Genomic DNA, 72,089 nt, shown 5'->3' with positions numbered 1-72,089 from the left:
TGTAAAACATCTATGTAATCACATTTTTGTAGTTATCTGAAGAAACTGAATATTTCAAATTGAATTTGTTTACTAAAACGTTAACATTAATATTTTATGATTATCATTAAACAGTGATGTTGCATATACTATACAACTTACTCCTTGACTAACCTATCTGTATTTTAATAAACTACAGTCCATTTTATATGGTTCACAGAGTTAGGACTGTGAAGAGTTACATGATGCTGAGATTTCTTCAGAGCAGTTCTAAGAAAGAGCCACATCCACCTTCCTACAATTTTGATTCCAGAAATTCTCATGCTTGCATGAATTATTTTGTTTTAGACAATATATGTTATTTTACAAGCATGCAATTTTAACAGATGAAGTAAATGTCCCCCCACAAAAAAAATCCTAAAGGGATGAGAACCACAGTGGAAAGTCAGCCACAGCAAGGATCCCCAAAACAGATGTGAGAAAGAAATGCAGGGGTTTGTGCATTAGCTTTGCACATATTTTGTTGTAGTCATTATCTTAGTCTAGGGCCATAATACATCTGCATATACACATTAAAATGATTGTGCTTTCTAAGAAATTGGATGAATTTTCTTTGAAGATAACTTAGAATACTAATGCTTCTGTTTGATTCATTTTGAATTGAATATATTTATTTGTGTGTGTGTGTTTAGAAGAATGCACTATTCTATATTACAGCAAAGTAAAAAGGTATTGACAAAAAGCCACCTTAAAATCAATCTTGTCACTCTGTGTAATATTTTGACATGTCTATAGATATCACTAAAATTTTGTAGTCCTGAAAAATGTAAATCTGGAAAACAGTATATGAAAATTATCTTTCTAGGTAGTACAGTTCTTGCTTTTACATATAACATAAGAAATTTAAATGTGGACTTGCAATGCTGTAAGTTATTTTATCATTAGAGATCTAAAGGGGGCAGATATTGCAGCCATGATACAGGGTAATTCAGAGCTTTTAATGGGTACTGATTTTTGTTGTTATTTTGTTGTTGTTGGTGGTGGTGATGGTGGTGGTGGTGATGGTGGTGGAGGTGTTTTTTTTTTTTGTTGTTGTTGTTGTTTTGTTTTGTTTTTTTAACATTCCCTCCTGGATTGGTGAATGCCTTTTTACTTTTCAAAAGCAGCAAAGTGAGCTAAAGCAGCAATGGTAGGAGGCAATAAAACGACTACACTGAGATTGTTGCCCATTTGGCCAGATGTTGCCTATTTTATTTCACTTCACCTTTTAAGCAATATAATTACAGCTTAATGAAATATTTTCTGCAAAGAACAGATTTTAAGCTATATATAAAGTGAGGTGTTCTGGGAGGTTGAAACTGGGGTTTAACCTTATAGAGTTGAGTCTGTATTTGACATGTCAGAAACTTACTAACCTCCAAAAGGACTCTTTTCTGTGAGGTAGACTCTGCAATATATGAGCACTAATCAGTTATTACACAGTCCACTGATAAATACAATTCTGAGATTCTTAATTAAAACAAAATCAGAAATATGTTACTTGTGAAAGATGCATTCTGATAACAGCAAGCATAATATTTGGTATTCATAACAAATATAAACATGATATGAAAAACATCCAAGAAGGAGATTATAACTAGTAAAAATAACATATTTTGTACACATCGTGTCTCAAAATAAATTGGTAGCCATTAAGTTCTTACATAAATTACAAAGGGAAGAAGTAAAGTTTATAAAATAAAATGGAAAGCTTATTATTTATTTATTTATTCATTCATTTATTTATTTTGGCATGTGAGATGGTAATTTTGATGTTTGAACTTGGTCAGACTATAGTCCCCAGTAATTCAAGTAAACACTAATTTGGATATTGCTGTGAACATATTTTATACATGTGATTAAAATCTATCATAAACTGACCTAAAATAAAGGAGATTATACTAGATAATCTTAGAGTGGGTTCTGATACAATGAGTTTAAAGCAGAACTAAGACTCCACTGAAGAAGAAAACCTGTCTGTGTCCAGTAGCTTTACCTTTTGTCCAAATGTTTCAGGCTTCCCTTCCTGATGACTTGCTCTGGGAATTTCAGACTTACTTAGGCAGGCCACAAGACGACAAAGGCTAACTTTTTATCACAATTCTCTTACTAATTATCTTATCAATTCTGCTTCTCTGGTTGAACTCTGAGTGATTCAGCATAATTGCATTACCAAAAGTTAACCATAGCTATATCACAATCCAAAGAATAAGCATCAAGAAAACATACTCTCTGACCCAAACATAATATAATTGGAAACACATAACATCACATATTTAAAAATCCCATAAAATTCTGAACCAGAATTCATATTATGGATAAACAACATGATGAAAGCTTAACAACATGATGAAGTTGCAAGGGAAAATGGAAAAAAATAAAGTTAATACAAAATAATTAAAAAGAAGTGGGGATAAATGATGACAAAGATAATGCAATTTTAAAATAATGCTTTTGAGTACCTATGTTTATAAACAATACCTTAGTTGCCTTGGTTAATATCTAAATACATTAGCATCTCCTGAAAATAATGAAAAGTCATACTATTTTAAAAAACATTTCTTCCAGAAAACCGAGCATTTTATTCACCCTGAGCAACCTTTTGTGCAGCTCACATAGGTCATGTATGAACAGAGTTTAGATTCATTCTGAAAGATCCATTCCATTCCTCTGATCCACCTTCCATGACACTAATCCTAGAAACTTATTCTCCCACACTCCTAGCTCACCCTGCCAAATTCTTTGTTGCTGTCTCTGAATCACAGCAAAAATGTTCCTTTGACCCTGTCTCCATCCAGGCATACCAAACAAATGCATAGTTAAGTATATTCCTCACTGGGAGAATAAGGGAGGGGAATGGGAGGGGATTTCGTGAATAGAGAGAAAGCTGTTTCCTTTTCCCCTTATCTATCAAGACCAAAGCCAACTGAAAGCATGCACTAATTCAGAAATGTTCCATCATATTTGTGTCAGCATGTAGTACAAAACCAACTGTAAACAAAAGCAAAGTTTATCTTCTTCCATCTATTTGACACAGAGAATGTCTATGTTATATTAATAAGATGGACATTTTAGTGTAAGAAAAAATTATTGTCAAACATAGTAGATGCTTTGGGAATTTGACTTACCTTCTCATGCGTCTTCCACTATCACTGAATAATACAGTACGGCTATGGAAGTATAACATTTTGGTTAAGAGAATCAAAAGATACATAATTGATGGTGAACAGCACAAGTTACCACATTTAGGTGTTCCAAGATCAGACCAATTATTCTTCGTCATGACCTCCTAGCAAAGGGAATACTTATTTGCAGAAGAATACATGAATTCTCTCTAGAACCCTAAGTAGACCAAGGATGAGAACACATTTTGTATGAAGAGGCAGATAGAAAATATTTTAGACTTAAGAACTTGTGGTTTCTGTGACAAATTAATTCTGCCATTGTCATGAAAAAGCATATATAGACAATTTGGAATCAGAGGCATATTTGCCAAAATAAAAAATGTGTGTACAAAAGCATGGGGTGAACTGGATTTGGCTAGCAGGGTATAATTTTCCAACCAGTGCCACAGACGCTTGAAGTGTACTTGGAGCTACTGTGTCATGGATTCCAAATAGAAGGCAGCTTGCACTAAAATCATTCATGTGGCTTACAAAGTTCTTCTAGAATAGTTGCTGCATTCTGCTCACCAAGTCTGATAAGTGTGTTTCCTAAGCAAACAATAGTGATCTGTGGTAAACTGACATAATGTCTTTCTTGAGTAAAATTCGTCAAAATTCAAGATAGTTGAAATGTCTCCAAGGAAAGATAGATTGTTCTAGAAGTGTACCTTTCACTATCATGTGAAATCTAGTTTTTCTATGTGACTCTAGTTTTTCTTGTCAACAGGTCTGATGCTACATTTCAAGTAGTAATTTAATTTAGCCACAGGATACCTAGATATTTGGCTAAACATTATTTCTGAGTGTGTCTAAGAGGGTGTTTTTGGCTGAGATCAGCACTTGAATAGGTGAATTGAGTAAAAGGGACTTCCTCCCCTATGTAGGGGGAACATGATTCAATCTTTGAGAGCCTGAACAAAACCCAAGGGGAGAGAAAGAGAGAATTTGCTCATTCTCTTTTTGCCTGGTTGAACTGGAACATTCATCTTGCCCTGTCCTTGTCCTGGAACTTACACCATTGCTCTCCTGGCTCAGAGGCCTTTGGTCTCGGACTGCAACTACACCACCTGCTTTCCTAGTCTCCAGCTGCCAATTACAGACTGTGGGAGCTTTCACCCCTGCACATACCTCCCTGGGGTCCCATAAGCCAACTTTATAGCTTGATAGACATCGTTTATATATCATTAAAAGGAAGATACAGAAATAGATATTGATACAGATGCAATAAGGGTATGTATAAAGTAACATAGCCATTCTATGTTTCTATTTCTTTGGAGAATCCTGAATAATATTGTAGATTTAAGAGAAAAATATTTACCATTAAAATAATGTTTATGTACCAAATTTCAGTGGGTGAATTCCTTTTTCTTCTAGGCAGTAGGTTGAAGAGCAGCTGAATAATCTCTGCACAACCAATGGTTAGTCAAGCGATAGAAATAAAAGTGATAGGAGTGTCCATATCTGTAGCTTAAAGTTACAGATGATAGCATTTGCTTCTTAAATTCTTCTCAGAATGAGATTTTTACCTTTGGTTTACAATTTTGGAAGGAGATTCAAATTCCACAGGGTATTAATTTACCTTCCCCATCGGAAGATCTATCATTTGAAGAGACAATGTTTGGATGGTACAACTTTTACAGAAGAAAATAGAGTGTAGGTCCAAAATAAAAGTGAATTCACTAAATAAAATACTGTGATTAAAGTAGGTTCTATGCAAAGAATGAAAGAATGATCTAATATAAGAAGTTTGCCTGATATTTTACTAATGGACCTAAGGGAAAAGGCTCAAGTGATGTAGAAAAAGTATTTGATGATTTCTGTTTCTCTAAACTAAAAACAGAAAGGAACATATTGAATTTAAGAAAGCTATCACAAAATATTTTAAGGACAAATATTATCAAAGGAAAACAGTATCAATAACTATGAAAGATCTGAGATTTAGTCTGTCTACTTGCAAACCAGCACGTTAGCCTGACACAATTTCCACAGAAGATGATAAAAGGAATGAGACTCTTAGGTCAGATGCAGAGGACTGTACTAGTCACAGCATTGCCAGCACAATGAGCACTGGTGTTTTCTCTCAGCCCTCCTCATTCCCGGGTGCCACAGGCAACTAAACAGGCTCTGATGGATACCGTGACATGCCTTGCATTGTGCTACAGGGGATGGACTCTAATTTAGGAGTCTAAAACTTTATAATATTCAGTAAGCACATTTGTCCTTTGCTCCAGAACGAGACAGTATTTTTACTGCACTGGACCATAAGAATGCTCGCCCTTTGCTTTGGAGAAAGATATCATCTCTATATTCCAAAGCCATGTGCAAGTAAACTCACTCATGTAATGAATCACTACTCCAAGGCTGTTTGCATTATAACTCTTTTAAACCACCCACCATACACAGGCACACACACACATACACACACTCACAGAGAGAGAAAGAGAGAGAGAGAGCGAGAGAGAGAGAGAGAGAGAAGGAGACAGAGAAAGATTCCCTTCACAAGACATTCTGAAACATGAGGGACTCATGGAGAATGATCTCCCAATAATACCCACACTCAGTTCTATACTATCTGGATTTCTGGTTAATTTTCCTATAAGTACTTCATTCTGGTGGCTACTCTGGTTTATCTAACAGAGGCTGGACTCAAATCTCCTCAATTTATCTCATATAGCATCCAAATAAGGTCATCATTAACAGTACTCTAAGCAGTAATAAGAAGCCAACAACCTGCAATATTGAGTACAACGGTATCCCTAAGGTTTTGGACTTGAGCAGCTAAAGAAAACCATCAAAGTAAGTACCCTTAAGCAAGATTTTAATCTTACACTTGGTCTAATGGATTAATTGCATTAGCTATTGCACAGGACCTGTCGTGACCCCAAAGTTGGAAGTTTAGGACAATTTTATTGTCCATAATAACCATGGTCAGTGAGCTGAGTCTGACCCAAATGCCTTTTGGGGCTGAGTTAGTTTCATTGATCACTTCAGTTAATGTCAGGGATATTTTCATACCACCTTTTCTAATTGGATCATTCCCGTTTTAGGGATAATGGATCACTCATCTCCCTGGTAAACTTCTTCGAGTAAACAAGGGTAAACTCTTCTTAAGACACATTTTTAGCCCACAATTGAAAACTACATGATGTAATTTCCTGAACCTCTTGAAAGTATTTTGTGATTAATCCTGTGGTAGAAGTCACCAGCTCTTTGAAAGGAAGATACCTTTGGAGTAAATACTTGTTTGTTTTTACACACAAAAAAACAAAGTTTCTGGTTTCTTATGAAAGTAACTATTGTTTGAAATTTGTTCTCCCCAGTTAACTTACAGCAATTGCAGGTTGATGGTGACCCAGCATGGCCTCTTGACTGTTGTTAGGAATTAGAGATAGTTCTTGTCTATAAATAACTACAGGACCTCACACCATGCAACCTACTTTGTTTGTTTACATCATCATTCAGGTGGAATTCAAATGCCTCATGAAATTACTGAGCAATGGGTATGGGATTGGGCACAGGGAAGAGTCAGCAGTGTTGCCAAGAATTTTTAATCACTGATTATGATGTTCTTTGTCTCAACAGATACAACCAAGTTGCCTCCAGTAGGGATGGAAGGAGTGTCACCCCACTGTCAAAATGGTGGCTGTTCCTCTGTCTTATGAAGTAAAGAAATAACCCAAGTACCAATTGGTCAGCTTGCTTCAGTTCTTTTGCTGCTCAGACTCTGAACATTCATTTGCAGACACTACAGTGAGGAATTATTCCACTCTCCTCTTCCAGACCACCATCAGCACCACTGCTTGGATAAGAACTCATAGGACCTCTTCACCCACAGAATCTACACAAAAAAGCCGACCTTTCCCCTACAGAGCCCTCTCATAACTGGAGAACAGGTAAGAAGTATGGAGAATCTGAGACTTTATTCTATGGGTAAGTTAACAAATTAATCTGCCACTGTTTCATGAGTTCTACTAGAAGACATGAATTATACTAAGTCTGAGTTGGAAAGTCCTACCTTTTTTATGGCTTGTGAGTGTTCAACATGTCCCTGAGACCCATGGAGCAAGGCAGATGGACTTAAACGGATACATGTGCATACACTGGTGTATTAGAGAACTGAGTTCAGGGAACTACACTCGTTTATAATGAAGTACAGCATATCTAGCTTTTACTCCAGATTCAGACATCATCTTGTTACACTGAAAACAAGAATGCCTAGTCTTTGTTTTATTGAGAGACACTAATTCTCTCTTTTAGGGTTGTTATGCCAATATCCTTGAAATTAGATTATAGAACAGATGACACTTAGTGTTTTATTTTGCCAAAGTTGCAGCAATGAGACCAACCCAGGAAGAATTTCCTCAGGACAATCAGGAACAGGGCATTCATGTCTGTTATCACTATAAACATTTTCATGATTGTATGAAAACAATAGGAAAATTTATGCAGTTTTTGAAAGGGAAGAAAGGGCTACCATTATTTGAAAGTGATGTTATTCTTATATAGGGAATCTGAAGTATAAAAATATTTATCATTTTGAGTAAGTATTACATTTCATTAATTATATTTTAAATAATATTATGTACTTAAAGAGAGACTACAATATAACCAGCCAAAGTCTATGGCTATAATAAGGTAAGGGTGATCAGCTAAATTATTGGGCCCAGGAAGAACATATTTTATTCAATTCTGTACATCTGAGATTAAAAGAAGAATATGTTCAACAGAGAAGAAGCAACATGCTAAGTGGAATAATCCAGAAGGACCCTAAACATTCAACATTCTAGATGAAGTTTACAAACTGTGAGGTTTATCTGTATCTGACTACTTAGTTCACAGTTAACTAGCTGAACCATGGCAATTTAAGCACAAAATGCATGTGATTACTTGTTTCCAGAGGTCGGACTTGTGTTCAGTTTGCTATAAAAGATGCTAAGAATTTGGCCTTGATTTTTCTGCTGTGGCACAACCCAAGACACTCATGTCTTTTGTCCAGCCCTATTGTTATTATCTATAAAACATCAGTGCAGGGGAATCAGCATACTGATATTATGCTGGTGTTTTTACTGCCATGCTACGAGTGACAACATTTTACTGTTATTCATTGCCTCAACCTCATCTACTACTTGCTAACAAGATTTGAGTTCTTTCTTTACATAGAGATGATTTTGTGGGGAAAAGGGAGAGATTAAGAGCAAATGAAAACAAAATGAGGGAAAATATATATATATATATATATATATATATATATATATATATATATAAAGTAATTATATAATTCCTATTATGTAATGCAATTTTATATCATAAAACGATCATTAAATCATATGTCATAATGGAAACTGGGAAAATTTCACTTTGACAACAAATTTTTTTATATTCATTAATGTGCAAATAAAAATTTATCTCCCACCTGTCTACTACAAGCGTACATATGATTTTATATCTAGTAACTACCAAATCCACAAATTTGGTTTTGCCAAAACAACACTAATTTTCCAAAAATTTAACTGACCTATTTTTAAAAAACTTGCCCAAATGCTAAGGATTAGGCTCAGAAATTCATACTTGATTATCACTTACCTTTCAAACCATATTATTTCCTTTGTGTCTTGCAGACTCCAAGAGTTTATTTGTTCTCCTATGTATCAGTCAGAATGAACATTCTATCAGCTGATGCTTCAATCCCCAAACAGTAAAGACAAGAAAGAATGTTTATGACATACATACAGTTTGATACTAAGAAATTCTGTTATTACTTTTATAAGGTACAATTTTGTCCATAGTCAAGTCAGATATATTTTAGAATTGTTTTATTAATTGGCTTTAAAGTAAAGAGAGTAGAGTAATTGTCTACTGGAAAAAGCTCAGATCACAAAGGAACATTCAGAAATTAAAGTTGTATTCTATAATGTTAGGGGAAATCTCAAGCTGACTTGGAAGACAAAAACTCTTATGTTTTGCTGAAATATTTCCTCAAGTACCTTTTCAATTAAAAATATAAATATTTCCCTGAAAACAAATATAGAGTACACAGATTAAAGGGTCCCACACAGGACAGAATTGGAGAACTCCTAAATGTGAACCCTATGGAAAATAAAATTTACTTGAAAAAGTTTTGAAGGAAGCACTCTCAACAAAGGATACAGGTGTAACTGCCTAGAAGTTTTCCTGATTGACCTCAGAAATTCCTCATTGGAAAATTATAAGTTGGTGACAATGGTGTCAGGTACCAAGAGGAGGCTCACAGCATCACATGAACCTAGATAGATACAACCAACCTCGTTTGGTTACAAACTGCATTTGCAGGAATGTGAGGATGAGCTAAGTGCATGCAGAGCCAGTTACCTGTGAAATGTTCTAAAACATAGCATCCTAGTTATTTGAAGAACTGAAACCAAGTGTGTAAGTAACCCTGAAGCTAGACAACAAAATATTAAATATGATGTGAAGAATTTTCAAGGATTTATTATTCATTTCTGTAACATAGGCAACATAGGAAAGTAAAAATAATTAAATTTTCTTTCATCAAAAGGTTTTGGAGGTTCAATTTCATTATGTTGGAAGAAAATATGTAATCTTAAATTCTTCTGTTATGAAACCTAAGGATATAATGACTCATGTTACTTCATGCTACTATTGCAGAATTCTTTCACAGTTTTACAATACATATTGCCATTAGAGGTTTTTGAGATGTGTAAAAAAAATTAATCAGTTTTAGATAATATTTACTCAGTAATTATTATGTAACATTTTCTAGTTAGGGATATTTTTTTCTTCCTTGAATGTTTATTAGAATATTTTCATTCTTATTTTATAGATAAGAGACCTTAAGCTGAGAAATGTAAAAAAAAATAAAACTCATTTTGCTGTTGTATTATTTATATATGCTGGATCTTAGTCATTGTTTTATTTTTAAAAGCTTGTACATTTAACTAGTGTGAATATAATGTCTGCATATAAATAGATGCTATCATTATACCTTTAAAATAACTTCATCTAATTTTATTCTTTTAAGCTTTTTTCCACCTATTCCACTGCATATTGATACACAGGTACATGTGCATACAGGTATACTCATACAAATATTTGTATAGACATAGTCACACATTCATAGGCTCATATATGTAGGTGCATTTGTGTAGGGTTCTGTAGGTGTATCTGTACACACGTAAATGTACTGGTGTACATAAATCCATTCGTTCCATTCAATGTTGAAAAATCAAATAGCAAATCTTATCTATAGGGATATTGGCCTAAAGATATTTTGCTTTCAATCTCTACAAAATATACACTATGCAATGAGAACAAACTGAACAAAGGGCAATTGAGTCGGCTTATGCTTATATCTTCACAACTGTGCATTTAGGTTTTAAACCTCTGTCATTTAAAATGATACGATATACTTAGAGAAAGCATAGTTCGTGGGAAAACATTTTATGAAACAAATTTTTTTTTCTGAAATCTGATCATGGTACAAAGAAAAGTTTTTTTAGAAAGTTATTCACCCATAATAATTAATTTAACCTCAACATGTTATTGTTTAGATTATTGTAAGTAAATAGAATATCAGATTTTTTTATCAGAGATTTTCTAAATATAGATATGAATTAATTCTTAAATATAGTTTTTATGATGATGATATTTTCCCAAATATGCCTTAAAATTATATATGAATAAATTATTAAATATGAAAAACTTTGAATAGTTAGATTTCCAATGCTAGTACAGAATCTACTTTATAGAAGTTTCTTACACAGGCAAATTTTACTTTCTCACCTAGTTTAAAAGGGCATTCATCACTACTTGACACCCAGATGCTCTGAAATACATGTACTTCCAAAGGACCTGATACCTTCTTCAATTTCTTCCTGACAGTAGCTTTCATTATTTCCGTGGTAACTTTTGTGTGGGTCGACAGATAGTGTTTAGAAGTGTTAATTGACTGACACGTTCTCTAAGTGACAGATGGTTGCACAGACCCAATTGGCAGAGTGCAGTAATGTCAACTGTCAGAAATGATAACGAACCATCAAGGATCCCTGTTTTAGACACACACACTCAGACACATGCACACACAAGTACACACACACACTACACTGACTACATATGAAAAATTCATATAATTGAAGATAACTGTCATCTTTGACCATTGAAGTTAGTGGACATTAGAACATGAGCAGTGTTCAAGAGAATTCCGTATAATAGATGGTAACTTTCCATGGCATCCAAGATGATTTTAGGGTAATAGAAATGGTTTTGACAACAATTCCACAAAATTAATGGACAGTTGATTTATATTTAAACTTCTCTAATTATCATAATTCACTAAAAGTTTCCCTGGACACAAAATAAAACATTTTATGTAACATGTGATTTCTAAATAAATAAGCTATGCCTGATTTATATCCTATTTCAAAAGATAAGAATGTTAGTGGCATAGAAAATGAAGAGATGATTTTATATATAAAGTTGGGTTGTTAAAAATTTAAATATAGCTATTCAATCTCAGAGAGGCAAATCCAACTAGTGTGGCATATTATGCTATTTTATGATTTTATTTAAAAGGGTACATATTTTTTTAAATCTACAGAAAAATAGAACCTGTGGAGGATAGAAGTGCCAAATAAACAGCCATCAGAAGATAGGGGGAAAATGACCTTTAAGATCTCCTCCAGTTCTCTTATTTCACTTCCAGAAAAATTTTGAACCTCTCTCCTATATGTCACTTTATGGACTGTATTACAATCTAAATTTAGCATGAATTTTCTATAACGCATTCAAGGATAATCTGTTATGCCCAACTCACACATCACTCTGTTAAAAATGTCAAGCAGATTGACAAATTAACCATAATTCCTAAGGAACTTTATATTTTTTATCTTTTCCTATTTTATGTAACTTTTAATTTAAATGACATTCATGCCTGTTGAAAGAATGTCTCAGATCCCCTGTCCAAATTCATTCATGGCTCATAAAATGTTTCTATTGATCTTGGAGATCTTATAATCTTAGTGATGATGTCCACATTAAAAACAACTTCATGTATTTATCAAATAGTTAATCCATTGTTAATCTCGGTTAAATCAAGCAGATTCAGCTTTTCTTTTAGTAACTATGAAGGAATTCAAGGTTTGGTATTTAAAAAACTGCATTTGGTTAGATAGTAGACTGAACAAAAGGACCTGCATTTGTTCTCAATTCATATTAAAATGATAGTAACAGGGTTTTTAAAGCATAAATACAAAACACAAAAGCACAAGAGATAGAATAGTAGCTATACACTTTGAAGATTGTAAGCTAAAAGGTAGGTGGTGGTATCTTATTGAGTAGACCCAGGGAATTAATTTTAAACTGGATTGTGATATTTGTCAAATGCAAATATAGGACTTCCAGTTAAACTTGAATCTCAGAGAAATAAGGAATAATTCTTTCAGAATAATCATCTCCATATTTAACTGGGTGACCTGTATCTATCTCCTCTGCTAATGCTAAGTCTTCCATGAAGGAACTGAAAAGCAATATAACTTAAAACAGAAAACATCAAAATATTCAGGAATATTTGACAATAGCTACCTCTGAAAGAAGAGTTTAGTTTGACATAATAAGGAAACCCAGTCTGAAAGCTTTCATGGAGCAATTACCCACCCATTTAACAGCAAGAAGATGACTGGTGAATTATCCTATGGAAAGGGTAAAGCAAAGGCTATGTGTATGTGGGCACCTAAGACTCAGTTGAGGGGAAATGGTTAAAATTGAGATTATATGAAATAGGTTTGGAGACCACAAGCCTGTTCCCAACTTTGTTTCGAGAACATTGGCAGCAATGCTTTATCCTTTCTAAAATGAAGATTAAAAGATGCTTGTTTTTATGAAATCTGAGTGCTCAGGGGAAATAACTCATAGGTAGTGACAGAGAATTCTCCAGTGAAATACCATCTATATCATCTTACATTGATGGCCATAGGTGACAGCCATACTCACAGGTCCAGAGACCCCCATCTGTGTTTAGTGTTGCCTTTATTTCTAAGTGGACAGTCAAACACAACCAGACATCTGAAGAATGTGTCCATGCATAAATACTGAGATCAAAACAAACAGATTAAAGCAATTTAGAGGAATAAGAAAGTGTGCAAGAGGAAGATAATTCTAAAATTCCCTATAAAAAAGAAAATATTGCATCCATGCAAAGAGAATAATAGTATTCTGAAAAAAGGTACAATGATGAAAATAACTCTTGTATATTAAAAATAAGCCTCTGAAATAATTTAGTATTCATCTCTTAGGTAATTTGAGAAAGGATCAGAAATTAAATTAACATACAAAAATGAATTGAGAGGCAAAAGACAACCTATGAGACTATTTCAATAGAAGCAGTTTCTAAGTGAGAAGAGCTGTAGAAGTGAAAATATAGAAAACAAAGTTTTAATATATAAAGAAAATTCTGAAACTCAAATGATTTGAGTTTCTAAAGGAAAGAGACTATGAGATATTTTCTATAATAAGTATTAACATATGAATATTAAAGTCTTAAATCATCACAAAATACTGCAATTACTGAAAAGTTACTGAGCATCCGACAAATAAAACTCAAACTACTTACAAATGATAGACTACATCATGGAGTTAGGCCTTTTTAAAAGATATCTAGAAACTAATGATAATAAAACAATTCTACAGACTTAGTACAGAAAATATCTCAAAGAGTAGGACAAACTATGATGGGATTTTTCATGCACTTCCACCTAGTTGGGTGTATTTTCTATACTCAATCTAATTAATAAGCCAATATAGAAAAATATTAAAGATTTTTAAAATTTTTGATTTTTGTACCCATTTTTTAAGAAACTAATAGACGTGATGATTCCCTAAGGGGAGAGAATAAAATAAGAGGGAAGACTTAGGATCTAAGGAACAATCAATTCAGCCCACAAGAGAAGAAAAGAAAATCCTCAAGATTATAGCTAAAGAGAGTTTCTAAATGATGGCTTGGTAGCAAAACTTTGAATCAATATGTCCAAGCTGAACAGGTTCGAATGTAGAAGACACAACCTCAGAAAATATTTTAAACCAGTATTCTATTCTTTAATACATCAAGATGTAGATGACACTCATTTTCCTCTGTGTATACTTCGTTATTAAACATATCTCTCCCTTAGATACAGAGTCAAACAAAAAGACATGTATATGTGGAAGATTCCAGCAATTCCTGGTGATTAAGGTGATGCTGCTGTCTTGAGATAATAATATTCACAGCCCAAATTCCCAATCCTCTAACATAGAAGAGTATGAAAGTCTTGATTCTGTGATGATGTATGGCTCCTCAAGTGATGTTGGATTCTGTCTCCATCAACAAAGATGAAATTGCCAATTCACAGTCCAACTCTACTTCACATTCTATCCACCTGTTTGTAAGAATGTATAGCATAACAGAGAAAGAAAAACTGACACTAACAAAAAGTAATTTATTAATCAAAGGGAAAATTTAAAGTTCCAAGGAGAAAAAAAAGACATAATATAATGTATTGATCAGACTTGAATTGTATTTATGTAGTTCTAACCATGAAAATACTTGTTATGACTTAGATATGAGGTGTCCCCCAAAAGTTCATGTATGAGACAATGCAAGAATGCAAGAAAGTTTGAGGTAAACTGATGGAGAGCTTGTTTTTCTTTTCTTTTCTTGAACCCTGGAGTGCTTAACACTGACCTATATCCCCAGAATTTTTTTTTTTTTTGGAGACGGAGTTTCACTAAATTGCCAATACTGGCTCTGAACATGTTATCCTCCTGCTTCAGCCTCCTGAGCTGCTGGGATTACAGGTGAGCATCATTTTGCCTGGCAGTTTATGAGAGCTTTAACCTAATCAGAGCACTAATCTCTGAGAGGGATTAACTGGGTCATAACTGTAGGCAGGTAGGGTGTGGCTGGAGGAAGTGCCTTTATGTTCTATCTTTTTGTCCCAGGTGAGAAGAACGCTCTTTGCTACCTTGTTGCCATGTCCTAAGCTGCTTTCCTCCAGCAAGACCTTCTCTATGATGTTCTGCCTCACCCTGGACATAGAACCATCGGGTTAACTGTTTATGGACTGACACCTCTGAAACCATGAATCCCAAATAAACCTTTCCTCCTCTAAATATTTTCTTGCCAGGTCTTTTGGTCACCTGATGAAAAAGCTGATATATTATATATATATATATATATATATATATATATATATATATATATATATATATATATATATATATATATATATATATGCACATGCATACATACACACGAGAGAGAGAGAGAGAGAGAGAGAGATATTTCTGTATATAAGGAGCATGGGGAAACTAAGTTTATATGTGTAGGGTGGTAGATGAGCAGGTCAAATGAAAGTTGGCTAAACACTCATATCTCAACAAAGGGAGTTAATAATTAATGCCAGAAATTGAAAATTTAAGAAATGCTATACAAGTATTTTCTTAGCTGTATGAATATAAATATGGAAATAAGCAGCTTGCTGAATTTAATTTTATCATTTCTGGAAATGGCACCTGGTGCTGGGAGAGGGATGAGCTACAGAACACAGTGGACTGAACAATGTAAGTTAATTTTCTAGATGCCCTGAGTAATTCTTCAGCTAAAATATTTTTTTTAACCTAGAACAGCCACCCTACCATGAAACGGAGCTTTAAAAGCATGTTTGTAGAATGTGATCAAAACTGCAATGTTATTTACTAACCCTGTATTCTTACATGATCTACTTTATGTTCCTACAATCATTCTTATTGTTTTTGGTAGTTGCTATTTAATCTGCAAAACAGCAAATCTATTCTTCATTGCTATTGTGAGTAGAAAATCAGATTATAAAAACACTATGCACACTAATGGCAAAATACATGCTGAATTAACTATCATTAGTATTACAAAATTGTATGGGTCTGTTGCTGGTGGTTTGTGCTGTTCTCAACTTTATTAACAATTGTTAGACTACTTTTCATTATAATATCACTTGGGGAAATACATAACTCAGCTGATATATTTCAAACCAATATACATAGGCTTCTAAGTGAGAAAGATTTAATAAATTAATTAAGTTTTTTTGAAGGCAGGGTAATTGAATTGATGGTGTTTAAATTAAAGGTCACTTACAAATGTATATCTGAATACCTTAAAAAGGAGTAAATTGGGCTGGGGATGTGACTCAAGCGGTAGCTTGCTCGCCTGGTGTGCGCGGGGAGCTGGGTTTGATCCTCAGCACCACATAAAAATAAATAAATAAATAAAATAAAATAAAGATGTTGTGCCCACCGAAAAACTAAAAAATAAATATTAAAAAATTCTCTCTCTCTCTCTCTCTTTAAAAAAAAGGAGTAAATCAGGCATTGTTGCTAAAATCTAAGACTGAAGACATGCAAGAATTTGGGATTGCTTACCTTAAATTAATGGTCTAGATTGAAAAGATCAATAGCTCTGTCTTTTCTGCAAAAATCAAGAGATTGCTTTCAGGAGATTAACCACAAAAAACTTTGTCTCTTTTCTATTCTCTTAGCACTTGGTTCATCAACTTTTAGTGTTACACTAATGAGAAAATTGAGCCATTCCTCTTCTGGTGTATAATGTTTTCAGAAAAATCAACTTTCAGTTTTGCACATGGTATCAAATTCGACACATACTTGCAAACAGATGGACAGAATGTGAAAGTAGAGTTGGACTGGGAATTGGCAATTTCATTTTTGTTGATGGAGACAAAATCCAGCATCATTTGAGGAGCCATACATCATCACAGAATCAAGACTTTCATACTCTTCTATGTTAGAGGATTGGGAATTTGGGCTGTGAATACTCTTATCTCAAGACATCAGCATTACCTTAATCACCAGGAACTGCTGGAGCCTTCCACATATGCATGTCTTCTTTGTTTGATATGTTTAATAACCAAGTATAAACAGAGGAGAATAAGTGTCATCTACCTCTGGATGGATTATAGAACAGAACACTGGTTTAAACTATTTTCTCAGTTGTAAACTAATTTGAGAAAGTTGTTTAAAAGAGTTCAACATATTCAAAGTAAAATGAATAATGTCAAACCCAAAGCATTTTTAAATTGTAAGGTAAAGTTATACATATCAAGTAGGAGGGAAAAATATTATCAATTATGTGATTAAAATCTGATTTGCCTTGGGTTTCTATTTTTAGTAATAAAAACCAGAAGTCAACATGTGGTCAAGTCCTGAGGTTATCAAAGTTAAGTAATAATTAATTGGGGCTTTATTATGTGCCTATAATATAGTATATGCTGTTAGGTAAGAACTTGTTCTGTCTCTCTTCAATAAATGAGGAAGTTGAGGCACAGAGAGAGCAAAGCTGTTGCCTAAGAGTGTGAAAAAAAATTCAGGGATGATAGCTAAATGTCAGGCATTGCAGCAGGTCCCGGACGCTCCCTCCCCCAAGTGTAAAGCCAAATAATTTTAATATTTACATACATAAAAGCAAAAACATGCTATTGTATATATTCATTCACTTCAATAACACTTCAATATGTTAATCTGTTATGAATTAGAGCAATGAATTAATAGATTATATTAGTTTAGGTGTGTTGACACCAGAAGTATATTACATAGTGGATATAGAACCTATATCAAAGGCCAAAAGACTGAAATTTTTTCTGGCTAGTTGTTTTACTATTAAATATTTTTATCAATGTTAAACCATAAACACGACAATAATAAATCACTTATCTGAGAAAACAAACAAACAACAACAAGAACAAAACAATAAAAATATGTATCAATACCCTTATTCTCTGAATGTATCATTAGTGGTTAGAGCATGTAATCATTTTTGTTAGTAAGTAACAACACAATCGTGGTGTGTTCCACATGACAGGCATACTCTGATGTAAAATATGACTCATTTAGTCAATGTTGACTAAAACTGATAATTTAACACATAATTTCCTTCATATAGTATTAGAATGGCACAGACTTCATAAGTACCTTCTCAGGATACTCAGGCACATGAAAGTAATTCTGATTGTATTTTTATAAATTTTTATTGTTATGCTTTGGAGTAGCAAGGAGATTATATTATTACTATTCCAAGGGTGTTTTTTGCTGTCAGTTACATGTACAATTCAGGAAAGAGCATAAACATATATTACATTTTTCGTGAAGGATATGGAAGCTTCATTAGTTCACATTAAACAGTCCAATCCTTTCTGTCAAAATGTCAAAACAAGGTCTCTTGGATTCATGGTAACAAATCCTGTAACAAAAGAAATCTGAAAGGTAATTAAAGACTAAGGAGCAATTGAATCTTATCTAAGAACCTTGAAAAGTGACAGGGCACATAATACTAAGGAAATGGCAGAACCAATCAATTTGTCAGTCTTTTCTTTCTATCTTGGGCTGACTTTCTCCTTGTAAAGGCAAGAACAGCTGTGGGTAGTTTGCATTGTGTGTCCATCATTATGTCACTTTACATTATAATCCTTCTGAGACTGATTTACTTCTTTCTAGGATGTTCATTTTCTTTCAGACACCCATACTTATGTAAGCAGCTAAGTATGCACAACATATCAATTCATGATATTAGTAATAAAAGGATTAAGATTTGTCTTTTGAAATTTACCTTCTCAAAACATAGTTTCTGTCTTTAAGACTTTAAAATATGAAATTCAACTTTGTAGCCATTGTTAAATGCAAATTATTTTAATGCATGAATATTAAATACTTTCAATTACATAAAGCTCATTAAACAATCAAATTCTTTTTTTTTTTTTGGTACCGGGGATTGAACTCATGGGCACTTGATCTCTGAGCCACATCCCTAGCCCTATTTGGTATTTTACTTAGAAACAGGGTCTCACTGAGTTGCTTAGTGCCTCACTTCTGATGAGGTTGGCTTTGAACTGTTGATCCTCCTGCCTCAGCCTCCCAAGCCTCTGGGATTACAGGCTTGTGCCACTACACCCAGGCAAAAAAATTCTTGGTCACACGTTTCTGTTTTAATGATGTCCTATGTGTATGTCGTTATAATCATTTCACAAAAATAAGCACTTTAAATACTGAACTTCTAATGGTAAAGTAAAACTTCAAAAAAAGACTAAAATATTAATAAGTTTCTAGTTGATTTCTTGATTTACTTCTTTGAAAAATGTTACTGAGGCAAGAATTAGATGATTGAGTAGTAATACAGAAAATTGCAGAATATGTAATAATAATGTAATATAGTAATGTGTAATGGAACAGAATATATTAGCCAATAGTTACTTAAAAATAGTTTTTTGGGGGGTTATGAGGTGTTGTTATGTACTATGACCTCTACAAAACCAAATTTTCAGGAAGATTATATATGTTCCTGTGGGGAAAAAATGACTAGTAAGGCATGAAGGCAATTTCTATACTTTTTTTTAACAGTTAAGTAAACCAAATAAATTCTGTTGAAAACCTGTCATATACAATAAACTCAGAGAGTATTAGGGGACAATACTGAGTGGGAAACTAATTTTATACATCAAAAGTTTCCAAAATTTTGGTACTCAGGTGTTCTCAACCACAGAATGTCTATTCTGAGGTCAAATGTCTTTAATGGATTATAACTACAGTATTTTCCGTCTCCTCTTCATCATCGTTTGCTCTTCCTGAGGCAGAATCTTTCTTGTTGGGGCTTCTTCATGTTCCTTTTCTCTCTTTAGTGACCTTTCCAGGACACAGTTTTTCAGAACAGAAATGAGTTGCTTGAAATAAATGTTAAAAGATTGAAATAAACTCACTTGTAATATCTGATTATTTCTCTAAAATAATTTTATTAAACACATTTTTTACCAAATGTTTTCTATGTGGACAGTCTAGTGTAGAGGCTAGGAGTTAGTTAAATCAAGAATAAAACATGTTTTCACTGAGCTGATATCATATTTGAACATCAAATTCCATGAAGAAACTGGCCTTCCAGAATTCAATACTGTAGACTCATATATTGAACACACATATTGTCTTGATAAAATCATATGCATTTATACAACTCTAAGTAGAGTTTGGTTTATGAACTTTAGAGCATGTATAATTAACTGTAAAATTTATTTTTATGTAATATTTATTTGCAACTTTGCTATAGAAAAGGGTCAGGCTATTTTCTATTTCATTCTTCCCTGGAAGAGTTCACAGTGTTCTTTTTTTTTAAAGCTCATTTTGGGAATGCTTCACATGCAAAATTTGATGAAACAGCATATTCTTTGCTATGTTTGTCTTCTTAATTATAAAGAGAAATGTTCCATTTAACAACTCTGAACAGTTTATATTAATGTGACTAAGGTTTTACAAAGCAATGTCTTCTGACAGGTTATCAGTCACTAATGTGGCTTGATTTGTGTTATCAATAACTAAGGGAATTGGAAGGCAAGCCAACTATGGCCAATACATCATAAGCTTGATTTACAAAATTTCCACAGGCAAATCTGTTTGCTGGACACCAAATTAATAACATTGGCAAGGTGTTATTTACTACTGCTTTCAGGCAATATACAGATAAAAATGCTTAATTATTTATTAATGAAGACCTAATTAATCTTCTGAAGTGATTTTGTGTGAATGAGAAGCAAAAGCTTTATCATAAAGGCAAAATAGCAAGTAATTAGCAACGTAAAAACTAAACTCTATTGCAAATGCACATTTGTACCTAATTTTCCCTAATTTCAATGTGATGATGCTGACACCTAATGCGTCAACTGTTTATTTTCCTTCTTTACTGGAGGAATTGGTTTGCAATTCAATAATAAGGGAATAGATTACAAAACCTAAAATTTTATTTTTGAAATAATTCCTAGACTTTTATTATCTTTAAAATTAAACTACACATACACAAAACATATACAAATTAAGGTTGGTTACATATTTTAATTATATATTGTGACAGTTGACTCATATATAAGAATATGGAAGTATTTATTATAGAAAAATGCTAGTGTTATGGGCTGATTTGAAAGTTAAGTCAGGCTGACTCCATTGTCCTCAGACTACTCACCCCGTGTGGGGAATTGCCCCCACCTTTTCTCCCAAGCCCACTTGCATAGAAGCTGGCACCTCCACCCTCACCCCTCTGACCTCATGTCTTTTTGGAGCAGAAGTTAGTTTACTTCCTGAATGGGTACCAAGAAATTGCCAATTCTGAGAATGGACTTATGACTCTACTTGCCCCTCTGGTCCCCCTCCTTTGTGGTTTTTCTGCTTAAATGCTCCCTCCACCTGGATTCAGTGTCTTGGGCTGCAGAACTCTCTGCTTTCTGCTCCCTTGACCCTGGTCAGAATAAATACTTTGTCTACTCTTCAAAAGACCTGGAGTTTTATTTGGGATTTTAGAATCGCGCCTTAACATTGAGATAAACAATCTGATAAGTGACTGTAGAGAAAATATTATTATAAATGTATCATGTCTCATTCATATAAAATATGTAAAATACTCTTGATTTAATAAAAAAAATGGAATGCCAAACATTAAATTAGCAAATTTTGCTTTAAGATATGTGTTTTCAAAAGATTCTTGTGTATGCTCAGGTTAAATTTTGTCAAGAAAGAAAGGAAATTTAACAGATCAAGAAATAATTTGAAAACCTTGCTTAACGTGACAAGATAAAAAATATGGCAGATTAAGATTTGCAACCATGATGCCAAATTCCCTTCATTGCAGCAGATGATGATATATTGTCTCTGAGAACCTGGTACATGGCCTGTTAGGTATTCCCAGACTTCACCTTTCTCTAGAAAATCAAGTAACTTGACCACATGTTCTTTCAGATCCATTTCATATTCTTATTGTGTATCTTTGCAATTATTTCTAGAGAACTTGCTGATTTTTGGTGTCTCCATTCTCAAGGTGCTTATTATTTTAAAGCAGAAAGAAATGGTTCTTGAAATGAGCAAAAAATACACAGAGTCATTATATAAATTCAAATAAAAAAAATTTAGAATGTTGAAATTATCTATAATAGCTAGAGAGAAATATCTGCAGTAATAGAAATCCACTTACAACTTGAGAAAACAGTAAAGTGTGTGGATAAGCAACACAATCCAGATAGAATTTTCCTGGCAACGCTAATGGTGGGGACAGTGAGCAAAAATATAAAAGGAAATAGCCTGACGTATGCTGAGGATAAAGCTATCAATCTCACAGCAGATGAAAATATGCACTTTAGCTGTCTACAGATTGCAAGAAAAATTAACTTTTTTATATAACTGCTGTATCTATATGATCACAGTTAAGAGGGAAAAAAAGGATCTCAGCAAATCTGACATAGTTTTGGCTAATTTGCTCAACCATTATTTTTATCTCCCTGTTTGCTGTTCCCATATTCCTTTCATGGATGCCAATCTCTTCTCAAAATAAGGCATCAAAAACTGAAGTCAGTTGTCAGATCAACTCCCTTTTCTCCTTAAGTCAGTGAGGTCACAGGTTTGATAGAAAAACACAAATAGGAATATTTCAGAACAATGTTAATTTTGAAGGCACAGAAATTAGTCCATGTGACTACTGGAAATTAAGATATTAACTACATATTCAGTCTACCAAATGCTTTCAAAATATTATTGCATTTAATTCTTATTAACATCTATCACTGGTTTTGTAAATAGTCCCAAATTTGCAATACGGGAAAATAGGTCTTAGGAAGGTTAAGTAACATTGCAAGTATTCCACAATGAAAAGAACTGTATCAAGAATCAAACATAAACCTTCCTAGTATTCCACAGTGAAAGTAGCTATACCAAGAATCAAACTTAAATAATTATAACCTAAAATTCTCAAGATATAGAGCGGCATATGTCAATATGTACAATTTTGTGCATCTTGTTTCTATTATACAAGTAAATATTTTTAAGATTTTTCCACGGTGCTGTGTGTAGTAGTAGATCATTTCTTTTTATTGGTTTTCCATTAGTAGAATTTATCACAATTTGATGTAATCAATTGTATATATATATATACACACACACATATATACACACATATGTAAAATCTATATATTTACACAATATATATATATATATATATATATATATATATATATATATATATATATATATTGTTTCTAGTGATGACCATAAAGCTTCTACTCTTGCGCACATCTTTATTTTAATAATTTAAAAATTTATCCTGAAAAATTTTACAGGTATACAGAAGTGAGATTGATTGCTAGGTCATAGAATAGGTGTATATTGATTCATAAGAAATCAATAAACTTGGGCTGGGGATGTGGCTCAAGCGGTAGCGCTCTCGCCTGGCATGCGTGCGGCCCAGATTCAATCCTCAGCACCACATACAAACAAAGATGTTGTGTCCACCGAGAACTAAAAAATAAATATTAAAATTCTCTCTCTCTTTAAAAAAATGTTAATCAAAAAGAAATCAATAAACATCTCCCACAGTACCATGTTGTTTTATCTTCATTTCCATAATAATGAATGACACTGATCATCTCTTCAGAGGGTGACTGGCCAGTATACATACATCTCATTATTATATACATATGGTGAAAAACATAATGAATTTGCTGATTGTTTGAATTAAATATAAGTGGTAATTTTTTTTCTAGATTTTTTCTGCATCTTTTGATATGGTCATGTGTTTTATCTGCTGAATTACATTGGTTAATATTGAAATGTCAATTTCATGATAAGCTACACTGAATGATGTTTTATTAACTTTTGGAATTATTTTCAATTTATTTCTCCAATATTTTCCTAAGAATTATTTTCTTTAATTCCACTAGCCTGCATTTTTTTCTGAAATATGTTTGTTTTTTGGGGTTGACTCTTAGTAAAATCTGATAAAGCTGGCCAGTTTCTTTCCCAAGGAAGTTGTTCTGGTAATTTTATTCTAAGAGATATAATGTATATGGTACAAGTGATAAATTAGAAAATGTTGCAGGTTGAATAATGATCATCCAAAAATGTCAAGTAAAATTTATGATGGTACCTTATTTTTAAAATGTTACCTGGTTACTTCACAGATGTAATTAAACTAAGGTTCTTAGATAAGAAAATATACCTGGATTACTTTGGTGTCCCCTAAATGTTATCATAAGTGTCCTTGAAAGAAAGATGCAAAGAGGTGATGCAAAGATAGGCAAACAATGAAGAGATGTGGCCACAAGCCAACGGACATCTGGAAACACCTGAAGTCATCAAAAGCTGGAAGAAGCAGGGGATGTATTCTCACCTAAAATTTTCAGAGGGAGCATGGTCCCACTAAAATCCTGATTTTGGATTTCTAGCCCAAGAACTGTGAAAGAATAGAATTATCTTGATTTACACCACCAAGTTCATAGTGGTTTTTAATGAGCCACTGGAAAATAATATGAGAGAAAGAACATAATGAGTAACAGCATGTTATTGTGAATTTTAGTGAGAAAATCCATGTGATTTCTTACTTACCATGTAAGTCATGATATTGATCATGAATCAGACATCAATAGTTATGGGGCAGTGTGGGGCAGTGTGACCCTTCATCCTACACAGATTGCACAATTTCACTTGCTGAAGCATATACTGCTACAGCCTTAGGCCTGGACAATGCTCTTGATCAGATTCCTGTGGAAATGTAAACTTTGACCAATCAAGGCATTTTCCTAGAGTGAATTTTACCATAACCTGAACTTCTAAATTGCCCTGGGAATACTGCTTTCATCTGAACAAGAGGAGATGGGTAGTGCTAGATGGGATTTGATACAAATGGACAACTGGATAGAGACCTGAAGTCAAGGGGCATTGCCTGTAAAGATAAGTCTGGGTTCCTATACTCTTTATAATCTGGCAATTAGTGAGGATTAGGGATGTATTATTTAAGAACTCAATTGCACCACCTATCACGCAAGTCATTCTTTTTCATTTTTCTTCATAGTAGTATCATTAACCCTGTCACTCTCAACCAGAGTCAATTTTCTCTTCTTCCACCAACATCAGAGACATTTAGAAGTGGGTGGAAATACTTTTGATTATCATAACTTCTAGGTCAGTGTCATGGTACCTAGTGGCAAGAAGTCAGGGATGATGTTAAATATCATACAATAAATGAGGCACAACAAAAATAATTACTGTTGGAACATTTCGGTTGCATCAGGCTGATAAACATAATCTAATCTGATAAACAGCTCATTCATTGTTTTTGTTCCCTCTACTACAGGAAGTTTAAATAACATGAAGCTAGAGATATTTTACTTTTTGTCCTGTGTTCCATTTCTAGGAACTATAAATTCAATGTTAGGAACTAAATATTTTATTTTACTGACTAAAGAAAAACTCTATGTCACAGGGCAATAATATTTACAAGGATTTCATAAAGAAATAAAGTAAAAATTTCATAAATAAGAAATTCATATGATTTATCTCTGATGTTCAAATAAATTGACATTTCTCAAATTGTGCAGCCTCATGGCTATTATTATTCTCACTGGAAATATTAGTTTAGTGTTTATTTGAAATTAATCAAATTTATAATATATCTGGTGTTTCTTGTTATTGTGAGAACACTATCATATTTTTAAATTTCATTATATTTCAGCTTCCTCACTTATAAAATGAGGAGAGTAATACTTTTATGTTTGGAGCTGTTTTGAGAATAAATGAGTTAATAGAACATATAAGGTTAAATAAGGCCTTGTATATACTATGAGCTGCATAGATTTTTAACTAAAACATCTATGGTGTCCTTGGATGATGAGAATCTTAACGCATAGCCTTTTTTCCACTGATGAATATATATAGATATATAGACATATAGGTATATAGATATAGATAGATATATAGATAAAGATAAATATAGATATAGCTTTCTGATCATTTGGATAATTTTAATGTTAAAAAATTTTCACAAAAAAAGAAATAAAAAGATTGAATCCATGTATTAGAATCACATTTGAAGCTTTCAGGAGTCAGGTAAAAAGGTCTTGAAAGATATGGAAGGTGTAGGATGAAGTATAGAACTATAGGTCCAAGGCTAGTAAATTAGTCCATCAGTTGAGTAGGCAATGGCTACAAAGGTCTGCTTTTCACAGTGCAAAAATGTTCTGTGCCAAGGAAGTTTGGCACTTTTCTTTCTCTAATGCTTGTAAGAAAAGTTTCCTTGTGATTATGTGGGAAAATTATTAATTTAATTGGTTACTTATTTGATTGCTTTCTAAATTTCATGTAAATATTTGAAATCAAAGGATAATTAATACAATAAATTTACCACCATAATTATCAGTAATATTGATAATCATTCATTTCCAAGCAAAATCACATTGTGATTCAGTTTCCATGGTAAGTATTCCATGACGATTTTGAGCACAGACTATTTTATATTTTGCATATTTTAATTTCTTTGCTTTGTTTACTTCTTCTCCTTTTCTTTCCTTCTTTCCTTCCTTCCTTCTTTCCTTTCTTTCTCTCTCTCTTTCTCTTTCTCTGTAAGGGTGAAAGTGCACTGAGCATCATTATTTAACAAATGTGTGAAATTTCAGATTTGGTTCTACTATAAATGATATGTACCAACTAAAGCAAAATAATTAACTTAGGTCAGGAAAATTCTTAAAAAAGAATCCAAGACTATATTTTTGCTTACTTGCATATTCCCATAATATGATAAAATATAGTAAGATTATATTTTATTGCCTAATTGCCTCTTGTATTTAGAGGATTTATATAGAGAATTTGTTGGTTTTTTTCTTCATGGTTTTTCCACAAATCTATTGATGGCAGTTCATGTGGGTTGTACTAGAATCTAAATCATAAAGCAGATTCTGGACCAGTATACTGACATCTTAGGCATATATATTTCCACATATGAAGAGTGTTATATTATTCTGTAACAGCAACTCTTACATATAATAAAAGGAAATTTATCTTTAAATGTGACTTTTTCCACAAACTTTACTTATTTACTTAGAGCACAAAAAAGCATTGATGAATTTGTTGCAATTATACATACAACTCTAACTACAAGAATAAAATTAACCAGTAAGAGCACAGTATTTGCACTATTTATTCTGGGCATAAAGCCATATTTTTTACACAATAATTTTATATATCCTTCCAGAAGAACCACCTGGAAGTATATTTAATTATTTTCAAATGTGGTATAGTTGAAAATAGTCTTTTTATCAAGATGACTGAATATTCTAAGCTCAATTTATTGTAGACACTTCTCTGAATTCCAGTGATTACCAGCATCATGCTTCAGTTCTCTTCAAAGACATTTGCCTATGTTAACATTTTTTCATTTTAAAGTTATTACACAATAATTTTTGTTTTTATGGTCCCACCTAGGGAAATCTATGTATTTCCTTGAATCTGATGGACTGAAACAATGGAAATCATTTACAGTAATTTAGTTACTTACTTCCTTTTTAAAAGGGAATCATCTGAGACCAGATAGTTTTTAAATGAATTCTGAGTTTGCTGTTACAATAACAAACTAATCAAAGAGAAAATTTAGAATGCCAATAACTGAAGTATTTTAAGTTATTGTCTCTTAGACATGGCTTTAAAAGAAAACATGTTAATTATAGACTGCATAAACATGCCCTGAGAAAAAGAAGTAGAAGAATAAATTAGGAACAAAGGAGGGAAGTATTTATTAAACATTAGAAAATAGAACATTAGAAATAAAGACAATATTCTCAGATATGTAAACATAAATCAAATTTCCCACCAGGTTTTACCCAGTCTTGTGTGCTAACTGCTCTGTTGGCCAGTAAAGTAATCAAATTCTTAAACGGTTAAGGTTTCTATTTCTAGTTATTCTAGGTCTTTGGATTTCTCTGTGTGATTATAATATGAACTTACTCTGGAAGTATTTTTTCCAGATTCTTATGCAATATCATTAGTTGAATGTACCTCATAAAATTGTAAAACAATAATTTAAAAAGACCAATTAAATTCAACAAAGTTTTCTCAAACAAGAAAAACATTTTGGAACCTGCAGCATTCCAGACCAAAGATGATTCCAGAATGCCTCACCCACCATATGTGCAAATTATACTTACAGCCACAGAAAAAGAAGTAACAGGAACATTTCGATTATCTTCAATCTCCATCTGCCTTATATGCACATGGCTTAATCGATTGACAGCCTGTGATTGGCTAAAGCCTGACTGTTGTGGTTTGCTGAGTCTCAGTTGCTTATTTAGGAGGTTATACTCTTAGTTACAACTTGCTTGTGGGTCAAGTTAGATTTCAGTTCCCAATATATGGAGGCTTCTATGGATCAAATTTTTGCACTGCAATGTGGAAACAGATTCAGGACAAACATCAATTAACACAGTTGTTTCAGGGAGCCAATTTAGCTTATAACTCATAAAAGCAGTCTCTGTCTAAGAAATCATAATTTACAAGGATGGAATCCACTATTTGGGGTATATTATAAAAGTACATTTGCCTATATGAGAGAAGTATATAAAATCTAAACAATTATCATGATAAGGGATAGAATTTTTGATGATGCCTAAAATTTACAATAAAAAATTATTATTTTTTTACATAAAAAATAGTGATAATTTTTTATTGTTAATTTTAGGCATCATCAAAAATATGTACATCAGATATTCTAGAACATGATTTTGAAATGGAAAATGCATTTTAATCCACAAATCAATGTTTCTGTTATTTAAAAGATCTGTACATGTTTACATCATATAAATATGGACCATAAGATAAATTATAATTTCACATATCTACCTATCTATATATATATGTATATTATGTATATGTATATGTGTATATATATATATATATATATATATATATATATATATATATGTTAGTGGGGGTATTTATTTTCTTCAGGTATAGAGAATAAGTGACTTCAAATTTCACATATCTAATGATTCATTTTTCTTACATATATATACACACATATATATGTAAATATTCTCTCAAAAGACTTCTACATTATGTTTCCACAACATAACTTATATACTGTGGTACATTCATTTTTCTTTTTATAAAAATCTGCTGACAGGACTCATTCAGCATCCTCATTTTACTCCTCATCAATTATCTATTATTATTTAAAGATTTGAAGTAACTTAATTTAAGCCTGTATTTTACACAAAAAAAAATTTAATTGGAACCCTATAATATATATCAAAGTGCACAATTATCTCCTGTCAAATTCCAATAAAGTTAACTTCAGGAGGAGAAAAACAAAACATGCTCCTCCTTTGGACTATACTAAGGCAATCTTATCATTTCATGCCCCTCCAGCATCAGTTTACCAGGGACATTCTGCCCCTTGGCAAAGATATTTCCTTTGGAAGGATTTTCTGGCTTTTTTCTGTGATCTTTGAAATTTTGGTCATGCCATAAACTATTACATAGATATCCAGGATGTACTAGTTATTTGGAGGCACAAAGATCAGGTGAGTCCTCAGCACATGCCCATAATTTATATCAACTGTAAAATTATAGTATAATATCCTTACACTCTGAGTTGATATGTTCAGCATTTTTGGAAATAGTCCCAGAGAATTAAGTACTAAGGTTTAGAACCCTGACTAATAGACCTATAGACCTCCCAATGGCTTTGTTAATCTTGTTTCTATTATATGGTTTCTTTTTCTCTCTCTTTTCCTTTCCTCTTTCTTCTTTCCCACCTTTCTTTTTCCTTCCTTCCTTTCTTTCATTGTTTATTTTTGTTTTCCACAAATAAGCATACTGAAAATGAGAAATTTAATTGCTTGGTGAAATCCATTATTATTAAGTGACAAAGCACAAAGTCAACTATCCGAATCCAAAATGCATAGTTTATCCATTACACTGTATACATATACTCTCTAGAATAATTTTGTGGGATATTTTATTTACATTAAATCTCTTAGATATGAAATGTATTCCAGTTTATAATTTAATTTTGGGTTTTTTCTAAATAAATTTTAATTGAAGTTGTTTTTCTCAAAAAATAATCCTTGGAAAATTGGATATATTCTCATATTACTCCTAACTATAAACTATTTAAGATTGCCTGCATAGCATATAAAGTATATTAGTAATTAACATAGAACATATGTTAATTATAATGATATAACATATATATATCATTAAAACTAGCATGTAGTGTCCAATAAAATTCCATTTCATATACCTGTATAATTCATATGTCAAACCTGACAATATGAGATCCTTGAATGTATATGCATACCATAGTTGAATTAAACTGTGGAAAGTTATAATAGAAAGATGACTTCTGGTTATGCACAGACCATTTGTAAGCCTAGGGAACCGTGCCATGGTGAATATCAACTTTTTGCCTTAAAGAAAGAAAAATGTGCTTATTTTCTAATGATATATATCTCTCTATATACATGCATGTATATTGGTATATGTGTCAATATTATGCATTTATGCATCTCTTTTTCATTCACATTCAGTGTGAAAAAATTTCTGAAATGCAAATGTTTTTTAAACATTTCCATGTTTTCATAAACATGGTCTCAGTGGAACTGACAGATACCCCAAGTTGTTATCATTTTCCGTGTGTAATACACAGTGACAGAAAAGTTGCATATTGAGCTAAATTAAAATAATCTTTAGATAAGATTTTATTTCTAGGTTATGAAATAATCATCTTATATAAATTATTAAAATGCAAATATATCTTCTGAATATAATTATTTCATATTTGCTACCCCATCTCACCCAGGTACATTTAATTGCCTATCTCTTCATAATATTAATTAGTCACATGTACATTTTGAAGCCAGAGCTAATATTTCTTTCTTTCATAAATCTGAAAAAATATAAAATATGGATTTTTTTTGTCTAGATTTGTTAGTTCTTTCTAAGCAGTGACAGGAAGCATCTGGCTTTTCTGTGAAAGTTTTATTGGACACTGCATGCTAGTTTTAATGATATATATTCAATTCAATGAAATTGAAGTATGGATTTTCTGTTATGTTCTCTAATTCTCCACTTAGTCACACAGATCTTGTTTAGCATATGTCAGATCATGTCACTCACCTGATTTTTTTTTTTATAAAAATAGAAAAAATGGATGTGTAACCAATGTGATTCTGCAATCTGTATACAGGGTAAAAATGGGAGTTCATAACCCACTTGAATCAAATGTATGAAAAATGATATGTCAATAGCTATGTAATGTTTTGAACAACTAATAATAAAAAAAATATTTAAAAAAAATAGAGCATGGCTTTCAAGGACACACTCTATCTCAACAACCATTTCCATTCTGATCTCCTATAGCCACATCAACCTTCTGTTATTCATCCTCTGTCATAAGGACTTATGCTTCTTCACAACCTTTGACCTTTTGTACCGTCTTATTGGTTATTTTTGTTTCAAGTAAATCTTAGGCCCATGAGGATATGGATCTTTGCTGTAGGGCATGATGTAAAGTGGGGCATGTTGCATCAGAAAAGAGGAAACTTAACTTGCTGGCTGCTACCCGCTTCCCAGTCCTAGGGCCACATGTGGCTAAGAGAGCACCTAGCGATTAGCCAGAAGGCATTGCCATGGGTTGTGATGAAGAATCAGACCACCTCTAGGATAGGCTCATGTGGTGAGCCGCTTCTGCCGTTTCTGCAGACTATGGTCGCCATTACAAGATGATGCTGGCTCCGCTGTGGTCTGTGACAAACAACTCCTTATCTGGGAAAGTTGGCACATGATTTTTCACCACCCTGTGAGAAAGCTCCACGCGGCAGCTTTGCATTGGGGCTTGGGATGCTTTATTAAGGCTGGGAGGGGCATCCGAGAGAGAGAGAAGAAGAAATATCCAGGGCCTGAATAAACTGTTGAAAGAAGATTCCCGAGTTGCGTCTTCCTTGCAGGCAAGGGGTCGCGACAAGTGGTGCCGAAACCCGGGAACCAGAACTTTCAGCAGTCAGGGGTGGTGCACCGGTTAGTCCCAGGTAAGTGGGATCCGCGACCAAAGCGGGGTTAGTCCCAGGTAAGTGGGATCCGCGACCAAAGCGGGGCAGCTCCTCTGTAAAGAAAGAGAGAGCATTACATTTTATTGCAGCTGCACTGTGTACTTTCGCTTCTACTTTCGCTTTTGTTTTCTGTGTTTCTTTTGTTGTTGTGTCATTTCGCTTTTGTTTTTTGTGCTTCTTTTATTGTTGTGACGACAGGGACGCTCCCCTGTAAAAGGAAGAGAGCGGGGAATTCATAGAACGGAACGCTCCCCTGTAAAAGGAAGAGAGCGGGGACTTTTGTACTTTCACTTTCTTTATAGCTCTAAAAACATTATGGGTGTTGCTTCTTCAAGCCCAATTTTGTTGGCCCTAGATGGGTTGTTACATTCAAAAGGACTTAAGATAAAGCAGAGTACTTTGCAGATGTTTTTAAGAGAAGCTGATATAGCGGCTCCTTGGTTTGCTTTTTCAGGGAGTCTTACGGTTCCCAGCTGGGACAAATTAGGGAAAGATCTAGATTTCGCTCATGAGCAAGGTACCTTGCAGGGTGGCATTATACCACTTTGGAAGTTAGTTAGAGGATGTATAACAGATGGTAAATGCCAGGAAGCTGTGAGTGAGGGTCAAGCTATTCTTGAGCAGCTGCATGAGGAAAAATCTGAAGGATCATGTAGTGAAGTGGCAGAGAGTATTAAAAGTAACAGTAGTGAGAAGGCAAAAGAGCCTGAAGATAAAAATAGGAGAAGGCTCTACCCAGACTTGACCGAATTAAAAACGCCTGAGAACACAAGCGACTCAGAGAGTTCTGAGGACCTTGATAATATTGTTACAACAACTACATAAGATAAAAATGAAAAAGAAGAAAAAGGAGACACAGGGCACGCAGGCCTACTGTAAGAAGGGGAAGGGAGTTAACATTGGTCAACAAAACTCTGAGGAGGAGGAGGTAGAATATCTAGAAGAAGATATGGTGCCGATTGCCCCACCTCCGTATGTGGGGAGAGCCAAGGTTCCGGGAGATCTTTTCATGCACAAGTTTGGAGGACAGTTAATACAGATATGGGACTTGCATACCCTGTATTTCAGGACAATAACAGGGGAAGATATCATGAGCCTTTAGACTTTAAGATAATTAAAACCTTGGCAGAATCTGTCCGCACTTATGGCATAGATGCCGCTTTCACTCTCACTCAGGTGGAGGGACTTACTAGATTTTGCATGACTCCCTCAGATTGGGCTAGTCTAGTCCGCGCTTGTGTTTCCCCAGGGAAATATTAGGAGTCCAAAGTTGGCTGTTTAATGTTTCTGACAGTACCCAAGACTCGGAGCGAGGTAGGAGGCTTAAAATTTCTGCAAATAATTCACAATTATCTAATGCTACATTACCCTCCGCAGCAGTCCGTCTCCAATCTCCGTTCCTGATTCTTTTGGCTAATGTTACATTACAGGGGATGCTTAATTGTTCTAATATTACCTGTTATTTGTCTGAGTGTTGGAATGGCTCCTGGACTACGGCAATGGTTATGAAATTTCCAACCTTTGTCCCCATCCCGGTTACTGCAGATCCAGAATCCTTTCCTATTGTTGAACTGATTAGAGCCCGTAGAGATTTTGGAATTATGGCAGCTATAATGACAGCTGTGGCGGTGTCTGCTGCTGCAGCAGTTACAGCTGGAGTAGCCATGGCCAGCCAGGTTCAAACTGCTGCCACTATTAATCAGGTTATTCAACAAACATCCACCATACTTGAATCTCAAAGTAGAATTAATCAACACATTTTTTCTGGGATTCTGGCTGCTAATCAAAGGATAGATCTGCTTCAAGCTCAAGTTGAGGAATTGTCTGACCTAGTACATTTGGGTTGTATTGATCAACGTGCACATTTATGTATAACCTCTGTCAGATTTTATGATTCCAGAAATGCCTCCCGCATCATCGGGGAATATTTATCCGGAACCTGGTCCATGGAAGCAGAAAACTTGATCCAGTCTCAACTAACTCAGATTGCTGTTTTGAATAGCACCCGTGTCGAACCAGTGACTTTGGGTCAATTCACCAGTTGGCTATCCTCTGCCTTTTCCTTTTTTAAGGAATGGGTGGGAGTGAGCATTTTTGGGGCAATGTGTTGCTTCAGTGTTGTGCTTTGTTTGTGGCTTCTCTGTCGCCTTAAAACTCGCCATGCACAAGAAAAGGCTATGATCATACAAGCTCTTGCAGCTTTAGAAAATGGCAACTCGCCTCAAGTCTGGCTTGCGCATCTTAAGCAGTAAACCTTTGACATGGTCGTTACACCCCAAGTTATTATAACATTGCACTGGGATCGACATGACTTTCCTTGTTATTCTCTTAGTGTTGGAAAGCCCTTGCACTCTGCCGGTATTACTGCCATTGCACGCAGATGGGTTTCCACACTAGTACTTTTCTATCACCTTGAAGTTCGTGCCTTTCTTTCAGGGTGCTGTCAACTTGTTTGTCATTATAAACAGTCACAGTTCAGCCTCAGCTACCCCCCTTCGTCCACCATCGTCACGATACAGGATGCGAGGCAAGGCACTGCACTTGAGTGATCATTGACGTGGACCTCAAGGAGAGCATGTCCTATTGCATGCGGGTTAGACGCGTTCACGCCCCGCCCCATGAAAAAAGGCGTCGGCTGATATGGCTTCAGATCTGGGGAAGGCGCCTCCTTAGGACTGAGCCATACTATGCAGCCACTTCTGCACAGTGGGATAGGACCTCTACTCTCGCCTGTATTGTTTTAAGAAAACAGAAAAGGGGGAACTGTGGTGAGCCGCTTCTGCCGTTTCTGCAGACTATGGTCGCCATTACAAGATGACGCTGGCTCCGCTGTGGTCTGTGACAAACAACTCCTTATCTGGGAAAGTTGGCACATGATTTTTCACCACCCTGTGAGAAAGCTCCACGCGGCAGCTTTGCATTGGGGCTTGGGATGCTTTATTAAGGCTGGGAGGGGCATCCGAGAGAGAGAAGAAGAAATATCCAGGGCCTGAATAAACTGTTGAAAGAAGATTCCCGAGTTGCGTCTTCCTTGCGGGCAAGGGGTCGCGACAGGCTCAGAACCCTTCTGCCCTCACGGACAGCTCGGACTGCTCATGTCTCCCATTACTGCCTGTAGGATAGGTGTAGATGTAAATTCTCTCCACCCTGCTGAACTTTATCCTGATTGGCTCCTTCCTGTACATTATTTTAGCTCTGTATATTTTCTCAATAGATTCTTCTTTGACTGTTCTCCCTTGCACGTCTGATTGTCCTCCGGTGAGGGAGGGCTGGGTGTGGTTGGTTCTCATCCTGGTCAGGTTGTGCTCCCCCAATTTCTCCTGCAGGTCAGGAGGGAACAGGGGGCTAAAAACCCTGACACTTTGCATTTAGAATTTAAATGTTTGTTTGTACATGAAATAATTCATTCATTGAGTATTTAAATATGTGTCAGAGACTATCAGAAGCTGAGAATACTAATGTGAATAAAGCATATCCCTATTCTGAAGGCATAAGAGTAAATAAGTTACACACACAACAGAGACATAAAAGTTATTTAGTGTTGTTCCCATTAGGCTATTTTTTTTTTCAAAATTAAAATATCGCAGCATTATCACATATTCTCTGCATGATTTGGGGGCAAGTGATTTCCCTTTTAATATCTCAGTGTAAGAGCTCCAAGTTGGAGATAAGACCAATACCTGACACATAAAGATGATTTTGAGTACTCATAAAACCTAGAGAACATTCAATAAATATCTGTGATAAAAAATTGTGATCCCTTCTGCCACATATCCAACTCTAGTCCTATTTTTGCCCAAGAATCTCCCCCAGTGGCTCCTAAAATGCTTTCAGAAATAAAATGCTAAAAGGTTTCAACTGACGTAAATTGAGACTCAAAAGCAGGTAGATTCATGTATCACCTTCGTGAAAGAAATTAGTGGCATAGTCCTTACAAGTTGACTTCCATCTAGCCGAGCTGTATTGTACCCCATTACATTGCACTGTGTTCACACATTGTAAAACTAAGTAATGTTTAATTGTATAGCATGGGGTCCTGTCTAATTACACTTTTGATGATAACTAAAGTGAACTTTATCAATGGCATGGGTGAGCCTTATAAAGGTTTACGGTGAGAGTAAACGTAAAGGAGAGCCTTCTATTTTCAATGTAAAATTAACTATTCTGTAGGATTCTTAAAAATGTCTATGATATACTAGTTGAAAAAAACTTCCTTATATTTAGTTCTCTAGCATTACTGTCATAAATTTATGTTGAATAATATGGCATGATTTTTCTGTGTCTACTGAAATGTTCACATGGAAAAAAAATTTTTCTTGTAACATAGTAACTTGTACTTATGTGTTTCCTCCCTTTAAACTATTTATTAAAACCACTTTGGTCATGGTGTGGAATGTTGTTCAGCACAACCTGTATTTAAATTGACAGTATTTATTTTAAAGTTTGTATTTAAATATGTGAGAAAAATGTTGTTATAGCTGCCTTTCTCATGATTTATTTTCATTTTTGGTATCAGTCCTTTTCACAGTTCAAATTACAGAAAGAGAAGTTGGGAAATTTTCTTGTGAAGAGTTGAAGAATATTCCAACATTATTTAAAACATCTTTATTTCATAGGTTTAAAAAGGAAAAGATTTCTCAACCAAAACTTCTATTTTCCTTTTTTTTTTTAAAAAAAGGATAATATGAACATTTAAATGATTTGGGTTTGAAATATGTGTTTGCTTATCATGTAATTTTGCTCTCTAGTGTAATATTGGATTAAATTTTCTCTGTTGCAATTATATCAAACCTATCAAAACAAATTAAATTTGAATATTTAAGATTCACTATTTTATTTAGACTGCTATTCTAAGACAACATAAAATCTTTTTTTAAATTCAAATACAAACAGCAAATCTTTGAGTCTTGATGCAGCTTCCTTTTAGTAGTAACTCATAATTTTAATTCCCTGCAATATATGCTTGGTAATTAGCAAATACTATTCATCATTCTCATCTAATAAAATACAAAATCCTTATAAATTTGATGTAGTCAACTCCCTTTAGAAGATATATGCTAAAAAAATTCAATAAAAATGTAATATAAATATCTTTTGAAATGTAAATAAATATTATACCAATATTAAGCTATAATCACCAACCTATTATATTTTTACAGTAATCCACATAAGTTTTGTTTTGTTCAATGACTTCTGGGACTTAAAAATGTATTTTATTTTTATGAAATTTTATTTATAACAAATGAGGACAGTAAAAATTTCAATAAATTCATTAAAATTCATTAAAAATATGCTTAGATCACAAACCATAATTAATATATTTTATTTTTATTCTGGATTGTAAGAAAGAATTGCAAATATCCATATTTTAAGAGATTTTTTTATGGGCAATTCCTAAGTAGGAGATAAGAAAAGGAAATATACCTAAACTAATGGATATTCTTAGAAGAACAAATAGCTCTATATAAATTTATTAATTTTATTATTTCATAATTAATATAGCCAATAATTTAATAATATACATATATTTTAAAAACTTTCAAAAAATCTATTTTTAAATCTAACAATTTAACTATATGTCTTAAATGACTTTGACAATTGGCATTGTGATAGGGTTATTGATACATCAGATATTGTGAATAAAGCACAAGGACTTTACCCTCAGGTACTAATGAAGCTAATGATTATGATCTTTTCTCCTCCTATGAGTAAAAGGCAAATATAAGGCAATAGTTAGGAGCACAATTTATGTCTTCAGTTTTTCTGAATTCCAAGTCACTGCTTACTTTTTCTAAAAGCAATAGTACCTTCATCTAAATATCAATATATTTATTAGTAAAATTTGAATAAAAATACCAAATGTTGCCTAAATATTTTAAATAAATGAGTTTTTTATAAAGCTCTTGGCTTAATTATTATGAATTTAAACAGAACTCAGAAATCTATCATCTTAGGAAACTATGCTTTTAGAGTTGATAAGAACATTTTCTATCAACCTTATTTTGCAGCATTTTTAACTATTTCAAAATATTAACTTGCCATACAGAGTGAGAGATAAGAATCTTTAAGCCTTTGAATAGGTCAGTTAAAAAAAAGGCAAGATAATAATATGAACATTTAGGTCACTTATGAACTGTAAAATAAAAATGAAAATATGGAAAATCACAGGTTTCCATGTTGTCAGGAAGATAAAAAAAGACCTTGAAACTAATTCAACCAATGCTTTCATTCAAAGTCTGTTCTTAGTGTATTTTTAACCATTGTTATCTAGCCTTATTTTTTACAGTCTTTTAAAAATAATTATCAAGATTTTATGTGATATTTTCTTTTACTCTCTTTTTAAAGATAAAACTAAGAGGTCAAAATAAGAGTCTTACAAAACACTAAGCAATTATACAGTCATTTTATAGAGAGAGGCTGTTTATAATTAAATTCAGAAACAAATGCACCTGCTAGTGAAATCAAAAACATTATTTTTTAATTTTTTTGTTTGCTTGTTAATGTTGAGCATTATTAGAAAACTTGGTAGTAAGAACATGGATTCTGGAATCTGAAACATCTGCTTTAGAATCTAGGAGCCACCACTGATTAATTGGATCAGTTTAGAGAAGTCAGTTAACAATATCACACTTTCCTTTTCATGAAAGATACAAGTAAAAAAAGTTTTGCTCTATCATAAAGTATTATCAATGATTAAATTGAAAAATGCTAGTAAATTACTTAGGACACACAATACATTTTAAGTAAACATAAGCAAATCTGACATATTGGCTAGATTAAATTAATCATTTCATTTTCTCCAGCTCTTAATTAACAATACAGATTGTTTTAATGCTGCCTACGCTCAATTATATCACCAGGAATTTGAAATATCAGACACTCATAGAACATTCAATTGGCTCAGGTAGAAAATAAGGAAAAAAAATCACTCTACTTTCCGTAAATCAAAACCTCTATTGTTTTGAAATATAGGATGAGCCATTTCAGTCGTGTCACTTAAGAAAGTGACTACTGCATTGTCAATATGCATGGGGGAGGTGGTATCAGAGATAAGCTGCCAATTACTAAGAAAGGGTAATTGGCAAAAGAATAACTGAAAGAGAAGGTGACAAGGACAAGGGGCTTGATGCCAGTCCTTGTAGCAACTTCACTCAGAGTATAGGCAATAGCAAAATCATGTTGAGACTGCTGGAGACAAGCGGATAATCACAAGAGAAAGCTATTAAACATGAACTTAAAAAATAAAAATTTAAGCACAGAACCCTTCCTTCACCATTAAGCCTATTACCTGATAATAAAAGGGAAATCAAAACCTTTTTCCTTTTCCTTTATTTTTTTATGACTTTCCTCAAAATAAGACATCTGAATGGAACACAGAAAAGGACATTACATGTCTCACTATGCAGCGAGTGGGAAAGGAATACTTTAAGGAACAGAATGCCTTTAAGGCAGTGAACAGTGCCCATGAGACAGCTGACACATGTGAGACACTTTATAAAGGACAGTGACTCTTTGCAGCATCACGTAGATAGATAGAAAATCTTATAATTGTCATACTGCCCTTTCATTAATTGCAGTTGTTTCATTACACATAGTTTTTAAGAGAATAAATCATTTTCTGAGTTTCCTTTATTAAAATAAATAAAATATTACTGCATCAAAAATAATAAAGCTAGAGACATAGGCAACATTGTGCAATATAATATTTCAACACTTAAACCCATCACAGTTCCCTTAGTTTTAATTTTACTATTCATGGGGTTTGTTTCATCTTTGGCAATATATTTTTCTTTCCTCTCTTTCTTTGGCTTTCTTCCATTTCTGTCATTTCTTCATCAATCACTAAAAACAGCTTGCACACAACAAAAAGGTAAAAATATATTTTCATTTTTTAATTAGCAGAAGATAAATTCATATGTCACTTATATCTCAGTAATTATTGTCTGGGTTTTTAATTCTGACTGTCATTTAATACCAAACATTTATTTGCAACATAGTCATTTGACACAGTTCAGTCCGGTTAAATGAATCTTCTTATTCGATTTCATAATGAAAGTCCACGTAACCAGGTGAATAAAACTTCTTTGTTTTAATGGTTTGTGACACTAATTGGGCTATTGTTCACGAATTAACTTTATATTTCTGAATCCGTCATGTTCAACAGGATAATAAAGAAGTTATTAAAATCTGGCAAAATACTACAGGTGATGAGCTTTACACATACGGGGCATTCACTAGAAGATAATAGTTGTTTTGGATATGATCGAAATCTACATGATCTTTCTTCCCTAACATGAAGCTATTGACATGATATTAACTACAAGTGGGGATTTCTGCCCTGTTCTTTCATTTAAAGCCTACTCAAGCATCAATTGCTTCCAAAGATCATTTCAGTTTACATTTGTTATTCAAATTTTGTCACACTCTAGACAGGAAGATAAGAATATAATGGTGATATCGTTACTCAGTGTGTATTGCATGTGTTCATTAAGGTGTGACACTTCTCAATGTAAATACAGATAATAATTAAGAGTAAGATAGCCTGAACTCAGATTATGCCTATGTGGCTTTGACCAAATTAAGTGACCTCAGCTGCAAAAATGGAAACAGTAGAATCATCTTAGATGCTTAAATAAATATTAAATGAAATAAGACCAGTATATGACTATACACTTAAGAGCTTAACAAATGATGGTCAGTGTTATTATCCCTTTCAACTTCCAATAGCTATGAGGAGTTCTAATTACAATAATTAACTTGTGTGAATGATTTTCACGAATTCTTCTGCCACTAATAATAATAATAGCAGTTGACCCTTGTATCACCACAACTGAATATCATAAATCTAAAATTTAATTAAAACCCATTATTTTGTACAATAAATATGGCCTAATATTATAATTAAAATGGTAAAATTACAACATTTAAGATCATATATTGAAAATGTAGCTATTTTGAATATTAAACTCTTTGGGGATATACTATGATGGTAGGTATTCTGGTGAGGTGCTGAGAAATTTTAATTTGACATTACTTAAAAATATTTGGAAGAAGTTAATATAGTCATTTGGGGTCCTGGGAGTTTGTTGAGAACAATTATATGTAAACGCAATATATGTTTCATTGTATTTTATCTCCCTTTGATAATTTACATGGAATCCAAATTGAGAAAATTACAACTTATGTTATAATTTTGAATACTTTTACTGTTTAAAAGTTAGAATATTGTATGGGACAATATTTTAGGAAAAATTCATGATAAATTACTTAGTTTTCAGTACAAATATGGGTACTAAAGTGATGGCTGGGAACTTTTGTCAACATGATCACTAAAATCTGGGTTTTAAACAATCCACACAGCATGGAGGTCTTGGTATATGATATCTACATAAATCAATGATACAATAACTAGACTTTGTAAAAGTGAAGACAATCAAAGTGTATATATTAATCAAAAGTGCTGGAGAGGATGTGGGGAAAAGGGTACACTTGTACATTGCTGGTGGGACTGCAGATTGGTGCAGCCAATTTGGAAAGCAGTATGGAGATTTCTTGGAAAGCTGGGAATGCAGCCACCATTTGACCCAGCTATTCCCCTTCTTGGTCTATTCCCTAAAGACCTAAAAAGAGCATGCTACAGGGACACTGCTACATCGATGTTCATAGCAGCACAGTTCACAATAGCAAGACTGTGGAACCAACCTAGATGCCCTTCAACAGACGAATGGATAAAAAAAAATGTGGCATTTATACACAATGGAGTATTACTCTGCATTTAAAAATGACAAAATCATAGAATTTACAGGGAAATGGATGGCATTAGAGCAGATTATGCTAAGTGAAGCTAGCCAATCCCTAAAAAACAAATGCCAAATGTCTTCTTTGATATAAGGAGAGTAACTAAGATCAGAGTAGGGACGAAGAGCAGGAGAAGAAGATTAACATTTAACAGGGATGAGAGGTGGGAGGGAAAGGGAGAGAGAAGGGAAATTGCATGGTAATGGAAGGAGACCCTCAGGGTTATACAGTGGAGGGGGTAGAGAGAGAGGAGGGGAGGGGAGAGGAGAGGTGGGGAGGGGGGAGGGTGGAGGATGGGAAAGGCAGCGGAGCACAACAGACACTAGTATGGCAATATGTAAATCAATGGATGTGTAACTGATGTGATTCTGCAATCTGTGTATGGGGTGAAGGTGGGAGTTCATAACCCACTTGAATCAAAGTGTGGAATATGATATGTCAAGAAATTTGTAATGTTTTGAACAACCCACAATAAAAAATTAAAAATAAAAAAAAAAGATTGATCTAAAGATTTTTTTTAGGGAGAATTATTTGATGGCTCTAGTGACTTTTTTTTCCCAGTTCCCGGGGTGGTAAAAAAGAAATGCCTCAATAAAACACAATTTCCCTCTTCAAAAAAAAAAAATCAAAACCCATTAAAATAAAGATCAGAGACTAGTATAGCTTATCCCATAAAATCAAACATTGTTAATATGTCCTGTTTGTATTCAAACAAAACAGCTAATGCATATAAAGGATATGGCGAAAGAACACTATATGCATATATGAATATGTCAAAATAAAACCCATTATTTTGTACAATTAATATGGCCTAATATTATAACTAAAATGGTAAAATCACAATATTTAAGATCATAAGTAGTGGTTGATTGGTTATAATTGTGGAAACTTCTTTTTGAGTAACAAGTGCAGTGGTTGTTAATGACCACTGACATTGTGGTTGATATTACCATCGAAACTACAAAGGCACAATGTTCACACATTTGATGTTCTAAGTATATTTTAATAAAAATGGAATATGAAATTATCAAATATTGGTTTATATTTGTCACAAATTTTTGAGAAGTTTATAAAAAGTTTCTCCCAAGTAGAATCAAATAAAAATGCATGAAATTAGAATTACCTCACCATAAAATAGCATTCATAGACTACCAAAGTTAGTTTTTAAGCAACTAGTAAATTTTGTTTCATTGAATGCAGTTATTGAACAAATTTAAGAATGAAAAGCTCTCTAGTTTTAAAAAAATGAAGGTCCTATTTCAGTATTATATAACAAGAAGGATACAAAACTAAAATCAAGGTGTCTGGTTCTGCCAGAATATGTATGCTATGACCTTGTATCTATCATATTATTGAACTAGAATTTTCACAACATATAATTAACATGTTGTGCTTAGTAATAGCCTACATTTATTTTCCTGATATTTTGTATTTCCAAATGGGTATAAATACACAAATAATGTGCCAGTTATTAAAAAAAACTAACAATAATATACCTAACAGAGGTAAACAGGAAGTATATTTCAAAATATCACAAGGATGCCCTCCTTGTCCAAACTTTGCTTAAGTTCCTCTAAGTCATCTTCTTCTCTACTAGGCTTCAACCTTTGAACTTCCTCATCATAGTTCCATTGTTTCAAATTCCAGCCATTTAATTTTAGCCAGAACTGCCCTCCTTGATAACTGATTACCCTCCACTGCATAGATATCTTTTGGTTTGTTTGTGTTATGTATACTGGGGACTAAACCCTGGGGTACTCGATGATGGAGTTAAATCAAAGGTCTAGTAAATTCCCCAGATTTTTTATTCTATTGCCTCAGATTACAGAGTCCCTGGGATTATAGGCACGACATCTGGATCCTCTATAAAAATCTGATCACATATCTAATTCTCCACAAGTCGCAGGTGATATCTCATTACCCTGATCTGACTTCAGCAAAAAATCTTATTATGAATGTTTAGCCAGGATACCCCCCTACGCCCGGTATTTCTTAGTAGTTTTTCATCCATTAACTTCTACCCTTGTCATGGCTATAAATTCCCACTTTCCCTTTGTATTCAGTGATTAGCTTAATTTAACTTCCCTTCAATAATATTTCATTGGATTTGGCATCAGGGTGATATTGGCCTCATAGAATGAGTTTGGAAGTATTCCCTCTTTTTCTATTTTATGAAATAATTTGAGGCATACTGGTATTAGTTCTTCTTTGAAGGTTTTCTAGATCTCAGCTGTGTATTCATCTGGTCCTGGGCTTTCCTTGATTGGTAGGCTTCTGATGGTGTCTTCCATTGCATTGCTTGAAATTTATCTGTTTAACTTGTGTATATCATCCTGATTCAGGTTGGCCAAATCATGTGACTCTAGAAATTTGTCAATGCCTCCAATATTTTCTATTTTATTGGAGTACAATTTTTCAAAATAATTTCTAATTATTGTCTGTATTTCAGTAGTCTCTGTTATGATATTTCCATTTTCATCATGGATGTTAATAATTTGAGTTTTCTCTCTTCTTCTCTTCATTAGCATGGCTAGAGATTTATCAATTTTATTTATTTTTTAAAAGAACCAACATTTTGTTTTGTCAATTTTTAAAAATTTTTATGTTTCAATTTTATTGATTTTAGCTCTGATTTTAATTATTTCCTGTCTTCTACTGCTTTGGGTGTTGATTTGTTCTTCTTCTTCTAGTGCTATGAGATGTAATATTAGTTCATTTATTTGTTGACTTTTTCTTCTTTTAAGGGATGAACTCCATGCAATTAACTTTCCTCTTAGTTCTGAGTTTGTAGTGTCCCAGAGATTTCAATATGTTGTATCAGTGTTCTCATTTACCTCTAATATTTTTTTACTCTTAGAGGTAAATAAGATGTCTTTTAAAGCCAATTGTTTATTCCATAGCATATTATTTAATCTCCAGGTGTTGGAATAGCTTCTATTTATTATTTTATCATTGATTTCTAATTTCATTCCATTATGATCTGATAGAATAAATACAAGTCAGTATCTCTATGTTTTGCCAAAAGGCTAAGAGTTGCTTTGTTGCATAATACATGGTCTATAAAGACACATCAAAGGAAGAAAACCTTAGACCAATATCTGTAATGAACATAGATGCAAAAATTCTCAATAAAATTCTGGCAAATCAAATACAAAACATATCAAAAAGATAGTGCACCACAATCAAGTGGGGTTTATCCCAGGGATGCATGGTTGGTTCAACATATGAAAATCAACAAATGTAATTCATCACATGAATAGGCTTAAAGATAAGAATCATATAATCATCTCAATAGATTCAGAAAAAGCATTCAACAAAATACAGCACCCCTTCATGTTCAAAACGCCAGAAAAACTAGGGATAACAGGAACATATCTCAATATTGTAAAAGTTATCTATGTTAAGTCCTTGGCTGACATAATTCTAAATGGAGAAAAATTAAAAGCATTCCCTCTAAAAATTGGGACAAGACAGGATGCCCTCTTTCACCATTTCTATTTAATATAGTTCATGAAACTCTAGCCAGAGCAATTAGATAGAGGAAAGAAATTAAAGAGATATGGATAGGAAAATAACAACTTAAATTATCACTATTTGCCAATGATACAATTCTATATCTAGAAAAATCCAAAAAATTCTACCAAGACACTTCTAGAACTAATAAATGAATTCAGCAGAGTATTAGGATATAAAATCAACACCCATAAATTGAAGGCATTTCTGTAAATCAATGACAAATCCTCTGAAAGAGAAACTAGGAAAGCTACCCCATTTACAATAGCCTCAAAAAAAAAAAAAACCCTTGGGAATCAACAAAACAGGTGAAAGATCTCTACAATGACAATTACAGAATGATAAAGAAATTAAAGAAGACCTCAGAAGATAGATAGATCCACCTTTTTCTTGGATAGGCAGAATTAATATTTTCAAAATGACCATACTACCAAAAGCATTATACAAATTTAAATGCAATTCCAATCAAAATCCCAATGACATTTCTCATAAAATATTTTAAAGCCATCATGAAATTCATCTGGAATAAGAGACCCAGAATAGATAAAGCAATCCTTAGCAAGAAGAGTGAAACATGTGGCATCACTCTACCAGAAATTAAACTATACTACAGAGCAATAGTAACAAAAGCAGCATGATATTGGCACCAAAATAGACTTGTAGACCAATGGCATGGAATAGAGGATACAAAGACAAACCCACATAAATACAGTTATTTAATATTAGACAAAGGCATCAAAAACACATTGGGAAAGGAGAGTCTCTTCAACAAATGATGCTGGGAGAACTGGAAATTCATATGAAACAAAACAAAACTAAACCCCCATTTCTTACCATGCACAAAACTCAACTCAAAGTGTATCATGGACCTAGGAATTAAACCAAAGACCCTGTGCCAAATAAAAGGAAAAATAGGCCTAAATCTTCATCATGTTGAATTAGGCCCTGAATTCCTTAACAAAACTCTTATAGCATAAGAAATAAAATCAAGAATCAATAAATGGGATGGATTCAAACTAAAAAGCCTTTTTTTTCAGCAAGAGAAACAATAACTTAGGTGAATAGAGAGCCTACAGATGGGAGCAAATTTTTACCATATGCACATCAGATAGAGCAATAATCTCTAGGATATATAAAGAACTCAAAAATCTTCACACACACACACACACACACACACACGCAATCAATAAATGGTCCAAGGAAATGAACACTACTCAGAAGATGATATACAATCAATCAACAAATATAGGAATAAATACTTAACATCTCTAGCAATTACAGAAATGCAAATCAAAACATCTCTAGCAATTACAGAAATGCAAATCAAAACTACAAAGATTTCATCTCACTGCAGTCAGAATGCAGCTATTAAGAATACAAACAACAACAGTGTTGGTGAGGATGTGGGGAGAAAGGCACGCTCATCCATTGCTGGTTGGACTAAAAATTAGTGCAGCCAATCTGGAATGTATTATGGAGCTTTCTTGGAAAACTTGGAATGGAATCACCATTTGACCCAGCTATCCGACTCCTTGGTCTATATGCAAAGGACTTAAAAAAAAAAAAAAAACACTACAGGGACACAGTCACATAAATGTTTTATAGCAGCACAATTCACCATAGCTAAATTGTGAATGGATAAAGAAACTGTGGTATATACACAATGGAATATTACTCAACATTAAAAGAGAATAAAATCATGGCATTTGGAGGTAAATGGACACAGTATAGAATATTATGCTAAGTGAAGTAATCCAATCTTAAAAAAACAAATGCCAAAATATTCTCTGATATAAGGATGCTAATCCATAATGAGGATGGAGGGGAATATGGGAGGAATGGAGGAAGTTTAGATAGGGAAAAGGGGAATGATAGGAAGGGAGGGGGAAGTGGGATAGAAAAGATGGTGGAATGAGATAGACATCATTACCTGAAGTACATGTATGGAGACAAGAATGGTGTGACTCTACATTGTGTACAACCAGAGACATGAAAAATTGTGCTCTATATGTGTACTATGAATTGAAATGCATTCTGATATCATAGAAAAAATTAGAATAAATTAAATAATTTTTTAAAAATTCCACTGGAGTAGACTTTTTTTGAATGAAGTCTTCCTTACTATCTTTAACAACTTTCAGAACATTTTTTAAAATCAAATATCCACTTCTAGTTACAATTTATATATCTGGGACTTAAAGAGACTCCTTTTGCTAAAAATAGTGACTACTGTGCCTCAAGATCGCCAGTGGCTAACTAAAAGCAGAATGGAGCTTGGCATCTCTGTTTTCATTTTCTATCTGTCTCTTATTAGCTGAAAGTTTGTGATCTGCTTATCTCTGCATATAGGCATGCTCATCATAACATGTTTTTCACCTAAACTGATAATGTAAGGTTTATTAGCTCTAAATTTACCTAACCTATCTTGTACCCCTTCAAGACTGAGACAAATTTACAACAATATTTACAGGAAATGTATGCTATAAAATGGATTTCCTTTTTTTCCTTTAACGGAAATTGGACACCTAGACTTACATCAGCCCCCTGCCAAGGAGTGGTGTCTAGAGGTATTCTGTCATTGCCCTATACCTTCCAGGAGTAGTGAAGCCTTTCAGGCACCTCACTCCAAGATCAGACTGCCCCAAATATAGGTTCTCACTCTCATGGGAACCAAATGGCCCCCTCCAAGATCATAGGTCTGATAGTAAACATTCTCCTTCCTTCCCAAGCTAATGGAGATTGCCCCCTCAAGTAATAAAGACTTTTATGGAGCTATCTTTTAGAATCAGAACTGGCATAATGTTCAACGAGGGCACAGTTTAACTAAGACTGCTTAATAATGAATACCTTTTGCTCCCTATCCAAGTTCTTCCTCTATTTAAATCCAAAGCCCATTTAAACACCACAAAGATAGCTTAAGATGGTTGATCGCATTTTACCTCCCTAATAAAGTCATATTTATTAAAGTCCCTTTTCTGCTTTTCACCATTACCTTTTCTCTGATTCTGTGAGTTAGTTGGCTAGACCTAGTCTATTGGAATCCTCAGTCAGGCCTCTGGCCCAGGATTCCTGTAATATTATATTCGAATGTTAAGCAGGTGTTGTTTTAGAAAAGCTATGTTAGGTACTTAAATGACTTAATACCACTCTTTCTTACTTCTTACATCTTAAATACAGCAGTTCTGGTTAAAAGCAAGTTACAAGTTTGAACCAAATTAATATTTAGGTAATTTCCCATTGAGATCAAAGTGACCTGAAATTTCTTAGCATTTCCAGAAAGTCTACTTAGAAAGCTTTACTTTCTAAGGTTCTTGCATAAAGAGTTTTACTTTTGATTTTAAAACATTAAACATAACAACAAGAGTAGTTACAGTAATAAAATAAAAATAAAGTAACTCCATTTTTATTTGTTTTTAAAATCAATTTATTAATATTCTGGCCAATTATTTTTCTTTATTGAGGCCCATTTTTCTTTCTCTCCTAAATTACTTATTAATAAAAATCATTTTGCAGATGCTGCCATAACTATATTCTCCATAAAGTCTGAGCTCAGTGGATTGAGTTGGTGAGAAGGAGCAGAGAATCAATACAACATACAAGCCAATATCATCTGAAGAGGAAGTGAGTGGTTGCTCTAAATAGCCTTAAGGAGTAGAACTCTGAAGACTCTTCCTAGATATAAAAGATACAGTATTTAAATTATTAACATTGGGGTTGCAGACCCACAGACTAGCACAGTGGATTATCCAGAAGAGTAAATGTGCACAAAAGGATTATTACTCATAGAAAAAAGACTAATAACTAAATAACTTCCTAAATAAATGAAGAAAAACTCTTCTACCAGATGAACCTAAGAGAAATCTTTAGTCCTGGAAGAGACTTGCACCACTAGAAATGGAAGAAAGTGCTGAAATACAGAGAAAGAGGTTTACTTAGAGTATGATAATGCACAGCAAAAAGAGTATAGATTTGGAGACTGAAAAATGACAAAAAAGTTGATTTTTCATTTGTAAGGAAAATGATTTAATGCATTTGAGATCATTATATTATCTATAAAATGAAAATATTACCTACTTGGGAGTGTGGTTATGGAGGTCAGGGTAAAAAAGTTCTGCACAATATTTCACACAGTGATTAAGCTCTCAAATTAATGCAGCCCCCTCCCATTTTCTTGGTATTATCAGGTTAGTTGAATGCTTTACTTATAATATTATTATTCTAATTTAAAGGATTTTAAATTCATAATGTATTAATCTTATATATGCAATGTGTCTTTTGGTATATGTATTTAATCACAATCACATTTATTACCATGTCAGGGCCTCACTAAGTTGCTAGCACTGTCTTTGGAAATCTCTTGTCTCAGTCTCCCAAGCTCCTTGGATTACAGGCATATGCCACTGTGCCCAGCACTTTGTTATATTAGGTTCAATTTCAAAAAATGTCGTTACATGAATGCTAACAGTGTTAGCCATTTTCCATTTGTATGAAAAGAAGTTCTATATACAGCCAGAACTTTCTAAATATCTTCTGTATATTTTAAAGCATTTCTTCTAGAAAGATATCCAGTTTCCACTATTGTCAGGTTTCTACAAATGCAAAACCTATTCCAAGTACTGATAGGGACAAAATTGATTTAAATATGCAAGAGATGAGAAAAAAAGTATGTATTGCCAGAATTACTACCCTGGACAAAAGTGTTTGATTTTTGGGTGTGGGAGGATTCCTGAGAGGCATCCAAATGTCTGCCATTTTTCTCTACCTAAAGAATTGGGTGGGGGGCAATAGCAAATTAATCCATGTGTTCAGTCTCTCAGTCTCCAAAAAGCTTGAGGGTTTTCCCTGGATTTAAAATTCTCACACTTCTGAATTTCATCTTTTGCAGGTTGAGCAAGTCTGAGATAAATATGCTAGCAGAAAAGTCCCATGGGAAAAACAAAGCACAGTTGAAATGAGAAGTTGTCAATTTGAACTTGGGCAAACCCCACATGGAATCTCCCACTGTAGTCACAGCTGCAATCAGAAGGGAGATCAAGAAGATGAGTGGGAGGAACAGATTTATTTGATGTGATGGTGAAGCACAAAAAGCAATAAACCAGTGAACTGACATCAGTTCACTGGGCAAGGGAGGATACAGGAGAACATTTTGAAATTAGGAGTAAAAGCATAATGTCAAAGTTGTAATGTTTATTATGTATTTCCACATATAGAATATATAAAATTCAATGAATAAAATTATGTTAATAATATATTATAATTTATAATTATGTTTAATAACTATTAAATATATAAAATTTATGTAACATTTTAAATTTGCTGTGGCAAAGTTATTCAACATGTAATTAGTTGGGTATATGTACCTCTGCAGTCCAGCAGAGAGGCGGCTTCTGCTAACTTGGGTGCCGGCTACTTTGAGTTCTCAGTTCCTGCTGAGTTCACTCGCAATAAAGTAGTTTCCGATTCAACCTTCAAGTTGCTTGTCACCTCTTGGTTATTTAACCCAGCCGGACTACGGCATGTAGTAGTGTGAAATTGCCCACAATTCCAGCTACTTGGATGGTGTAAGCAGGAGGATCACAAGTTTAAGGTCAGTTCCAGCCAGAGACCCTGTCTGAATAAAAATAATGAAAATGCCTGGGGACAGAGTTTAGTGGCAAAGCATTTGTAGGTTCAATTCCCAGTACTGAATGAAAAACTAATACGACTTTTGTTAATGATCTTTGTGTTATTCATGTACCTTTAATTTCACTTAATCAGATAATATAATTTGTATGATTTTAATCTTCTGGAACATTTTCAGGTTTCCTTCATAGTCTAGAATGCCTTCTTCTGTTTGAGGTACTTGTGGTTTTTGTTTTGTTTTGTTTTTGTCAGTTTCTGGTTCCCTTCAAGTTTTACATTTCTTTACATATGCTTTCAAGAATATTCTATCATTTTCTACACATTTTCATAAAATCCCTAACCAAATTTTTTACTTGCCTGTTTTTCCGTTTAAGTATGTATTTCTTAGATGACAATTCACTATGTTTATATATATATATATATATATATATATATATATATATATATATATATATTCACAATTTAAATTTTTTATCAAGTGGGTTATTGAACGTTTTATCCTTGTAAGGAAATTCAAAATAATACTAGTAATGGTTTTAGCCTTAAAGATTACTTTGCCTTTAACAGAGTTATACCAGATTTTACTTGGTTAAAGTTGGCATGGCATCTTTCTTCAAATATTTTGGATTTTTTTGCTCCTATGAGCAAAATACAGGTCTTTTATTTTTCTCCTTGTATTTGACCTGACAATATTTTTCTCTTAAATGTAAGCTTTAATAAATTTATATTCAAGGGAATTTTTTATATATTTTTTAAAATTTATTATCATAAAATTACTATTTTTCTTCTATTTGTGCCTTTTTCCTCTTATTTATGAGTTACTTAGATTAACTTTTATAGTTTATCATATTGCTCAATATTTTTTGTTAAACAATACTATTGTACTATTTTTGTAAAAAATACTATTTTTTCTTAAACAATATTTTACTATATTTTTATTATGACTACAAAATGTGACCTTGATTATCATCAACCATCCAAGTTTATTTCATTTTCCTATTTACTTATGGTACTCTATAAGGCCCTTAGTACATGTTAAGTATTTATTCTTTTTGCAGTAGTAATAAATATGTAACAAAGATATAGTAGCAGTATACTACAAATAGAAGGCTTTAAACTAACAATTTTTTGTCCAGTATTTCATAGAGAATCAAATGGGTATTTGCCTCATTTTTTTTTTCATGATTGGATTATAATACCACAGATTTTGTGTGTCATGTTCAATATATGATAACAAAGGTACATTCCAGCAATTATCCTTGATCACTAGAGCAATGTAGAGTTTATGAGGATTGGTAAACAGCCATGTTACTCTGTATTTTTTACCTTCTCTCCATAAAATATTAAATTACTATATAGCTATTCCTTATCTCTGTTAAGGCAGAACCTTCATAAATCATTTGAGGAGTTTATTCCTTTCTACACCATTTGTTTATTCATACAATAATTTTTGTATTAGATGGATTCTTATATATTTATTGTTTATAAGTTATTATTCAATATTACTTTATTTTTTTGCTTAAATTATTCCAGAGAATTGGTGTTTAAAAACAAGATCTGGGTAATAGGTATGGTCATTTCTACTAGGATTTAATTGATTCCAGGTCATCTCAGTTAACAAACCAAGGAAATATATGTGTGTATGTCATCTTATATGCATACACACTTTGTAAATATCTCTACATATGACCCTCCATATAAATATTAAGCTAAACTTGCATCCATACTGATGTATCCAGCTCTAATCTGATTTAACATATATTGGTCTATTTTTTCCCCTATGTTTATTTGTAGTCTCTAAAAACAAGAATGAAAAACCTGGTTCATATCAATTATGCATTTACTTAATTAAATTCCAGTATACCTATGTTTTCAGAATTGTTACTAAACATCTCTGTGATAAAATATATTATTTTCTAGAATACAAGTCTTCTTTATCATTATTTTTTTCATTATTCTTCCATAGTCCACTCATTTCTTAAATTGTTTAAATGGGTACCTGTCATGTTTTGGATATGACGTGTCCCCTGAGAGCTCATGTATAAGATAATGCAGAAATGTTCAGGGGTGAAATGATTAGATTATGGAGCTCTGACCCAATCATTGAATTAATCCATTTAATAGGTTCAAAGTTTGAATGGATTAACAGATGGTAAGTATAGGTATACAATCAACAGGTAGTAAGTAGACCATGACTGATGGAAGCATGTCACTATGGGAGTGCCCTTGGGTATTATATTATGTATGGATCCCTGCACTCAAGATCTCTCTGCTTCCTGGTTACTATGTCCTGAGCTGCTTTTCTCTGCCATGAACTTTTACTATGATATTCTGCCTCATTTTGCACCCAGAGCAATAGAGTCAACCAACCATGAACTGAAATTGAGACCATGAGCCAAACTAAACTTTCTCTGCTCTGAGATTTTCTTGTTGGATATTTTGGTAATAATGAAGCAGAAGCTAATAGAAATTGAGCAGAGTCATTGCTATGTGGTTTGGAAGCATCTGAAACTGGTAGGCAGGAAGAGTTTGGAAAAGTTTGGAGTTCTAGGAATATATATATATATATATATATATATATATATATATATATATATATACAGTATTTTAAGCAGAGATTAATAGGTGATTCTGGTGTGAGCTCAAAATACTAGAATGCCAATAGAAACATGGACTGTAAATTCTAGGTTCATGAGAATTCAGGAGAGGGAAGACTTTGGAAATTGGGGTAGAAGGCTTTTGCATTACATTCTAGCAAGAAAATCTTCTAAATTTTGCCCATGTCTTGAGATTCTGTGAAGCTGGATTTAAAGGTGATGAACTAATTAATCTGGTGAAGAAGGTTCATCAGCAGTATAGTATTAGCTGATGGCATAGATTGGACTATGGCAATCTAATGTATAGTCCAGTGGATTGGATTGCTGGCTGTTTTTAGCTAACATTACTGTGACAATCAAGAGGAGAATGAAGAGCAAAAAAAAAAAAATTAAAAACCTTGCAATATGGCCAAAAATTCATACAAACTGGGACCAAGGAAGTTATAGTTCATAGTTGTTAAAGAAGGGATCCTAAGCACTTTGCATGAAAGAATAGGAAGGAAGGCTGATGAACATCTTAGGAACTGACAAGACCATATTCATCTCAGGCTCAAGAATATTAAAGTTCCTTTGAGAAGAGACAATGGGGACACCGTGGTTGCACAGGGGAATGCAAGAAGGTTTTCCCACCATGTTTAGTCACCCAGACACTCAGAGGTTATTGTGCTCATGATCCCAGGAGACCTGGATAATATCTTGAGATGGTAGCAGACCAAGGCATCATCATGTGGTACTGATTCTTCAGGAAAGTAGGATGATAGAGTTAGGGACTCATGAAGACTTCCACAAAATTTGAAAGGAAGCTCTAGGAGGCTAGGCAAAGTGTATCAAGGTTGGAATAACTGAAACAGATCCTGATGCATGAAAATGTATAAAGAAAGCTGAAGTTGTAGCAAAGGCTCCTGAGATTAAGCGATGCCAGTAACATGGAATGTCTGCCAAGGAAAGCTGCAGATATCAAACAGAAAAAAAGTCAAGAGAGAAGCCATAAGAACTGCAATATGCAAAATCATAGTGGAGTTACATAAGTCTTGGAGAGAATATTATGATGCCAGTTACCCCAGATGTTGGACTTGAAGTTAAAGGACTTGTTTTCTCAGCCTGATTTTGACGTTGCTCTTGTTCCATTCCTTCTTTCTCACTTTTGGTAGGAAAATGTTTACTTTTTCTCATTATCTATTGGATATATGTAATTTGCTTTTGATCTTCATGGGTGTTCTCAGACAGGAATTGGGCTTGATTTGCAGATGAGATTTTTTGTCTTGGACATTTAGGATACTGAAACTGTTAAGACTGTGGGGGCTCTTGGAAATGAACTACATGAACTACATGAGTTCTGCAAATATTTTACCCATGTCTATAGTTTGTCTTCTCTTCAAAGGACTTTTTCCATTGCAGAAGCTTTTACAGGGAGTATGCTTATAATGTTTATATAAAATGTTTCCACCAAAACCACAGTCACATAATTTTATTCTGTTTTTCTTCTGTAAGATTTTTAATTTTAATCTTATGACCTATGATCTATTTTTATTTAATTCTTATTAAAAGTAGAAAATCTGTCTCTTTATTAATTTTTTGGTATGTAGATATGTGATGGATGTTGAAAAATTATATTTTCTCTGTTGAATCATCTCTGCTCCTTGGTAAAAATAATCTGGTAAATATGTATGGGGCCTATCTCTGAACTTCACTCTATTCCACTTATTCCAATACCATGGTGGTTAATGTGGCTTTATATTATGCCTTGAAATTAAGGCATGTGATTCCTACAGTTTTATTATTAGATTAGCTATTTTATATATTTTGTCTTTCCATAAAAATCTCACTATATTTTTTGATAACTATAACTTGTTAGCTTCATGACCCTTTGGCTGAATTCCACTGAAACTATAAATAAACATAAGGAAAAATTTGGTATTTTAATAATATTGAGTTCTTGGACATTTAGGATACTGAAAATGTTAAGACTGTGGGGACTCTTGAAAATGAACTACATGCATTTTGAATTGTGAGCAAAGAAAGAGCTTTGAGGGGCCAGAGGTAGAATGTTGTTGTTAGGAGATGAGGTAGCCCCCAAAACTCATATGTGAGATAGGAATGTTCAGAGGTGAAATAACTAGATTGACATCTGTAATACATCCAAATATGTAGGATTTCTATCCATTTATTTAGATCTTTGATTTCTGCAATAAAAATTTTCTATTTATTTTCATTTAGATCCCATTAATATTTTGTCATATTTATACCTAGGCATTTAATTTCTGGAGTTATCTTAAATGGTTTATATTTTAATTGTATTTGTTTCATTGACTCTTAAGAAGGGAATTAACTTTAGTATATATTATGTGTTCTATATACTTACATAATTGTAAGGGTTCTGTGTTTGGGACTGAAGTCTCTGAAAACTTCATGACTATGGCATGCTTGGTGGTTAGGGAAGTTTCTGTGCAAATGTACAGAATGCCTGGCTGCTAGGAAAACTCTCATACACTTATGGCTATGCCTAAATTTCCCCTTTTTATAAAGAATGAGACATAGTGGATTTGAGGCTATGTTAATGGCCTCATTTTAATTTCATGTTAACTGTAAATGTCTAGGAAACTTCAATATATTTTTCTTTTTATGGGGACGGAAGACAAATATATTCCAACCTGTGATGTCCTCATCTGGAGAAATTACTTTAGTAATTTTTAAAGCAGTTCTGCTCTAATGACATATTTTCATTTTGCTGTTGATATTATGGTTTGGTTTAGTTTAGTTTACAATGTTGGGGAATCAAACCCAGAGCCCAGGACATGTAAATCTTAGCTACATCCCCATTCCTTATAATGTTCTTACATAAACTTTATCCCAAACATATATTTGCATTGAATATAAAATCAGTGCTTCTACTGATTACTATGACTTATGGTAAGAAATGAGCATTCAATTTATTGCTCCCTATGGGCAATGCATTTTTATTGATATTTTTGTTTCAGTGTCTACATTTACGACTTTTTTATTATTAAGGTTTTGGTCATGACATTCTTTAAATTTATCTTTTGGAATTCACGGTTTGTTGTTTAATAATAGGTTTGTATCTTATAGCAAATTTAAAATATTTTTGTCAAGGTTTTCAAATATTTTCTCAAAATGTTACTTTTGCTCTCCTTTTACGCTCTCAAAGACACAGACAATACACATTTTATTGTTTCATGACAGAACACTAAGGCTATGGTTATTTAGAATTTGTTTTTGCTTATTTTGTGATCAGATTGTGTAATTTGTCTTTATCTATCTTTAATCTCACTTTGAAACTGCAGCTCACAGAAAAAGTTTCCTTGTTATCTCCATTCTATTAATGAGTCCCTGTAGAGAACCCCATTTTATTTTTTACAGTATTTTTTTTTTGATAAAACTAATTTTCCATTGGTTTCAAGTTAAGTTTTAAATCATTTTCTTAAGTTTGGGATGATATTAGCTATTTAGTGTTTGTCAAGTAATTTCAATACATGGGTAATCTCATCATTAGTATTTTGTAATTTTCTTCTTTCCACATGAGTTAAGATTCTACCTGTTCTTCATATTTCAGGAAATTTTGAATTGCACCACAGACAATTTGAAATTTTGAATTGCACCACAGACTATATAATGAGATATAGTTTCTGATTGAATTGTGTGGAGATGGTTGATAATCTTCTGTGAGTTGCAGTTTCAAAGTTAATTCTTATCTCAAACTTTTGCTTCTCTACATATATCTGATTTCATATGTGCACTAGGTGGTAGTCTATATTTCAGTTTTCAAAATGTGAATGTGTTGAGAGGGATCAAATTCACATATGCAAAATTTGAGGATGAGATCAGAAATTCTTAAACTGTTTGTTCATTTTCCTGCTTCAACACCTTCCTTTCCATGAACCTTTGTATTTTCTACTTTCATTGGTCTCATCTTTTGGAGGTCTATACAGAAATCCAAGAATTTATATAGGCTGCCTTGCTGTGCACTTTCTCAACAGTTTCTGCATCCAGAGCCAAGAAAAACAAAGACAGTTAAATACATGAGTTAATTAATGGAATTTTGTTAACAGAATTCTATCAAAGAAAGAGTAGATATCTTCTTCCTTTGATTTTTGACTCCTTGAAGGCCCTGGATGCTACCAGCTACTATTACAACCATAAAAAAATGCTTAAGGATTGGAGCAAAAGAAAAAGAAAAATATGCACCATCTCTGACTATTAGGACTTCCTCTTAACATTTCTTGAGCAGGATCTAGAGGGTTTCTCTTGGAGTTTTCTTTGTTTGTTCCCTAGTGGCCTCTTCTGTTGCACTGAGCTAAAATCAAGTGATAAGAAAAGGAGTGTGTGGAGGGGTTGGTAAATTCAATGGCCCTTTGATGACATTTTAGTTTCTGTTTTTTCCTCTATTATACCAGCTTTTTGCCTGTTAAAATCCTTAGCATTCATGAGGACAAATTGTATCCATAACCTGAATTCAAATGTTTTAATCTAGTTTTATTTTACCTTAAAACCCAAACGGCAATAAATAGAATAATACTGGAAAGTTTCTCTTCTTCTACATTGACATAAAATTGCAAGTAGTATAATTTCTTGATTCCATTTGCACTTCAAAGAGCAAAGACCTGCAGTGTGTAAATATGAAAATTATGTCACTTTTAATAATTTGTTATTTGTAGGAATTGAAAAATAGAAAATAAATAGCATTTGTACTTTTACCTGTGTTTATCTGTTTATGCAGACTTTATCTCTAAAAAAATAAATAAAATGAAAAATTGATAAATTATTTATTTCCTGCCTCAACATCTTCTCCACAACTCCTATACTTCCTGGTCTCTTTATTCTCATATTTTAGAGTGCTACAGATAAATTCCATATTTCATAAAGAAAAAATAAGATCATCATCTCAAGGTAATTTAATATATATTTAATTATAATGATAGCAGAAAATAATACGTATGTTTTTCTATTTTCTCTATGTTTAAAATGCGTCACAATTAAAATTAATCTTTTTAAAATATATTTATTTTTTAGTTGGACACATAGTTTTATTTTGTTTATTTTTATGTGGTGCTGCAGATTAAACCCAGGGCCTTGAACATGCTAGGCAAGTGCTCTACTGCTGAGCCACCCAACCCCAACCGCAAATTAAAATATCTGAAGGAAAAATGTTTATTTTTGTTAGTACTGAAGAGTCACATTAATGAGCATAATTTTTTGGGAAATAATATTCTTGCACTATTAAAAATATTATTAATAATAATCTTCAGAAAAATAATAGCAATTAGACGAATAGATTGATAATCTTTATTCATATTTGCTATATTATACAATGATAGAATCTGACATAAAAACATCATTTGTAATTCAAACATAACAATAGCATACATCTCCAAATAAAATTATAAAGCATTTGCAGTACATATATTTGAGCTGAACCTGATGGAATGGTGGGTCAAATAATGGAGATAACACACTGAATTTCTATATTTTCATCCTAAGTATATGCATACTTATTAATGAAATATACACAATATATGTTAACATTTTAACATGCTTGAGTACCTTTGATAGATTAGTTAAGAATTTTTAAAAAGTTATGTTATAAATTTAAATTTCAATAAAATTGTATTTTAGGCTTATTAAATTTTACAAAGCACACTCCAATATCACATATTTATTTGCCAACCAGTTTCAGTTGTTTAATTTTACCCTACTTTTAATTTACCTATCCAAAATGAAACAATGATTAATCATTTATATTATTATAACATTTTTCAATCTTATTATAATGAGGCCATACACAGCAATTTGTATCCTACTTATCTGGCATAGAGTGATTGATTCATCTAAACCTCTTTCAATGTTTCCTTGAGAAAGAACAGAGAATTCAGGGCAAAGAAACCCATTACTAGTTTTTCCTTTAATTATCTAAATCATTGCTATTTTTAAACATTATACTATCGCAAAATTTTCTATTTTGTAACAGCAGAGTAGCCTATACATAATAAAAATTCATAGAATAAGTCAATAAAAAATAAAAAATACTTGAATGTTACTACTATTATTCTCATATTTTTATCTTAGACTAATTTATGTAAGTTCATATAAATGTACATTTTTTAATTTAAAAATATTTGAGATTATTTTAAGTAAATTATATGAGATTTATTTTTTATTTGTCAGTAGGGACACTTAGAAAGTTAATCTATATCCTGGATTTATTTTTTCTAATTTCTTGTTTTTGCATCAACAATCTAACTGAGGTTAAAGGTTATCAAACATACTGAAAAACATGTAATTGAAAAAATTTTATCCCTTGGCTTACTCTGACTCTGAGAGAAAAACATAACTACTAGAAAAAATGTGAAAGTCAAAGCCATGATAAGGTCTAGTAACCCAATCATTGGCATTCACTAAAGATGGGGATTATGCATTTTATTTTCCTACTGTGGATAAGTAAATGAATAAATGTAAGGGGGAAAAGTCAAATATGCTTTGTTTTCCACACTTAAAAGTCTTTTATAATGTCGAGATGGCTGATGTAGACTTCTTGAAGAACTTCACTATAAAATTTACAAATAGGAAATAAAAATGCGCTTATTATCAAATAAGCATTTTACATTAGTAAAATTAATTACTAGGATATCTGAAATCAGTCTCAAATTATTTTCTTTATTCTAAAAGTCAACATTCTTGTCACAGAAACAATGAGATAAAAGTGATTTTTTTCCTCTCTCAAGCTAATACAGGAAAGCTTTAAAAAAGTAAGAAACATCAAAATGCCATTTTTATTTGCTTTTGAGACTTCTGATTTAGTTGCAGAAAATTACTATTTACTTTGGCTAACAATTACTTGTGATAAGTCCAACACTAAAATCAATTTTCATTACCTGAACATAAAATATGCTCCTGCACAGAAAACTCATAAAGAAGTAGCTATATATTTTCTAAGTGACAGATGAATTGCTAAGCACTTAGATTAAATATTTAATTTAATATCCAGAACAGCATCAGAGGTGATGTACCAATATAATTATCACCATTTTAAGAAGGTTACAGAAGAAGACTGGTAAAATATTTCTACAGTTATAAGAAATGGTACAGCAACACTTAAATCAAGGTAGTCTGTTTCAGAACATAAATTCTACTAAGAAAGTATCAGGTCATGTTGTGTGGCAGAGGATTCCAGTGTAATTTTAAATATTTATCACATGCAATAGATTCTAAAATAATGTGGAGTTATTTTAGGGCAAGTTTCTGTTAGAAAATATTATTGAATCAGGGTTTTATGATACAGTCATGTCTCACTTAAGGAAAGGGGTATATTTTGAGAAATAGTTTATTACTCAATTTGTCATTGTGTCATCATAGAGAATGTTTACACAAACCTAGATGGTATAGCCTACTACATACCTATCCTATATGGTATAGCCTATTGTTCCTAAGCTGCATACCGGTACAACATGCTACCATATTTAATGCTATGGACAATCATTACACAATGGTATTTGTGTATTTAAGTACGTAGAAACAAAAAAAAGGTAGAGTAAAAATGCTAAGCAGTAGGAATTTTTCAGCTTTATTGTAATCCTATAGTAACACTGTGTATTCAGACTATCACTGACTGAAATTCCATGGTAAGGTTTATGACTATACACTATTTTATTCAACTAGATAATAAGATGATTACATAAAAATTGAGAAAAGAAAAATTTTTAGTACATTTTTATTAAAAGTGAGTTAGTTAATGATAAATATTTCATCAACAATTTTGTAGTACCAGTGACAGATTATGAAAATATATTTTTTATATTTTAAACTATCATTATATTTTTAACAGTTTGTTTTGGAAATTATGACACACATTGTTGAAATGCAGAAAAGAAAAACAGATTATATGTGTAAAGGTTAACTTGACTTGTCAACTTGACTGGATTAAGAGATGCCACAGATTAAGAGGATTCTGGGTGTGTAAATGAAGGGTGTCTAAAAATAATTGGCACGTAGGGCAGCAGATTAAAATGGAGACCTTCCCTAAGTAGGGGCAACACTATCCAACTGGAAGGTGACTTAGATGGAACAAAATTTGGAAGACCAAGGAAACAGCAGCAGATGTAAGCTCAATTTTTCTTGAATGGATTTGTGATTGTTGGTGCAATCACCTGAGGCTATGAGACTCTCTCATTCTTCAGTGATTCTCCAGGAAGTTTCCAAAAATCTTCAGTCTTACACTAGCATCATTTATCCCTCTTGTTCTGAGGTACCATATCTTGGACTGTCCAACTACTGGTTACTCCAACTCTCCAGCCTACAGATGGCCATTGTGGACTACATAGCTTTTGGTTGTGTAAGCCAATCTAATAAATCCCCTTTTATAATTATACTTCCTATTAATTCAGTTCCTTTAGAGAACACTAACAGAAATTGGTACCAGGAGTTGTTCTAGAGAAACAAAGTTTTAAAGATGAATTTTTTCAGTTGGTTTTGTGGTTACTGGAGTTGGTTCTCTACTTTAGTTAGGCCTAAAGTTGCTGAAGTCTCTCCTACTGATACTATGGAAAGCACTGATAATCCATGGTGTACTATTTTAAAAAAATTGTAAAGCACATGTATTTTAGGCTCCCAATTTGCCACTTGTAAAAAGCAAAAGAGTTTAGTGATTCTATACATGATACCTTTAAACAATTCTGGAAAACTAAGAAATATGATGATTTGGTTGGTTGCTTCTGTCTTCACTGAACAAAGTAACAAAGGAAAAGGATGAGCTCATAAATAATATTTTTCAGTGGCAAATACACATAACTAAAAGTTGCTCGGTGTTCTCTGAAGAAGAATCTTCTCTCTAGTAGTCATAGGGCTGGAAAAACCCTCATCCTGGAATTGGCTGAGTTAAGCTGCAAGTTCAACTCTTATCCTCAATACATACCTGTGGTTAAAGGAAGAGTACTGCTTGGAAAATAATGGGATCCTGTAAATTGAGATGGTGACATATTGGAGGACTATGAAGGGACTGGAGACATTGAACTCCCACATGCTGATAAATTTTATTTAGCCAGAAGTTATTGCATCCCCGCTCTTAGCCATAGCTGAAGCATCCTTACCACCACCCTCTGTAACATTGGCTTCTTCACCTAACTACTCCTGCTTTACATGGAAACAGAAAGACCTTTCATGATTCAGTTGCTCAGCATGAAAATGTGGATATACCTCAGGACCCACCCTTATCACCTACTTTGTCCTGTAGGCCTATAACTAAATCTAAGTCTAGGTAGGCAACTAGAAGTGAGGTACAGTGTGTAATCCATAAGGAGAAAGAACACTTAGAAAGAACTTCTTGAGTTTTCTAATTCATAAAAGCAGAAGTCTGGGGAATATATGTGGGAATAGATTTTAAAGGTGTGGGATAATGGTGGAAGGATCATAACATTAGATCAGGCTGACTTTATTGATATTGGTCCATTAATCAAAGTTCTAGATTTAATGTAATAGCTTGCAGTGTTAAGAAAGGTTCTAATACTTTGGATGGTTGGCTGAAGTATGTATCAAAGATGGCCCACTGTGAATGAGCTGGAAATGCCTGACATCCCTTAGTTTACTGTATGGACAATTTCAGAGGCTCAGAGACATTGGAATACTGGAGTGGATCAGTCATGTATGACCTCTTCCTCCAGACTGGGAGGGTCTAGAAGATGTGCCCTTTCCCAAAACTATAAGAAACAAATTTGTGAGAGAAGCACGGGCATCTTTTAAGTGCTCTGTCATTGTTCTTCTCTGTATGCCAGACCTTACTGTGGGAGTTGCAGTCAATCAATTGGGAAACTTAAATGCAATGGAAATAATTGGATCCCTGGGGGAAGAAAGGGCCAAGTGGCAGCCCTCAGTTACCAAAGACAGGGTTGTCATAGTTACCATAATGGACAGCAAAGGGGAAGAAATGGACAAAATGTTCTGACTCATGTACATCTCTGGTATTGGATACTTAATAGTGGTGTTGCTAGAAGCTAAATAGATGGGAATCCCACAAAATTCTTATTTGACTTAGATAGGCAGAAAAATTCCAGAACAAATGTACAAAAGTCTGCCCTAGATCATAACAGCAGAAAATCATGGCCCTTCAACTACTTCCCAGATTTGCTTCAATTTACAGATCTGGAACACCATGAATGAAGGGGAGGCCAGGTTTCCTTGAGGAAGAACCCTGGTAAAGTACAAAACATTTTTACTTTTAAACTTAGTTCCATTCATCTCCAAAGAGACCTAAGGCCTTTTACCAAGGGAACTGTGCAATGGGAAAGGCAATGATCAGATCTTTCTGGGACTACTAGACACAGGCTCTGAATCGACACTGATTCTAGGAGATCCAAAACATCAATGTGACCCTCCAGTAAAAGTAGGAGCTTATGGAGGTCAAGTGATTAATTAATAAAAAAAGTCTAACTCACAGTGAGTCTAGTGGGCCCCTGAACTCATCCCGTGGTTATTTCCCCAGCCCTGGAAAGTATAATTAGGATAGATATATTTAGCCTTTGGCAAAACTCCCACATTTGTTCTCTAACCTGTGGAGTGAGAACTATTATGGTGGGAAAGGCTAAATGGAAGCCTCTGGTGTTGCCTATACCTAGGAAAATAGTGAATCAAAAACAATACTGCTTCCCTGGAGGAATTTCAGAGATTAGTGCCACCATCAACGACTTGAAGGAAGCAGGGGTGGTGATTCCCACAACACCCTCGTTTAACTCTCCCATTTGGCCTGTGTAGAAGACAGATGGGACATGGAAAATAATGGTTAATTATCGTAAGCTTAAACAGGTGGATACTCCAATTGCAGCTGCTGTACCAGATGTGGTTTCTTTGTTTAAACGGATTAACACATCTCTTGTTAACTGGTATGCAGCTATTGATCAGGCAAATGCCTTTTTCCTCCATTCCTGTGCATAAGGACCACCAGAAGCAATTTTCTTTAAGTTGGAAAGGCCAGCAATATATTTTCACTGTCCTTCCTCAGAGGTATGTCATCTCTCCAACACTGTGTCAGAGCTTAGTTCACAGAGATCTTTATTGCCTTTCTCTTCCACAAGGTATCACACTGGTCCATTACATTAATGGCATTTTGTTGATTGAACCAACTGAGCAAGAGGTAGCAACCACTCTGGACTTGCCAGTGGAACACCTGCATATCAGATGATGAGAAATAAATCCCACTAAAATTCAATGGCCTTCAACTTCAGTAAAGTTTCTAGGAGTCCAGTGGTGTGGAACATACTGAGCTATTCCTTCTAAGATAAAGAATAAGTTGTTCCATCTGGTCCTTCTTACAAATAAGAAAGAAGCACAATGCCTGGGAGGCCTATTTGGAGTTGGAGGCAGCACATTCCTCACTTGCATATATTACTTAGGCCCATTTACCAAGTGACTAGAAAAGCTTCTTGTTTTGAATGGGGCCCAGATCAGGAGAAAGTTCTGCAACAGATCCAGGCTGCTGGACAGTCTGCTCTGGTCATATGGTTCCTTGCACCATGATCTGGCAGACCCAATGGTACTTAAAGTGTTAGTGGCAGATAGAGATGCTTTCTGGAGCCTTTGACTCCCATAGGTGAATCAGAGAGGAGGGCATTGGGATTTTGGAACGAGGTTCTGCCATCATCTTCAGACAACTACTCTCCCTTCAAGAAACTGATCTTGCCCTGCTACTGGGCCTTACTGGAAACTGAACACTTGACCTGGGGTCACCCAGTTACTAAGTAACTGAGCTGCCATCAAGAACTGGGTGTTTTCTTACGCACCAAGCCATAAAGTTGACATGCACAACAGCACTCTATCATCAAGTATAAGTGATACATATATGATTGGGCAGGACCCAAAGTCACAAGTAGGTTGCATGAAGAAGTCACCCAAATGTGCATAGTTTCTACTGCTGCTGCAGTACCTTCTGTCCCTCAGCATTAATCTATGTCTTCATGGGGATGTACTTGATGATCAATTAACAGAGAAAGAGAAGACTAGCTAGTACCTGGTTTACAGACACTTCTGCATGATATGCACATACCACCCAGAAGTGGACAGCTTCAGCATTATTGCCCCTTCCTTGAACAACCCTGAAAAAGAGTGGTGAAGAAAATGAAGGGAAATGTTTACAATGGGCATAGTGTCAGGCAATGCATTTGGTTGTGCATTATGCCTGAAAGGAAAAATGGCCATATGTGTGACTGTATACTGTATATATGCAGCTATAGGCAATGGGTTTGCCTGTGTGGTCAGGAACCTGGAAAGAACATAATTGAAAATTTGGTGACAAAGATATTTGAGGAAGAAGTATGTGAATAGACCTCTCTGAATTTGTAAAGGATATGATGACATTTGTGTCCCAGGTAAATGCTCACCAAAATGTGACCTCAGCAGAGGAGGACTTTAGTAAACAATTAGATAGGATGACCTGATCTGTGGATAGCAATCAACGTCTTTCTCCAGCCACTTCTGTCATTGCCCAATGGGCGCATGAACAATGTGTTCATGGTGGCAAGAATGGCAGTTATGCATCTGCTCAGAAACATGGAATTCCACTCTCTAAAGCTGATCTGGCTACAGCCACTGCTAAGTATCAAATTTGCTAGCAGAAGACACCAAAACTCATGCCTGAATATGGCATCATTCGCAGGGGGCATCAGCTAGTAACCTGGTGGCAGGTTGATTATATTGGACCACTTCCATCATGGAAGGGGCAGTGGTTTGTCCTTACTAGAATAGACACTTATTGACTTCCCTGCATGTAGGGCTTTGTCCAAAATTACCCTGCATGAACTTACAGAATACCCTATTCCACACAACATTGCTCCAGACCAATGAACTCACTTCACAGCCAAATAATTGAGGCAATAGACTCATGTTCATGGGATTCACTGGTCATACCATGCTCCACACCATCCCACAGCAGCTGGTTTGATAGAATGATGAAAAGGACTTTTGAATGTGCAGTTACAGCACCAGCTATATGGTAATACCTTGCAGGACTAGAGCAAGGTTCTCCATAAGGCTGTATATACTCTAAATCAGCATCCATTGTATGGGATTATCTCTCCTATTGCTAGAATTTATGGATCCAGGAATCAAGGAGTGAAAACGGAAATGTTACCACTCACCATTACCTCTAGTAATCCACAAGAAAAAAAAATTGCTTCCTGTCCCTGCAACGCTCTGATGGCCTAAAAGTCTTAGTTCTAGAAGGAGGAATGCTTCTATCCAGAGACACAACAATGATTTCATTAAATTGGAATTTAAGTTTTCCCCCAACCACTTTGGGTTCCTCATGCTCTTGAGTCAACAGGCTAAGAATGAAATTATGGTGCTGGTAGGGGTGATTGATCCAGATTACCAAGAGAAGATAGGAATATTACTCCCCAATGGAGGTAAGGAAGCATACTCCTGGAAGGCAGAAATCCCTTAGGGTGTCTCTTGGTATTACCTTGTCCTGTAATTAAGGTCACAACACTCAATCCAGGCAAGATAGCAAATGCCTCAGACTCATACAATGGATGCTGATTTCACTTCAGCAGGTCTTGGCTCTTTACCTAGTGGTGTCAGTCACATCTCTAGGTAAAGAGCCAAGACCTGCTGAAGTGCTTGCTGGAGGCACAGGGAATACAGAATGGGTAGTAGAAGAAGGTAGTCATAAATACCAACTTTGTACCTGTGACCAGTTACAGAAATGAGGATTGTAAATTGCCATTAATATTTCTTTCTTATTCTGCTAAAGATATGTTTGTGCATACTTACACATGCATTAAGTGATGTGTTTGTTACTCTCCTCTTATTCATCATAATATTGATTGACTTAACATTGGTACTTAAAGTGATGTTTTTGTTTTCACTTTTATTCTGGGGAAAAATCTAGTGTATTTTCAGTGGTATGAAGGATATTTATGTATTATGACCTATTTACTGTGTTTATTTGAAGATTAAATATAATGTAAAGAGTCATGTTGGATATCAAGTTGTGCCATGTCCTGCATGGCTATTTATTCAGGTTCCCAAGCTGGGTTGTGACAGGATTGAGAAAAGACAAATGGACACAAAAGTAGAGAAAAAGCCAGGGTCTGATGGATCAGCCAAATTTTGATGGAGGAAGACTGATCAAGAGCAAGCTTTGCACGTTTATTTATAGGTCTTAACAGCAAAGGTATTTATTGCGAGAAACTTACTTTAACACAAACAGAACTGAGGTCAAATGTATGATCAGTCCAATTGTAATTATTAACTTGCACCCATAATTTTCTACCCCTTGGTAGCTGGTATTTGAACCTTAGGTCATGAATGTCATGATCTGATAAATTCTGAGTTTGAGACAGAATACCCTGTTGAACTGGGTATCACAATCTTCAATTGGCACTTTTGCACTGAGAAACTCCCAAGACAGGTATTGCCTCTGTTTTGGGGAGTTCAAGGCCCATAATTCATTCACCATTCCTGACAAAGGTGACAAGGGTTGGACTTGTCAACTTGACTGAGTTAAGAAATGGCAAAGATTAAGAGGATTCTGGGTGTGTCTATGATGGTGTGTCTAAGAATGACTGTCATGTGGGATAGCAAATTGAAGTAGAGACCCTCAAGCATGGGCAACACCATCCAATAGGATGGTAGCTTGGATGGAATAAAAGTTGGAAGAACAAGGAAGCAGCAGCAGAGGCAAGCTCAATTCTTCATGAATGGCATCTTGATTGCTATTGGGATCACCCTATCATACCAGACCCTCATTCCTTCACTCTTCTAAAATGGACTCTGCCAATGATTCTCCAGTAAGTTTCCAGACACCTTTGATCTAGGACTGGGTAGGCATCATTGATCCTTCTTTTTCTGAGATGTCATATTTTAGGACTGCCCAATTACTGTTTACTCCAGCTCTCAAGCCTGCAGATGACCATTTTGAACTATCCATTTTCTGTTTGTGTAAGCCAATAAATTCTAATAAATTCCCTTTTATAATCATAGCTCCTGTTGATGCTGTTCCTCTAGAGAACTCTGACTAATATATGGTAGAGTTCAAACACATTTCAACAAATTTGGAAGAAATGAAATCATATTAAGTTATTTTAAAACACAAAACAATAAAACTAGAAATCGGTAACCAAAAATTTTGGAAACTACAGATATCTGGAAATTAAACAACATGCTTTTGAATAAACAATGGATTAATAAAAAAAATAAAAAGGAAATAAAAATATTTCTTTCAACAAATGATGGAATGAAATTAAAACCTATGTGATACAGAAAATCAGTACTAAATAAAAGTTTAAAACAACAAATATCTATATTAAAAAATCAAAAAGCTCTCAAAGAACCTATAATTATACACTGCAAGGTACAATAAAAATAAGGAAAAATCAAATATGAAATTTTATAAGGAAAGAAAAAAATGATAAGGGAAGAAATAAAAGAAGTAAAAACTAAGTAAAACAAAAAATTAATAAAGTAAAGAAATACACAAAAAATCCTTAGCTAGATAACTAAGAAAATAAATGTAAAAGACTCAAAATAAGAAATAAAAAAGAAAACATCACGACTAAAACCACAAGATACAAATTAATTTTAAGACATTGAAGTGGAAAAAAAACCTGAACTCATACTCATCATCAAGACTTTATAATGAAGAATTAGGAAACTTGAAATTGCAAATTATGAGTAACATTATTGAATCAGTAGTGAAAATTCTCTCATCAAATAAATGCCCAGAATCAGATGACTTCACTGCTGAATTCATCCAAACAATTAAGGAAGAATTAGAAGCAATTCTTCTCAAATTATTTCAAACACATAAAGAGGAGGGAATTCTTTAAACTCAATGTATGAGGCAAGTATTATCCTAATGTCAAAACCAGACAAGGAAACAATAAAAATATTGTCACAGGCCAATATCTCTGACATATATACATAGGAAAATCACCTACAAAAATATCTAGTGAATGAAATCCAACAACATATTTAAAAGAAATTTCTCCACAATCCAGTGGGATTCATCCAAGGCATGTAAGGATGGTTCAACATATGAAAATTTAAAAAATGTGATATATCATATCAATCAAATGAAGAACAAAAACCATGTGATCACTTTGATAGATGCAGAAAGGGCATTTGATAAAATTTAGCATGCTTTCATGATACAAACTTTGAACAATCATGTATACCAGAAACAAATCAACATGAGAAAGGCCATAGATAACAAGCACATAGCTAACATTATTCTGAATGAGGAAAAGATGAAAAAAATTTTTCTAAGTTCTGCAACAAAGATGCCCACATTCAACACTTTTGTTTTGTGTAGTAATGCAAGTCCTACACAGGGCAATCAGGCAATAGAAGTGTATAAAGGAAAGGCATCTAAATTGGAGAGAAGGAATTCAAATTATCATTGTTTGTAAATCGCATAATTTTTAACATGGGAAACCTAAAGACTCCCCAAATTATTATTGGAAATAATAAATAAATTCAGGAATATTATATAATCTAATGTCAACATACAAGAACTTGGACACTTTTGGGGCTGGGGTTGTAGCTCAGTGGTAGAGTGGTTGCCTAGCACGTGTGAGGCCTTAGGTTCAATCCTCTGTACCACATTTAAAAAATAAAATAAAATAGAGATATTGGGTCCATCTACAACCAAAAACAAATTATAAAAAAAGAATCAGGACACTTTAATACATCAATAGTGATTTATATGAAACAGAAATCAATAAAGCAATCTCTTTGACAACAGGAAAAAAAAAGTAAAACAAACAGAAAATAAAATGAAAAAAAATCTCTAACAACTTTAACCCTAGAGGTAAAATATTCTTTACAATGAACACTATGAAAATTAATTTAAATATTTAAGAGAATCCAAAAATGTAAAGATACCCTGTGTTCATAAATTAGAAAAATTAATATTGTTAAAATATTCATATTTCCCCAAGAGAGGCAATGCAATCCCTATCAAAATACCAATTATTGTAAAACTAAAATAAAGAATCTTACAATTTATGTAGAATCAAAAAATAATTCTAAATAAACAAAGCTGTTTTGAGGGACAGAACAAAGCAATAAGCATACTCTAATGAACTTTAAAATATATAATCTCTAGTAATAAAAACACCATAGTATTGGCATAAAAATAGACATATAGACCATGGGAACAAAAGTAGAGGATACAATAAACTCATTCACCCATCTACAACTATCTTATTGTAAACAAATTGCTAAAAACATGCATTAGAAAAAGGACTGTCTCTTCAATAAATAGTGTTGGGAAAATTGGGTATCCATATACAGAAGAATAAAAGTAAACCCTACCTTTCTCACCAGGAACAAGAATCAACTCAAATTGGTTTAAAGACTTAACAGTAAGACTTGAAAATATAAAAGTACTAGAAGAAAGCAGGGGTATTGTGTGGGGGCAGAGCAGAAACACTTTCAGATATTGACATGGGCAAGAATTATGGGCATAAGACTCCAAATAACAGGAAACAAAATCAAGTATAGACAAGTGGAGTTATGTCAAGCTGAAAAGCTTTTACAAAGCCAAGAAAATAATCAACAGTGTGAAGAGAAAACATGCAGAATGGGAGATAATGTTTGTAACTATACATCTGACAAAGAGTAAATATTTATAATATATAAGGAACGCTAAAACTCAGAATAATAATAATAGTAATAATAATAATAATAATAATAGCAATATGACCCAGTAAACAAAGCAATAGACCTAGATCGATTATTTCCAAAACAAGATATACAAATGGCCAAAACGTTTATGAATAAATGCTTGACATCACTAAACATACAAGAAATGTAAATTGAAGCCACAGGGAGCTATTATTTCAGTAAGAAAGGCTATTATCAAAAAGACAAACAAGTGTTGGTGAGGATGTGGAGAAGTGAGAAAGCTAAACACTGTTGGTGAAAACTAAAATTAGTGCACCCATTAAGGAAAACAGTATGGAAGGTCCTCAAAAAAATTAATAATTGATCCACCAATTCCGCTCCTGGGTGTAAATCCAAAGGAAATGAAAGCAATATGTTAATCATCCATCACTCTGCCATGTTTATTACACTATTAACAATATCCAAGACATGGAAACAACCTAAGTGCCCATCAACTGATGAATAAATGTAGAACATCTGCTACATAGACACATGGAATATGATTTATTCATAAAAATGAACAAAATCCTGTCATTTACAACAACATGGATTTGGATTTCTGTTAAGTCAAATAAGACTGTAATAGAAAGACAAAATACTAAAAGAACTCACCCATATTTGTAATCTAAAACAATTTGTTTCTTAGAAGTGGAGAGTAGAATACTGGCTACCAGAAGCTGAGAAAAGGAAATAGCGAGAGGACTGGCAAATTTTGATAAATGGCGACTAAATTCTGTTTGATAGGTGAAATAAGTTCTAGTGTGATGTGGTACAATGTACAATTGTGACAATGTAATAATATATAT

The sequence above is a fragment of the Marmota monax genome, unplaced genomic scaffold, assembly GCF_021218885.2.
Source record: "Marmota monax isolate L192 unplaced genomic scaffold, Marmota_monax_Labrador192_F-V1.1 WCK01_AAM20220418_F8-fsc00001, whole genome shotgun sequence".
In the NCBI taxonomy this organism is placed as follows: domain Eukaryota; kingdom Metazoa; phylum Chordata; class Mammalia; order Rodentia; family Sciuridae; genus Marmota; species Marmota monax.
The sequence above is the reverse complement of the archived record's forward strand: the minus strand, read 5'-3'. Positions refer to the sequence as shown.